At 48.8% G+C, this 70000-nt stretch overlaps 4 protein-coding genes and 1 long non-coding RNA gene across 8 annotated transcripts in view; 1 reads left to right on the top strand and 4 right to left on the bottom strand.

Moving 5' to 3' along the window:
* The window catches only part of LOC129843295 (UDP-glucose 6-dehydrogenase-like), a 34499-nt gene extending 27281 nt beyond the window's left edge, over positions 1–7218 (bottom strand). Inside the window, exons 1-2 of the mRNA XM_055911918.1 lie at positions 6764–7218; positions 1311–1472 (exon numbers count right to left, since the gene is read on the bottom strand). Coding sequence (XP_055767893.1) covers positions 1311–1472 — 162 coding nt within the window. The 5' untranslated portion in view covers positions 6764–7218. The remainder of the gene's footprint in view (positions 1–1310; positions 1473–6763) is intronic.
* A 5494-nt stretch (positions 7219–12712) lies between these two features.
* On the bottom strand, positions 12713–35865 carry smim14 (small integral membrane protein 14). 4 transcript variants are annotated; one of them, XM_055911924.1, is made up of 5 exons: positions 35525–35689; positions 30996–31079; positions 26289–26337; positions 24204–24365; positions 12713–17975 (listed from the first exon to the last, which is right to left on the bottom strand). In XM_055911924.1, exons 2-5 carry the CDS (start codon positions 31068–31070, stop codon positions 17968–17970), a joined length of 294 nt encoding a protein of 97 aa, XP_055767899.1. In that variant the 5' UTR covers positions 31071–31079; positions 35525–35689; the 3' UTR covers positions 12713–17967. The 4 variants fall into 4 exon arrangements, with proteins under 4 accessions (XP_055767899.1, XP_055767898.1, XP_055767897.1 ...); XM_055911923.1 differs by having other exon boundaries at positions 24208–24365; positions 35525–35687; XM_055911922.1 differs by lacking the exon at positions 12713–17975 and adding an exon at positions 35739–35865 and having other exon boundaries at positions 24145–24365; positions 35525–35642.
* Positions 35866–36772: 907 nt separating this feature from the next.
* Positions 36773–58892, top strand: LOC129843297 (ubiquitin-conjugating enzyme E2 K-like). The gene is made up of 7 exons (XM_055911920.1): positions 36773–37234; positions 38302–38395; positions 38484–38542; positions 38770–38852; positions 41618–41717; positions 44582–44710; positions 58460–58892. The coding sequence occupies exons 1-7, from the start codon at positions 37172–37174 to the stop codon at positions 58532–58534; spliced, it is 603 nt and encodes a 200-aa protein (XP_055767895.1). The 5' UTR covers positions 36773–37171; the 3' UTR covers positions 58535–58892.
* Positions 58893–61767: 2875 nt separating this feature from the next.
* On the bottom strand, positions 61768–66644 carry LOC129843302 (uncharacterized). The gene is made up of 3 exons (XR_008757809.1): positions 66609–66644; positions 61885–64666; positions 61768–61782 (listed from the first exon to the last, which is right to left on the bottom strand). It is a non-coding gene; the product is annotated as an uncharacterized LOC129843302 (long non-coding RNA).
* Positions 66645–66713: 69 nt separating this feature from the next.
* The window catches only part of LOC129843299 (sister chromatid cohesion protein PDS5 homolog A-like), a 93066-nt gene continuing 89779 nt past the window's right edge, over positions 66714–70000 (bottom strand). Inside the window, exons 31-32 of the mRNA XM_055911926.1 lie at positions 69189–69273; positions 66714–66950 (exon numbers count right to left, since the gene is read on the bottom strand). Of these exons, the coding sequence (XP_055767901.1) occupies positions 66714–66950; positions 69189–69273 (322 nt within the window). The remainder of the gene's footprint in view (positions 66951–69188; positions 69274–70000) is intronic.

The raw sequence follows: 70000 nt of genomic DNA on the forward strand, positions 1-70000 counted from the left end.
TAAAAGTCATTACAGCTGGGAGTCTTCCTGGGTAAGTCTCTAAGAGTCATTACAGCTGGGAGTCTTCCTGGGTAAGTCTCCAAGAGCCACTACAGCTGGGAGTCTTCCTGGGTAAGTCTCTAAGAGTCATTACAGCTGGGAGTCTTCCTGGGTAAGTCTCTAAGAGTCATTACAGCTGGGAGTCTTCCTGGGTAAGTCTCTAAGAGTCATTACAGCTGGGAGTCTTCCTGGGTAAGTCTCTAAGAGTCATTACAGCTGGGAGTCTTCCTGGGTAAGTCTCTAAGAGTCATTACAGCTGGGAGTCTTCCTGTGTAAGTCTCTAAGAGTGATTACAGCTGGGAGTCTTCCTGTGTAAGTCTCTAAGAGTCATTACAGCTGGGAGTCTTCCTGGGTAAGTCTCTAAGAGTGATTACAGCTGGGAGTCTTCCTGGGTAAGTCTCTAAGAGTCATTACAGCTGGGAGTCTTCCTGGGTAAGTCTCTAAGAGTCATTACAGCTGGGAGTCTTCCTGTGTAAGTCTCTAAGAGTCATTACAGCTGGGAGTCTTCCTGGGTAAGTCTCTAAGAGTCATTACAGCTGGGAGTCTTTCTGGGTAAGTCTCTGAGAGTCATTACAGCTGGGAGTCTTCCTGAGTAAGTCTCTAAGAGTCATTACAGCTGGGAGTCTTTCTGGGTAAGTCTCTGAGAGTCATTACAGCTGGGAGTCTTCCTGGGTAAGTCTCTAAGAGTCATTACAGCTGGGAGTCTTCCTGGGTAAGTCTCTAAGAGTCATTACAGCTGGGAGTCTTCCTGGGTAAGTCTCTAAGAGTCATTACAGCTGGGAGTCTTCCTGGGTAAGTCTCTAAGAGTCATTACAGCTGGGAGTCTTCCTGGGTAAGTCTCTAAGTGTCATTACAGCTGGGAGTCTTCCTGTGTAAGTCTCTAAGAGTCATTACAGCTGGGAGTCTTCCTGGGTAAGTCTCTAAGAGTGATTACAGCTGGGTGTCTTCCTGGGTAAGTCTCTAAGAGTCATTACAGCTGGGAGTCTTCCTGTGTAACTCTCTAAGAGTCATTACAGCTGTGAGTCTTCTTTGGTAAGTCTCTTAGAGTGATTACAGCTGGGTTGAATAATATTTGTCCATTATTAGACGTCTATGTGTGTGTTTGTATGTCTGTGTGTGTGTGCGGTGTGTGTGTGATACGGTACGGTACCTCGCATATGGGCAGTGTGTGTGGTGTGTGTGTGATACGGTACGGTACCTCGTATATGGGCAGTGTGTGTGTGTGATACGGTACCTTGTGTGTGTGTGTGTGTGTGTGTGTGATACGGTACCTCGTATATGGGCAGTGTGTCGGAGTTCCAGGCGTTGATCCGAGATTCGTTGACGTCGACCACAGTCACGTGGATCTCTGGACACATGTGGGCGATGACACTGCAGGTTGGTCCTCCCACATAGCCTGCTCCTATACAGCAAATTCTGTTGATCTGAAACATCTAGAGACACAGAGAGAGCGAGACAGAGAGAGAGAGAGACAGAGAGAGAGAGAGACAGACGCAGAGAGAGACACAGAGAGAGAGAGAGAGACACAGAGAGAGAGAGAGAGAGAGAGAGACAGAGAGAGAGAGACAGAGACAGAGACACAGAGGTTGGGTAGGTTACTGTCTAAATGTAATCCAACCAGGGTAGGTTACTGTCTAAATGTAATCCAACCAGGGTAGGTTACTGTCTAAATGTAATCCAACCAGGGTAGGTTACTGTCTAAATGTAATCCAACCAGGGTAGGTTACTGTCTAAATGTAATCCAACCAGGGTAGGTTACTGTCTAAATGTAATCCAACCAGGGTAGGTTACTGTCTAAATGTAATCCAACCAGGGTAGGTTACTGTCTAAATGTAATCCAACCAGGGTAGGTTACTGTCTAAATGTAATCCAACCAGGGTTGGTTACTGTCTAAATGTAATCCAACCAGGGTAGGTTACTGTCTAAATGTAATCCAACCAGGGTTGGGTTGGTTACTGTCTAAATGTAATCCAACCAGGGTAGGTTACTGTCTAAATGTAATCCAACCAGGGTAGGTTACTGTCTAAATGTAATCCAACCAGGGTAGGTTACTGTCTAAATGTAATCCAACCAGGGTAGGTTACTGTCTAAATGTAATCCAACCAGGGTAGGTTACTGTCTAAATGTAATCCAACCAGGGTAGGTTACTGTCTAAATGTAATCCAACCAGGGTAGGTTACTGTCTAAATGTAATCCAACCAGGGTAGGTTACTGTCTAAATGTAATCCAACCAGGGTAGGTTACTGTCTAAATGTAATCCAACCAGGGTTGGTTACTGTCTAAATGTAATCCAACCAGGGTAGGTTACTGTCTAAAGGTAATCCAACCAGGGTAGGTTACTGTCTAAATGTAATCCAACCAGGGTTGGGTTGGTTACTGTCTAAATGTAATCCAACCAGGGTTGGGTTGGTTACTGTCTAAATGTAATCCAACCAGGGTAGGTGACTGTCTAAATGTAATCCAACCAGGGTTGGGTAGGTTACTGTCTAAATGTAATCCAACCAGGGTTGGGTAGGTTACTGTCTAAATGTAATCCAACCAGGGTAGGTTACTGTCTAAATGTAATCCAACCAGGGTAGGTTACTGTCTAAATGTAATCCAACCAGGGTAGGTTACTGTCTAAATGTAATCCAACCAGGGTAGGTTACTGTCTAAATGTAATCCAACCAGGGTAGGTTACTGTCTAAATGTAATCCAACCAGGGTAGGTTACTGTCTAAATGTAATCCAACCAGGGTAGGTTACTGTCTAAATGTAATCCAACCAGGGTAGGTTACTGTCTAAATGTAATCCAACCAGGGTAGGTTACTGTCTAAATGTAATCCAACCAGGGTAGGTTACTGTCTAAATGTAATCCAACCAGGGTTGGGTTGGTTACTGTCTAAATGTAATCCAACCAGGGTAGGTTACTGTCTAAATGTAATCCAACCAGGGTTGGGTAGGTTACTGTCTAAATGTAATCCAACCAGGGTAGGTTACTGTCTAAATGTAATCCAACCAGGGTAGGTTACTGTCTAAATGTAATCCAACCAGGGTAGGTTACTGTCTAAATGTAATCCAACCAGGGTAGGTTACTGTCTAAATGTAATCCAACCAGGGTAGAATACTGTCTAAATGTAATCCAACCAGGGTAGGTTACTGTCTAAATGTAATCCAACCAGGGTAGGTTACTGTCTAAATGTAATCCAACCAGGGTAGGTTACTGTCTAAATGTAATCCAACCAGGGTTGGTTACTGTCTAAATGTAATCCGACCAGGGTTGGGTAGGTTACTGTCTAAATGTAATCCGACCAGGGTAGGTTACTGTCTAAATGTAATCCAACCAGGGTTGGGTTGGTTAGTCTCTAAATGTAATCCAACCAGGGTTGGGTAGGTTACTGTCTAAATGTAATCCAACCAGGGTAGGTTACTGTCTAAATGTAATCCAACCAGGGTTGGTTACTGTCTAAATGTAATCCAACCAGGGTAGGTTACTGTCTAAATGTAATCCGACCAGGGTAGGTTACTGTCTAAATGTAATCCGACCAGGGTTGGTTACTGTCTAAATGTAATCCAACCAGGGTTGGGTTGGTTACTGTCTAAATGTAATCCAACCAAGGTTGGGTTGGTTACTGTCTAAATGTAATCCAACCAGGGTTGGTTACTGTCTAAATGTAATCCAACCAGGGTTGGTTACTGTCTAAATGTAATCCAACCAGGGTTGGGTTGGTTACTGTCTAAATGTAATCCAACCAGGCTAGGTTACTGTCTAAATGTAATCCGACCAGGGTTGGGTTGGTTACTGTCTAAATGTAATCCGACCAGGGTTGGGTTGGTTACTGTCTAAATGTAATCCGACCAGGGTTGGGTTGGTTACTGTCTAAATGTAATCCGACCAGGGTTGGTTACTGTCTAAATGTAATCCGACCAGGGTTGGTTACTGTCTAAATGTAATCCGACCAGGGTTGGTTACTGTCTAAATGTAATCCGACCAGGGTAGGTTACTGTCTAAATGTAATCCGACCAGGGTTGGTTACTGTCTAAATGTAATCCGACCAGGGTTGGTTACTGTCTAAATGTAATCCGACCAGGGTTGGGTTGGTTACTGTCTAAATGTAATCCAACCAGGGTAGGTTACTGTCTAAATGTAATCCAACCAGGGTTGGGTTGGTTACTGTCTAAATGTAATCCAACCAGGGTAGGTTACTGTCTAAATGTAATCCGACCAGGGTTGGTTACTGTCTAAATGTAATCCGACCAGGGTTGGTTACTGTCTAAATGTAATCCGACCAGGGTTGGGTTGGTTACTGTCTAAATGTAATCCAACCAGGGTAGGTTACTGTCTAAATGTAATCCAACCAGGGTTGGTTACTGTCTAAAAGTAATCCAACCAGGGTTGGGTAGGTTACTGTCTAAATGTAATCCGACCAGGGTTGGGTTGGTTACTGTCTAAATGTAATCCATTGCAGTTGCTAGTTACTTGTCCAAAACTGTAATCAGTAATGTAACTCTTGGATTACCCAAACTCAGTTACTTTTAGATTACTTTCCCCTTTAAGAGGCATTAGAAGACGACCCCAAAAAATGTGGTTACCAATTGAACGACATCTATTGCAGGATAAATCAGTGTTAATGTTTACATAGCTGGTCATATATGCATGTTACATGTTACTTTATGGGTTGGTTATGTAGGCTTCTTCTAACTCAACGCTTTCTACTACATTATAATAATACGATTAAATTATATCTTTATAATAAAAAACAAAGTCTATCAGAATTCCAGTCATTCCAAAAACTGTTATACCCCTTAATCTTCAAGAATAGGACTTGGAAATATAGAAGTTTTTGATTAGCTAAACTATTTTACCTGAACATAACCCCAAAACTCAGGATTTATTAGAAAACTCAGGATTTATTAGAAAACTCGGGATTTATTAGGCCGCCCTACTCTGTTGTTTATGATGTTGTTGTCATGGAGACTGATCGGGCACTGTGCAGCTGTTGCAAGAGCTCATTGTCCACTGGTTTCAAAAACAATGATTGATAGGCCGATTAAATGTATTGAATTCAACCATTATTGGGTTCAAATACACATTTAGATTAGTGAACAGCCGTCCACAACAACCACAATCCGTAAGGCGCAAATAACTAAACGAGAGAGCAGCAGTGTGATTCACATCAGTGCGCCGTGTAGATATCAATAATAAGTGATATCCGTATCGCCGTAGACTACACCAGTGCTGTCATCCTGACCTCCAAGCGTTTATTCAAGTTGGATAATGTTTGAATGCCGACAGCAGTCGCACCATTGTGGAAGACATAGTTCGGACTGTAGCCTACAAAAGCCAATTCCTGCTCTTTTTCCGCGATCCATCACACACATTTGGTGTGTCATCATAGTGGTCTCTGATTGGTGGTCATCATTTGGTGTGTCATCATAGTGGTCTCTGATTGGTGGTCATCATTTGGGGTGTCATCATAGTGGTCTCTGATTGGTGGTCAGACTCACTCACGTAGAACAAACTTAAACATTCCGCCTTTTTTTCCAATGCTGATTTGAATGTCATTGAGAAAACAGATAAGTGTCAAATATTTATTGCTCCCACAAACCTATTTTCTGAATTTAAAAGTAATCATCTAGTTTTTCAAAAGTATCTGTAATCTGATTACAATATTTGTTTGCTGAGTAATGTAACGGATAACGTTACTGCCCAACCCTGGTGGCAACTGGCCAAGGAAAAAGTCCCTGGAGTGAAGAAACCTTAATTAAAACAAACTAGAAAAGGCGAGACAAATTGAACTTCAGAGAATACGACCCTCACTTGAGTAAGGAACTGAAACCAAAAAGCACACTTAAAAACAGTTTAATAATGTTAGCCTATTTGGAGAAGGGTTGTGTGTCTGTGCAACGGAGCACGTTGTTGGAAAAGAAAACACGTAACCGTGTGCGAATGTATTGTAATGAAACAGGCAGGGAGCAGGCCTTGAACCCTCGACCTTCTAAACCCGAAGTCCAGCGTGATATCGACTGTGCCCCGAAAGGTATGCTCAAGTGGCAGAGTCGATATCCGCGTTTATAAACCCAGGGTCGTTACACTATTAAACTCTGCAAAACAACTTTCACGATGAAGTCAGACATCGAGACATATAGATTCACATATACATTTACATATATAATTACATATAGTAACTCATACATACACATATAGAATTACATGCATTAATCCAGAATGTCGGAAGCCAGCTAAATACAGGAACTTTTTAATTCCGTTCTGATTTGGGGGTGCGTTCGTAAATTCACTCTGGCTCTCTACTCCGATTTCAGAGCGTCTTGAGTGGACCAGAACGCAGGATAATTGATGAATTTACGAACCATCAACACCCGTTGAATATGGCCGGTGTCAGTAAACAGTCGGGCAAAAAACTAAAAAACGTAATTAAATTGTTTTCCAGCAGCACAGTTACAGTCCACCAACACTCTGGGTAACGTGAAAACATACTAACCAGCTCTGCTTGGGCGAGTAAATGTGTAGCTAGCAAGTTAGCCAGTTAGCATGTGTGCTTGACTACTGTTGTTAAGGGTCAGAACGCTGAATTGGTTGGATTATTCTACTCGGCTAAAATGAATCTGAGAAAGAGATATAGACATCAAGCTCAACAAATATGAGCGTCCAAAGGGTTCAGTAACAGTTATAACGTTATTCTAACTTATTAGTAATTACATAGCTACTTAGTAGTAATACTTACCACTGCGGAGTCAACTACCCGATCTCACGGATAAATTTCAATTCGCAAAAAACCCACTTCCGTTATCGGTATTATCAGATGTCTCCTTGTTACTGACGCGATGTAAAATTGATCCCGGAAATATTGTTTCTTGAAGATCTTGGTTGTGGAAGTGGTCGCTTGACGATAGTTGCTGTATTGAATGAACCCTTTAGTTACAAATGAGAGGCTCAGTAATGTTGCAATTTATGCTGGGTTTTCACTAGATGCAACAGTCACAAAGTCAAAATTGTATAAATTCATACACAAATGAGATGTTTGCTCTTAATTTAGGGTTATGTATACGGCTATCGGTGTGGTTAAGGTTAGGTTTAAAATAACATTTTAATTGATAGAAATGGACGAAATAGGCGGGGGGTTTTGACTTTGTGTCTGTGGTAACTAGTGGCGACCCTTGTACAAATTGGGCGAAGAAAAGTCTTCCGGGGTCTGCGTCGCGTACAGCCAACCAGCGAGTGAGACGTCATTATGGTTAGATCGGGAGGGGGGCAGGGTTCAAAAAGATTAAACAATACAGCGTTGTCACGGTGAGCTCAGCTGGAATTAATTTGTTTCTGTCCCAGATAGCCACCTATCTCCTATATAGGCTCTGGTCCAAAATAGTGCACTATGTAGGAAACAGGGTGCCGTTTGGAACACATACAGTATCACTGAAATGTGCTTTTATATGACATTGACAAATAGGACATTAATGATTAGGTTGGATTTGAGAAGAGGACAGAGAGTTAACCTTGTTCACACAAGACCTTTATCTATTGACACCCTGGGAGTCAGACAGACAGGGAGTCAGACAGACACATACACAGGGAGTCAGACAGACAGGGAGTCAGACACACACCCCGGGAGTCAGACAGACAGGAAGTCAGACAGACACACACACAGGGAGTCAGACAGACACCCTGGGAGTCAGACAGACAGGGAGTCAGACAGACACATACACAGGGAGTGAGACAGACAGGAAGTCAGACAGACACACACACAGGGAGTCAGACACACACCCTGGGAGTCAGACAGACACCCTGGGAGTCAGACAGACAGGGAGTCAGACATACACATACACAGGGAGTCAGACAGACAGGAAGTCAGACAGACACCCTGGGAGTCAGACAGACAGGAAGTCAGACACACACCCCGGGAGTCAGACAGACAGGAAGTCAGACAGACAGGAAGTCAGACAGACACCCCGGGAGTCAGACAGACAGGGAGTCAGACACACACCCCGGGAGTCAGACAGACAGGGAGTCAGACAGACACTCTGGGAGTCAGATACAGACACTCTGGGAGTCAGATACAGACACTCTGGGAGTCAGATACAGACACTCTGGGAGTCAGATACAGACACTCTGGGAGTCAGATACAGACACTCTGGGAGTCAGATACAGACACCCTGGGAGTCAGATACAGACACCCTGGGAGTCAGATAGACACCCTGGGAGTCAGATAGACACCCTGGGAGTCAGATAGACACCCTGGGAGTCAGATAGACACCCTGGGAGTCAGATAGACACCCTGGGAGTCAGATAGACACCCTGGGAGTCAGATAGACACCCTGGGAGTCAGATAGACACCCTGGGAGTCAGATACAGACAGGAAGTCAGACAGACACTCTGGGAGTCAGATACAGACACCCTGGGAGTCAGATACAGACACCCTGGGAGTCAGATAGACACCCTGGGAGTCAGATAGACACCCTGGGAGTCAGATAGACACCCTGGGAGTCAGATAGACACCCTGGGAGTCAGATAGACACCCTGGGAGTCAGATAGACACCCTGGGAGTCAGATAGACACCCTGGGAGTCAGATAGACACCCTGGGAGTCAGATAGACACCCTGGGAGTCAGATAGACACCCTGGGAGTCAGATACAGACACCCTGGGAGTCAGATACAGACACCCTGGGAGTCAGATACAGACAGGAAGTCAGACAGACACTCTGGGAGTCAGATACAGACACCCTGGGAGTCAGATACAGACACCCTGGGAGTCAGATACAGACACCCTGGGAGTCAGATACAGACACCCTGGGAGTCAGATACAGACACCCTGGGAGTCAGATACAGACACCCTGGGAGTCAGATAGACACCCTGGGAGTCAGATAGACACCCTGGGAGTCAGATACAGACACACACCCTGGGAGTCAGATACAGACACACACTCTGGGAGTCAGATACAGACACACACTCTGGGAGTCAGATACAGACACACACTCTGGGAGTCAGATACAGACACACACTCTGGGAGTCAGATACAGACACACACTCTGGGAGTCAGATACAGACACTCTGGGAGTCAGATACAGACACTCTGGGAGTCAGATACAGACACCCTGGGAGTCATCAGATACAGACACCCTGGGAGTCATCAGATACAGACACTCTGGGAGTCAGATACAGACACCCTGGGAGTCATCAGATACAGACACTCTGGGAGTCAGATACAGACACCCTGGGAGTCAGATACAGACACCCTGGGAGTCATCAGATACAGACACTCTGGGAGTCAGATACAGACACTCTGGGAGTCAGATACAGACACCCTGGGAGTCAGATACAGACACCCTGGGAGTCAGATACAGACACCCTGGGAGTCAGATACAGACACCCTGGGAGTCAGATACAGACACCCTGGGAGTCAGATACAGACACCCTGGGAGTCAGATACAGACACCCTGGGAGTCAGATACAGACACCCTGGGAGTCAGATACAGACACCCTGGGAGTCAGATACAGACACCCTGGGAGTCAGATACAGACACCCTGGGAGTCAGATACAGACACCCTGGGAGTCAGATACAGACACCCCGGGAGTCATCAGATACAGACACCCCGGGAGTCATCAGATACAGACACCCCGGGAGTCATCAGATACAGACACCCCGGGAGTCATCAGATACAGACACCCCGGGAGTCAGATACAGACACCCCGGGAGTCAGATACAGACACCCCGGGAGTCAGATACAGACACCCCGGGAGTCAGATACAGACACCCCGGGAGTCAGATACAGACACCCCGGGAGTCAGATACAGACACCCCGGGAGTCAGATACAGACACCCCGGGAGTCAGATACAGACACCCCGGGAGTCAGATACAGACACCCCGGGAGTCAGATACAGACACCCCGGGAGTCAGATACAGACACCCCGGGAGTCAGATACAGACACCCCGGGAGTCAGATACAGACACCCCGGGAGTCAGATACAGACACCCCGGGAGTCAGATACAGACACCCCGGGAGTCAGATACAGACACCCCGGGAGTCAGATACAGACACTCCGGGAGTCAGATACAGACACCCCGGGAGTCAGATACAGACACCCCGGGAGTCAGATACAGACACCCCGGGAGTCAGATACAGACACCCCGGGAGTCAGATACAGACACCCCGGGAGTCAGATACAGACACCCCGGGAGTCAGATACAGACACCCCGGGAGTCAGATACAGACACCCCGGGAGTCAGATACAGACACTCCGGGAGTCAGATACAGACACTCCGGGAGTCAGATACAGACACTCCGGGAGTCATCAGATACAGACACTCCGGGAGTCATCAGATACAGACACTCCGGGAGTCATCAGATACAGACACTCCGGGAGTCATCAGATACAGACACTCCGGGAGTCATCAGATACAGACACTCCGGGAGTCATCAGATACAGACACTCCGGGAGTCATCAGATACAGACACTCCGGGAGTCATCAGATACAGACACTCCGGGAGTCATCAGATACAGACACTCCGGGAGTCATCAGATACAGACACTCCGGGAGTCATCAGATACAGACACTCCGGGAGTCATCAGATACAGACACTCCGGGAGTCATCAGATACAGACACTCTGGGAGTCAGATACAGACACTCTGGGAGTCAGATACAGACACTCTGGGAGTCAGATACAGACACTCTGGGAGTCAGATACAGACACTCTGGGAGTCAGATACAGACACTCTGGGAGTCAGATACAGACACTCTGGGAGTCAGATACAGACACTCTGGGAGTCAGATACAGACACTCTGGGAGTCAGATACAGACACTCTGGGAGTCAGATACAGACACTCTGGGAGTCAGATACAGACACCCTGGGAGTCAGATACAGACACCCTGGGAGTCAGATACAGACACCCTGGGAGTCAGATACAGACACCCTGGGAGTCAGATACAGACACCCTGGGAGTCAGATACAGACACCCTGGGAGTCAGATACAGACACCCTGGGAGTCAGATACAGACACCCTGGGAGTCAGATACAGACACTCTGGGAGTCAGATACAGACACTCTGGGAGTCATCAGATACAGACACTCTGGGAGTCAGATACAGACACTCTGGGAGTCATCAGATACAGACACCCTGGGAGTCAGATACAGACACTCTGGGAGTCAGATACAGACACCCTGGGAGTCAGATACAGACACCCTGGGAGTCAGATACAGACACCCTGGGAGTCAGATACAGACACCCTGGGAGTCAGATACAGACACCCTGGGAGTCAGATACAGACACTCTGGGAGTCAGATACAGACACTCTGGGAGTAAGATACAGACACTCTGGGAGTCAGATACAGACACCCTGGGAGTCAGATACAGACACCCTGGGAGTCAGATACAGACACCCTGGGAGTCATCAGATACAGACACTCTGGGAGTCATCAGATACAGACACTCTGGGAGTCATCAGATACAGACACTCTGGGAGTCATCAGATACAGACACTCTGGGAGTCATCAGATACAGACACTCTGGGAGTCATCAGATACAGACACTCTGGGAGTCATCAGATACAGACACTCTGGGAGTCATCAGATACAGACACCCTGGGAGTCATCAGATACAGACACCCTGGGAGTCAGATACAGACACCCTGGGAGTCAGATACAGACACCCTGGGAGTCAGATACAGACACCCTGGGAGTCAGATACAGACACCCTGGGAGTCAGATACAGACACCCTGGGAGTCAGATACAGACACCCTGGGAGTCAGATAGAGACACTCTGGGAGTCAGACACAGACACCCTGGGAGTCAGATACAGACACCCTGGGAGTCAGATACAGACACCCTGGGAGTCAGATACAGACACCCTGGGAGTCAGATACAGACACCCTGGGAGTCAGATACAGACACCCTGGGAGTCAGATACAGACACCCTGGGAGTCAGATACAGACACCCTGGGAGTCAGATACAGACACCCTGGGAGTCAGATACAGACACCCTGGGAGTCAGATACAGACACTCTGGGAGTCAGATACAGACACTCTGGGAGTCAGATACAGACACCCTGGGAGTCAGATACAGACACTCTGGGAGTCAGATACAGACACTCTGGGAGTCAGATACAGACACCCTGGGAGTCAGATACAGACACCCTGGGAGTCAGATACAGACACCCTGGGAGTCAGATACAGACACCCTGGGAGTCAGATACAGACACCCTGGGAGTCAGATACAGACACTCTGGGAGTCATCAGATACAGACACTCTGGGAGTCATCAGATACAGACACTCTGGGAGTCATCAGATACAGACACTCTGGGAGTCATCAGATACAGACACTCTGGGAGTCATCAGATACAGACACTCTGGGAGTCAGATACAGACACTCTGGGAGTCAGATACAGACACTCTGGGAGTCAGATACAGACACTCTGGGAGTCAGATACAGACACCCTGGGAGTCAGATACAGACACCCTGGGAGTCAGATACAGACACCCTGGGAGTCAGATACAGACACCCTGGGAGTCAGATACAGACACCCTGGGAGTCAGATACAGACACCCTGGGAGTCAGATACAGACACTCTGGGAGTCAGACATACACCCCGGGAGCCAGACACACACACACACAGGGAGTCAGACAGACACCCTGAGTCAGACAGACAGGAAGTCAGACAGTGGACCAGGAAGCTGTTGTATTACAGTTTATTTGTTGTTTTGTAAGGTAAAGTGCATAGTTGAAGCCCTTTCTCTCTGTTAGACCAATACTAGTAATAATAACAGTGTTTATATTAGAGGCCTCCACTGGCACCACACAAGGCTACCGTCCCACACGGTGCCCTATTCCCTATATAGTGAACTACTAGTGACCAGAGCCCTATTCCCTATATTGTGCACTACTAGTGACCAGAGCCCTATTCCCTATATAGTGAACTACTAGTGACCAGAGCCCTATTCCCTATATAGTCAACTACTAGTGACCAGAGCCCTATTCCCTATATAGTGCACTACTAGTGACCAGAGCCCTATTCCCTATATAGTGAACTACTTTAGACCAGAGCCCTCCTTTTGTTTTTGACATACAGGGTCCTGGTCAAAAACTATACTAGGGCTCCCGAGTGGCGCAGACCCTGGTTCGAATCCAGGCTGTATGACAACCGGCCGTGATTGGGAGTCCCATAGGGCGGCGCACAATTGTCTCAGCATCGTCCGGGTTTGTCCGGAGTAGGTCGTCAATGTAAATAAGAATTTGTTCTTAACTGACTTGCCTAGTTAAATAAAAGTTACATTAAAATAAACTGTATATAGGGAATAGGGTGCCTAAGTAGTGCACTATACTGTATATAGGGAATAGGGTGCCTAAGTAGTGCACGATACTGTATATAGGGAATAGGGTGCCTAAGTAGTGCACTATATCGTATATAGGGAATAGGGATCTATTTTTGGGAGAAGTTCTCGTTCACTCTGCCCAACACCTAACAGAGAGAGAAAGTGTGGGGGGGGGTTAATATAAAATAGCTTTTTCAAAATGGCGTATCGGCTTCAAAACAGACAGATACATTTTTTTTTACATTTAAAAATAAAACCCTGGGGTGTATTCATTACGTCTTGCAATGGAAACCGTTTACCATTTTAAGAACCAAACGAAAGCGAACAGAACGAAACGAGGAGGGTAGGTACCTACATTTGTCCAAAAGAAACTCTGGAGTAAAAAATGGTTTCTGATCCAAATGTTTTGTTTGTTTGTTGCAACAAACTAAAAACGTTTCGCAACAGAATAGACATAATGAATACACCCCCACGACCTGACTACAATAACACAGTTGAACTACACTATGACATCATCAACGCACGCTACACTCAGATCCATTGTGACATCACTGCGGAATGTTGGGTGTTGATTCTGAAGAGCCCCTCCCCCTTCTTGTTGCTAAGTGATTCTATCCCCCCATTCCTTAACAAACTGTCTCGCTGTGTTGACGATCAGGGACCCGAAACCATATCAAACCTCTCAGAGTAGAAGTCCTGATCTCGGGTTAGTTTGGCTTTACAGATCACAATGAATACCGGATTAGATGGACAGCAGGGGGGAACCTGATCCTAGACTGTCTAGGAACAGGCAGAACTAACGACCATGATCGGTACACAGATCCGTTCCAGATTTCCTTAATCGATGACAAGAAACAGAGACAAGTCTCTCTCCATGTGACTGGCTGGTTAGAGTAAAGATAGATAACTTCCTCACCATCCAGAGGAAGACCGACCAATCAATAAACTAGATGACTAGCTAGTTGATTAGACCAATCAATAAACTAGATGACTAGCTAGTTGATCAGACCAATCAATAAACTAGATGACTAGCGACTAGCTAGTTGATCAGACCAATCAATAAACTAGATGACTAGCTAGTTGATTAGACCAATTCATAAACTAGATGACTAGCGACTAGCTAGTTGATCAGACCAATCAATAAACTAGATGACTAGCTAGTTGATTAGACCAATCAATAAACTAGATGACTAGCGACTAGCTAGTTGATCAGACCAATCAATAAACTAGATGACTAGCTAGTTGATCAGACCAATCAATAAACTAGATGACTAGCTAGTTGATCAGACCAATCAATAAACTAGATGACTAGCTAGTTGATTAGACCAATCCATAAACTAGATGACTAGCGACTAGCTAGTTGATTAGACCAATCAATAAACTAGATGACGAGTGACTAGCTAGTTGACCAAAACAAATGTCTATGTCCCAAAATGCACCTTAATCTATGTAGTGCACTAATTCTGACTAGAGCCCTATGTAGTGGACTAATTCTGACTAGACTAATTCTGACCAGACTAATTCTGACTAGACTAATTCTGACTAGAGCCCTATGTAGTGGACTAATTCTGACTAGACTAATTCTGACCAGACTAATTCTGACTAGACTAATTCTGACTAGAGCCCTATGTAGTGGACTAATTCTGACTAGACTAATTCTGACTAGAGCCCTATGTAGTGGACTAATTCTGACTAGACTAATTCTGACTAGAGCCCTATGTAGTGCACTAATTCTGACTAGAGCCCTATGTAGTTGACTAATTCTGACTAGAGCCCTATGTAGTTGACTAATTCTGACTAGACTAATTCTGACTAGAGCCCTATGTAGTGGACTAATTCTGACTATACTAATTCTGACTAGAGCCCTATGTAGTGCACTAATTCTGACTAGACTAATTCTGACTAGAGCCCTATGTAGTGGACTAATTCTGACTAGACTAATTCTGACTAGAGCCCTATGTAGTGGACTAATTCTGACTAGACTAATTCTGACTAGAGCCCTATGTAGTGGACTAATTCTGACTAGAGCCCTATGTAGTGCACTAATTCTGACTAGAGCCCTATGTAGTGGACTAATTCTGACTAGACTAATTCTGACTAGAGCCCTATGTAGTGGACTAATTCTGACTAGACTAATTCTGACTAGAACCCTATGTAGTGCACTAATTCTGACTAGAGCCCTATGTAGTGCACTAATTCTGACTAGAGCCCTATGTAGTTGACTAATTCTGACTAGACTAATTCTGACTAGAGCCCTATGTAGTGGACTAATTCTGACTAGACTAATTCTGACTAGAGCCCTATGTAGTGCACTAATTCTGACTAGACTAATTCTGACTAGAGCCCTATGTAGTGGACTAATTCTGACTAGACTAATTCTGACTAGAGCCCTATGTAGTGGACTAATTCTGACTAGACTAATTCTGACTAGAGCCCTATGTAGTGGACTAATTCTGACTAGACTAATTCTGACTAGAGCCCTATGTAGTGGACTAATTCTGACTAGACTAATTCTGACTAGAGCCCTATGTAGTGGACTAATTCTGACTAGACTAATTCTGACTAGAGCCCTATGTAGTGGACTAGACAGGCCATCTGAGATGCAGCCAGTGATGCCCAGAGGAAAGAGGGAAGAGGCCAGTATAAAAGGCTGATCCAGAGTCTACATTCCCGCCCCTCTGAGTTAGATTAGTAAAACACACAAAGTGGAATTTCTAAATGTGCTTTTGTTGTACATCAGCAGTTTCTCTCTCGTTATGTTAGTCACTTGTAGATGTGGGTCCGCAGACCCGTGATCAACTGTGGCCCCTCCTGATGATTTCAGGATTTTTTTGGTGGATCCCACCCCCCCATCCCTGGCCTATATAGTGCACTACCCCATAGAGCTCTGTTGAAAAGTAGTGCACTACCCCCATAGAGCTCTGGTGAAAAGTAGTGCACTACCCCATAGAGCTCTGGCCAAAAGTAGTGCCCTACCCCCCATAGAGCTCTGGTCAAAAGTAGTGCACTACCCCATAGAGCTCTGGTCAAAAGTAGTGCACTACCCCCATAGAGCTCTGGTCAAAAGTAGTGCACTACCCCATAGAGCTCTGGTCAAAAGTAGTGCACTACCCCCATAGAGCTCTGGTCAAAAGTAGTGCACTACCCCCATAGAGCTCTGGCGAAAAGTAGTGCACTACCCCATAGAGCTCTGGCCAAAAGTAGTGCCCTACCCCCCATAGAGCTCTGGTCAAAAGTAGTGCACTACCCCATAGAGCTCTGGTCAAAAGTAGTGCACTACCCCCATAGAGCTCTGGTCAAAAGTAGTGCACTACCCCATAGAGCTCTGGTCAAAAGTAGTGCACTACCCCCATAGAGCTCTGGTCAAAAGTAGTGCACTACCCCCCATAGAGCTCTGGTCAAAAGTAGTGCACTACCCCATAGAGCTCTGGTGAAAAGTAGTGCACTACCCCCATAGAGCTCTGGTCAAAAGTAGTGCACTACCCCCATAGAGCTCTGGTCAAAAGTAGTGCACTACCCCATAGAGCTCTGGTCAAAAGTAGTGTACTACCCCCCATAGAGCTCTGGTGAAAAGTAGTGCACTACCCCCATAGAGCTCTGGTCAAAAGTAGTGCACTACCCCCCATAGAGCTCTGGTCAAAAGTAGTGCACTACCCCCATAGAGCTCTGGTCAAAAGTAGTGCACTACCCCATAGAGCTCTGGTCAAAAGTAGTGCACTACCCCCCATAGAGCTCTGGTCAAAAGTAGTGCACTACCCCCATAGAGCTCTGGTGAAAAGTAGTGCACTACCCCCCATAGAGCTCTGGTGAAAAGTAGTGCACTACCCCCATAGAGCTCTGGTGAAAAGTAGTGCACTACCCCCATAGAGCTCTGGTGAAAAGTAGTGTGCTACCCCCATAGAGCTCTGGTCAAAAGTAGTGCACTACCCCCATAGAGCTCTGGTGAAAAGTAGTGCACTACCCCCATAGAGCTCTGGTCAAAAGTAGTGCACTACCCCCATAGAGCTCTGGTCAAAAGTAGTGTACTACCCACATAGAGCTCTGGTCAAAAGTAGTGCACTACCCCCATAGAGCTCTGGTCAAAAGTAGTGCGCTACCCCCATAGAGTTCTGGTCTAAAGTAGTGCACTACCCCGATAGAGCTCTGGTCAAAAGTAGTGCACTACCCCCATAGAGCTCTGGTCAAAAGTAGTGTACTACCCACATAGAGCTCTGGTCAAAAGTAGTGCACTACCCCCATAGAGCTCTGGTCAAAAGTAGTGCACTACCCCCATAGAGCTCTGGTCAAAAGTAGTGCACTACCCCCATAGAGCTCTGGTCAAAAGTAGTGCACTACCCCCATAGAGCTCTGGTCAAAAGTAGTGTACTACCCACATAGAGCTCTGGTCAAAAGTAGTGCACTACCCACATAGAGCTCTGGTCAAAAGTAGTGCACTACACAGGAAATCAATGGTGATGTACAGGGGTCAGAGGTCGCAGTGAGCTGTTGGGTTCCGGGTACCAACGTAGAACGGGCAGAACGTCCGGTGGAGATGGTGTGTTGTCCAGTAGATGGTTCTATCCGGTTCTGTCCGTCTGGTTCTGCTGCTAGTCCACCGGTGGAGCTGGGGGCTCCTGGTCACGACTCTGTTAAACACAACACCGGAGGAAGAACGGTTAATAAACACCGGAGGAACAACGGTTAATAAACACCGGAGGAACAACGGTTAATAAACACCGGAGGAACAACGGTTAATAAACACCGGAGGAACAACGGTTAATAAACACCGGAGGAACAACGGTTAATAAACACCGGAGGAACAACGGTTAATAAACACTGGAGGAACAACGGTTAATAAACACCGGAGGAACAACGGTTAATAAACACCGGAGGAACAACGGTTAATAAACACCGGAGGAACAACGGTTAATAAACACCGGAGGAACAACGGTTAATAAACACCGGAGGAACAACGGTTAATAAACACCGGAGGAACAACGGTTAATAAACACCGGAGGAACAACGGTTAATAAACACCGGAGGAACAACGGTTAATAAACACCGGAGGAACAACGGTTAATAAACACCGGAGGAACAACGGTTAATAAACACCGGAGGAACAACGGTTAATAAACACCGGAGGAACAACGGTTAATAAACACCGGAGGAACAACGGTTAATAAACACCGGAGGAACAACGGTTAATAAACACCGGAGGAACAACGGTTAATAAACACCGGAGGAACAACGGTTAATAAACACCGGAGGAACAACGGTTAATAAACACCGGAGGAACAACGGTTAATAAACAAACAAATACAATGAAACAATATCACAACCATCCCTCCATCCACCCTCCTCTTCTTCATCCACCCTCCTCTTCTTCATCCACCCTCCTCCATCCACCCTCCTCTTCTTCATCCACCCTCTTCTCCATCCACCCTCCTCTTCTTCATCCACCCTCCTCCATCCACCCTCTTCTTCTTCATCCACCCTCCTCCATCCACCCCCCTCTTCTTCATCCACCCTCCTCTTCTCCATCCACCCTCCTCTTCTTCATCCACCCCCCTCTTCTTCATCCACCCCCCTCTTCTCCATCCACCCTCCTCTTCTCCATCCACCCCCCTCTTCTTCATCCACCCCCCTCTTCTCCATCCACCCTCCTCTTCTTCATCCACCCTCCTCTTCTTCATCCACCCTCTTCTTCATCCACCCTCCTCTTCTTCATCCACCCCCCTCTTCTCCATCCACCCACCCCCCTCTTCTCCATCCATCCACCCCCCTCTTCTCCATCCATCCACCCCCCTCTTCTCCATCCATCCACCCCCCTCTTCTCCATCCATCCACCCCCCTCTTCTCCATCCATCCACCCCCCTCTTCTCCATCCACCTTCCACCCTCTATACGTACGTTGTGGGGTCCAATAGGCTCCCTCTATCCCTCCTCCTCCCTCTATCCATACGTTGTGGGGTCCAATAGGTTCCCTCTACCCCTCCTCCTCTCTCTATACGTACGTTGTGGGGTCCAATAGGTTCCCTCTATCCCTCCTCCACCCTCTATCCATACGTTGTGGGGTCCAATAGGTTCCCTCTATCCCTCCTCCACCCTCTATCCATACGTTGTGGGGTCCAATAGGCTCCCTCTATCCCTCCTCCACCCTCTATCCGTACGTTGTGGGGTCCAATAGGCTCCGTCTATCCCTCCTCCTCTCTATACGTACGTTGTGGGGTCCAATAGGCTCCCTCTATCCCTCCTCCTCCCTCTATCCGTACGTTGTGGGGTCCAATAGGCTCCCTCTATCCCTCCTCCACCCTCTATCCATACGTTGTGGGGTCCAATAGGCTCCCTCTATCCCTCCTCCTCCCTCTATACGTACGTTGTGGGGTCCAATAGGTTCCCTCTATCCCTCCTCCACCCTCTATCCATACGTTGTGGGGTCCAATAGGCTCCCTCTATCCCTCCTCCACCCTCTATCCATACGTTGTGGGGTCCAATAGGTTCCCTCTATCCATACGTTGTGGGGTCCAATAGGCTCCCTCTATCCCTTCTCCTCCCTCTATACGTACGTTGTGGTGTCCAATAGGTTCCCTCTACCCCTCCTCCTCCCTCTATACGTACGTTGTGGGGTCCAATAGGCTCCCTCTATCCCTCCTCCTCCCTCTATCCATACGTTGTGGGGTCCAATAGGCTCCCTCTATCCCTCCTCCTCCCTCTATACGTACGTTGTGGGGTCCAATAGGCTCCCTCTATCCCTCCTCTCTCTATCCATACGTTGTGGTGTCCAATAGGTTCCCTTTACCCCTCCTCTCTCTATACGTACGTTGTGGGGTCCAATAGGCTCCCTCCTCCTCCCTCTATACGTACGTTGTGGGGTCCAATAGGCTCCCTCTATCCCTCCTCCTCCCTCTATACGTACGTTGTGGGGTCCAATAGGCTCCCTCCTCCTCCCTCTATACGTACGTTGTGGGGTCCAATAGGCTCCCTCTATCCCTCCTCCTCCCTCTATCCATACGTTGTGGGGTCCAATAGGCTCCCTCTATCCCTCCTCCTCTCTCTATACGTACGTTGTGGGGTCCAATAGGCTCCCTCTATCCCTCCTCCTCTCTCTATACGTACGTTGTGGGGTCCAATAGGTTCCCTCTACCCCTCCTCCTCCCTCTATACGTACGTTGTGGGGTCCAATAGGCTCCCTCTATCCCTCCTCCTCCCTCTATCCATACGTTGTGGGGTCCAATAGGCTCCCTCTATCCCTCCTCCTCCCTCTATACGTACGTTGTGGGGTCCAATAGGCTCCCTCTATCCCTCCTCCACCCTCTATCCATACGTTGTGGGGTCCAATAGGTTCCCTCTATCCATACGTTGTGGGGTCCAATAGGTTCCCTCTATCCCTCCTCCACCCTCTATCCATACGTTGTGGTGTCCAATAGGTTCCCTTTACCCCTCCTCTCTCTATACGTACGTTGTGGGGTCCAATAGGTTCCCTCCTCCTCCCTCTATACGTACGTTGTGGGGTCCAATAGGCTCCCTCTATCCCTCCTTCACCCTCTATACGTACGTTGTGGGGTCCAATAGGCTCCCTCTATCCGTACGCTGTGGGGTCCAATAGGTTCCCTCTATCCGTCCTCCACCCTCTATCCATACGTTGTGGGGTCCAATAGGCTCCCTCTATCCCTCCTCCTCTCTCTATACGTACGTTGTGGGGTCCAATAGGTTCCCTCTACCCCTCCTCTCTCTATACGTACGTTGTGGGGTCCAATAGGTTCCCTCTATCCCTCCTCCTCTCTCTATCCATACGTTGTGGGGTCCAATAGGCTCCCTCTATCCCTCCTCCTCTCTCTATACGTACGTTGTGGTGTCCAATAGGTTCCCTTTACCCCTCCTCCACCCTCTATCCATACGTTGTGGGGTCCAATAGGCTCCCTCTATCCCTCCTCCCTCTATACGTACGTTGTGGTGTCCAATAGGTTCCCTTTACCCCTCCTCCTCTCTCTATCCGTACGCTGTGGGGTCCAATAGGCTCCCTCCATCCCTCCTCCACCCTCTATCCATACGCTGTGAGGTCCAATAGGCTCCCTCTATCCGCACGCTGTGAGGTCCAATAGGTTCCCTCTATCCCTCCTCCACCCTCTATCCATACGTTGTGGGGTCCAATAGGCTCCCTCTATCCCTCCTCCTCTCTCTATACGTACGTTGTGGGGTCCAATAGGCTCCCTCCTCCTCCCTCTATACGTACGTTGTGGGGTCCAATAGGTTCCCTCTATACGTACGTTGTGGGGTCCAATAGGTTCCCTCTACCCCTCCTCCTCTCTCCATACCTACACTGTGAGGTCCAATAGGTTCCCTCTATACGTACGTTGTGGGGTCCAATAGGTTCCCTCTACCCCTCCTCCTCTCTCTATACGTACGTTGTGGGGTCCAGTAGGTTCCCTCTACCCCTCCTCCTCTCTCTATACGTACGTTGTGGTGTCCAATAGGTTCCCTCTATCCCTCCTCCACCCTCTATCCATATGTTGTGGGGTCCAATAGGTTCCCTCTACCCCTCCTCCACCCTCTATCCGTATGTTGTGGGGTCCAATAGGTTCCCTCTATCCATACGTTGTGGGGTCCAATAGGTTCCCTCTACCCCTCCTCCTCTCTCTATACGTACGTTGTGGGGTCCAATAGGTTCCCTCTATCCCTCCTCCTCCCTCTATCCGTACGTTGTGGGGTCCAATAGGCTCCCTCTATCCCTCCTCCTCTCTCTATACGTACGCTGTGGGGTCCAATAGGTTCCCTCTACCCCTCCTCCTCTCTCTATACGTACGCTGTGGGGTCCAATAGGTTCCCTCTATCCCTCATCCTCTCTATACGTACGTTGTGGGGTCCAATAGGTTCCCTCTATCCCTCCTCCACCCTCTATACGTACGTTGTGGGGTCCAATAGGTTCCCTCTACCCCTCCTCCTCTCTCTATACGTACGCTGTGGGGTCCAATAGGTTCCCTCTACCCCTCCTCCTCTCTCTATACGTACGCTGTGGTGTCCAATAGGTTCCCTCTATACGTACGCTGTGAGGTCCAATAGGTTCCCTCTATACGTACGCTGTGAGGTCCAATAGGTTCCCTCTATACGTACGCTGTGAGGTCCAATAGGTTCCCTCTATACGTACGCTGTGAGGTCCAATAGGTTCCCTCTATACGTACGCTGTGAGGTCCAATAGGTTCCATCTATCCCTCCTCCTCTCTCTATACGTACGTTGTGGGGTCCAATAGGTTCCCTCTACACGTACGCTGTGAGGTCCAATAGGTTCCCTCTACACGTACGCTGTGAGGTCCAATAGGTTCCATCTATCCCTCCTCCTCTCTCTATACGTACGTTGTGGGGTCCAATAGGTTCCCTCTATACGTACGTTGTGGGGTCCAATAGGCTCCCTCTATCCGTACGCTGTGAGGTCCAATAGGTTCCATCTATCCCTCCTCCTCTCTCTATACGTACGTTGTGGGGTCCAATAGGTTCCCTCTATACGTACATTGTGGCGTCCAATAGGTTCCCTCTATCCATACGTTGTGAGGTCTAATAGGCTCCCTCTATCCCTCCTCCTCTCTCCATACCTACACTGTGAGGTCCAATAGGTTCCCTCCTCCTCCCTCTATACGTACGTTGTGGGGTCCAATAGGGTCCCTCTATCCCTCCTTCACTCTCTATACGTACGTTGTGGGGTCCAATAGGCTCCCTCTATCCCTCATCCACCCTCTATACGTACGTTGTGGGGTCCAATAGGCTCCCTCTATCCCTCCTCCTCCCTCTATACGTACGTTGTGGGGTCCAATAGGCTCCCTCTATCCCTCCTCCTCCCTCTATACGTACGTTGTGGGGTCCAATAGGCTCCCTCCTCCTCCCTCTATACGTACGCTGTGGGGTCCAATAGGTTCCCTCTATACGTACGTTGTGGGGTCCAATAGGTTCCCTCTATCCCTCCTCCTCTCTCCATACCTACACTGTGAGGTCCAATAGGTTCCCTCCTCCTCCCTCTATACGTACGTTGTGGGGTCCAATAGGCTCCCTCTATCCCTCCTCCTCCCTCTATACGTACGTTGTGGGGTCCAATAGGCTCCCTCTATCCCTCCTCCTCCCTCTATACGTACGTTGTGGGGTCCAATAGGCTCCCTCTATCCCTCCTCCTCCCTCTATACGTACGTTGTGGGGTCCAATAGGCTCCCTCTATCCCTCCTCCTCTCTCTATACGTACGTTGTGGGGTCCAATAGGTTCCCTCTATACGTACGTTGTGAGGTCCAATAGGTTCCCTCCCTCCCTCCTCCTCCCTCCATACCTACACTGTGAGGTCCAATAGGTTCCCTCTATACGTACGTTGTGGGGTCCAATAGGTTCCCTCTCTCCCTCCTCCTCCCTCCATACCTACACTGTGAGGTCCAATAGGTTCCCTCTCTCCCTCCATACCTACACTGTGAGGTCCAATAGGTTCCCTCTCTCCCTCCATACCTACACTGTGAGGTCCAATAGGTTCCCTCCTCCTCCCTCCATACCTACACTGTGAGGTCCAATAGGCTCCCTCCCTCCTCCACCCTCTATACGTACGTTGTGGGGTCCAATAGGTTCCCTCTCTCCCTCCATACCTACACTGTGAGGTCCAATAGGTTCCCTCCTCCTCCCTCCATACCTACACTGTGAGGTCCAATAGGCTCCCTCCCTCCCTCCATACCTACACTGTGAGGTCCAATAGGTTCCCTCCTCCTCCCTCCATACCTACACTGTGAGGTCCAATAGGCTCCCTCCCTCCTCCACCCTCTATACGTACGTTGTGGGGTCCAATAGGTTCCCTCTCTCCCTCCATACCTACACTGTGAGGTCCAATAGGTTCCCTCCTCCTCCCTCCATACCTACACTGTGAGGTCCAGTAGGTTTTCCGGCAGGCGGTGCTGTGGATCCTCTGAGGCTGTTGGGTCTGAGGAGGAAGAGGAGCAGAACCAGAACCATCCAGCCCATCAGAACCATGGGGACAGTCAGATCTCCACCTCCTACTGAGCCACTGGGTCCTGGTACTGGAGGGACACAGAGAGACAGACACACATTAATAACTTGGCTAATAATAATAATAATAAATAACAATAATAACAATACTAATAATAAAAATAATAAAAAATAATAATAAATAATAATAAACATTACTAATAATAAATAATAATAATAATAAACAATAATAATAAATAATAATCGTAATAATAACAATAATAAATAATAATCATAACAATAATAATAAATAATAATAATAAATAATAATAATAATTATAAATAATAATAATAAATACTAATAATAAATATAATAATAATAAATAATAACAATAATAATACTGGATGGTGTATCAACACACAAAAAAAACAAGTGTGTATCTCCACTGAAAGTGTTGTTTAGACCGGTACTGGAGGCATAATGTGGGTCAGTGTGGTGAAACATACTGTCCTGACCCGGTACTGGAGGCTTAATGTGGGTCAGTGTGGTGAAACATACTGTCCTGACCCGGTACTGGAGGCTTAATGTGGGTCAGTGTGGTGAAACATACCGTCCTGACCCGGTACTGGAGGCTTAATGTGGGTCAGTGTGGTGAAACATACCGTCCCGACCCGGTACTGGGGGCTTAATGTGGGTCAGTGTGGTGAAACATACCGTCCTGACCCGGTACTGGAGGCTTAATGTGGGTCAGTGTGGTGAAACATACCGTCCCGACCCGGTACTGGAGGCTTAATGTGGGTCAGTGTGGTGAAACATACCGTCCTGACCCGGTACTGGAGGCTTAATGTGGGTCAGTGTGGTGAAACATACCGTCCCGACCCGGTACTGGGGGCTTAGTGTGGGTCAGTGTGGTGAAACATACCGTCCTGACCCGGTACTGGAGGCTTAATGTGGGTCAGTGTGGTGAAACATACCGTCCCGACCCGGTACTGGGGGCTTAATGTGGGTCACTGTGGTGAAACATACCGTCCCGACCCGGTACTGGAGGCTTAATGTGGGTCAGTGTGGTGAAACATACCGTCCCGACCCGGTACTGGAGGCTTAATGTGGGTCAGTGTGGTGAAACATACCGTCCCGACCCGGTACTGGGGGCTTAACGTGGGTCACTGTGGTGAAACATACCGTCCCGACCCGGTACTGGAGGCTTAATGTGGGTCAGTGTGGTGAAACATACCGTCCCGACCCGGTACTGGAGGCTTAATGTGGGTCAGTGTGGTGAAACATACCGTCCCGACCCGGTACTGGGGGCTTAATGTGGGTCAGTGTGGTGATACATACCGTCCTGACCCGGTACTGGAGGCTTAATGTGGGTCAGTGTGGTGAAACATACCGTCCCGACCCGGTACTGGGGGCTTAATGTGGGTCAGTGTGGTGAAACATACCCTCCTGACCCGGTACTGGAGGCTTAATGTGGGTCAGTGTGGTGAAACATACCGTCCTGACCCGGTACTGGGGGCTTAATGTGGGTCAGCGTGGTGAAACATACCGTCCCGACCCGGTACTGGAGGCTTAATGTGGGTCAGCGTGGTGAAACATACCGTCCCGACCCGGTACTGGAGGCTTAATGTGGGTCAGTGTGGTGAAACATACCGTCCCGACCCGGTACTGGAGGCTTAATGTGGGTCAGTGTGGTGAAACATACCGTCCCGACCCGGTACTGGAGGCTTAATGTGGGTCAGTGTGGTGAAACATACCGTCCCGACCCGGTACTGGAGGCTTAATGTGGGTCAGTGTGGTGAAACATACCGTCCTGACCCGGTACTGGGGGCTTAATGTGGGTCAGTGTGGTGAAACATACCGTCCCGACCCGGTACTGGAGGCTTAATGTGGGTCAGTGTGGTGATACATACCGTCCTGACCCGGTACTGGAGGCTTAATGTGGGTCAGTGTGGTGATACATACCGTCCTGACCCGGTACTGGAGGCTTAATGTGGGTCAGTGTGGTGATACATACCGTCCTGAGGACACTCTGTGTCTGTACAGTAGGACTGAGACTGACGTAGCTGGTGGACAAGAACACAGTAGGATAGAGAGAGGGGGGGGGGGGAGAAGAGGGGGGGGGGGGGGGGGAGGGGGAGAGAGATGGGGGGGGGAGAGAGGGAGAGACAGGAGGGGGAGAGAGGAGGGGGAGAGAGAGAAAGAGAACATTAGTTTACAGATCATGTTGGTTATGTCCTTATTAGACCAGAGATACAGGCACACAGAGAGGCAGACAGAGAGACAGACAGACAGGCAGACAGAGAGGCAGGCAGACAGGCAGACAGGCAGGCAGGCAGACAGAGAGGCAGGCACACAGACAGGCAGACAGACAGGCAGACAGACAGACATGCAGACAGAGAGGCAGACACACAGAGAGGCAGACACACAGAGAGGCAGACACACAGACAGGCAGACACACAGAGAGGCAGACAGACAGGCACACAGAGAGGCAGACAGACAGGCAGACAGACATGCAGACAGACATGCAGACAGAGAGGCAGACAGACAGGCAGGCAGACAGACAGATCTTGTTGTTTTCAATTAATCATTAAATTCCTATGAGATAATGGAAGTCGTCTGGCAGCTCTCGTCCTCTTCAAGGAACACAAAACTAGAACTTCGGGATGCTTGGCCTTCGAGGCAGAGTTGCAAAGAAAAAGCCATATCTCAGACTGGCCAATAAAAATACAAGATTAAAGATGGGAAAAGAACACAGACACTGGACAGAGGAACTCTGCCTAGAAGGCCAGCATCCCGGAGTCACCTCTTCACTGTTGACGTTGAGACTGGACAGAGGAACTCTGCCTAGAAGGCCAGCATCCCAGAGTCACGTCTTCACTGTTGACGTTGAGACTGGACAGAGGAACTCTGCCTAGAAGGCCAGCATCCCGGAGTCGCCTCTTCACTGTTGACGTTGAGACTGGACAGAGGAACTCTGCCTAGAAGACCAGCATCCCAGAGTCACGTCTTCACTGTTGACGTTGAGACTGGACAGAGGAACTCTGCCTAGAAGGCCAGCATCCCGGAGTCGCCTCTTCACTGTTGACGTTGAGACTGGACAGAGGAACTCTGCCTAGAAGGCCAGCATCCCAGAGTCACGTCTTCACTGTTGACGTTGAGACTGGACAGAGGAACTCTGCCTAGAAGGCCAGCATCCCGGAGTCGCCTCTTCACTGTTGATGTTGAGACTGGACAGAGGAACTCTACCTAGAAGACCAGTATCCCAGAGTCACCTCTTCACTGTTGACATTGAGACTGGACAGAGGAACTCTGCCTAGAAGGCCAGCATCCCGGAGTCACCTCTTCACTGTTGACGTTGAGACTGGACAGAGGAACTCTGCCTAGAAGGCCAGCATCCCAGAGTCGCCTCTTCACTGTTGATGTTGAGACTGGACAGAGGAACTCTGCCTAGAAGGCCAGCATCCCGGAGTCGCCTCTTCACTGTTGACGTTGAGACTGGACAGAGGAACTCTGCCTAGAAGGCCAGCATCCCGGAGTCGCCTCTTCACTGTTGACGTTGAGACTGGACAGAGGAACTCTGCCTAGAAGGCCAGCATCCCAGAGTCACCTCTTCACTGTTGACGTTGAGACTGGACAGAGGAACTCTGCCTAGAAGGCCAGCATCCCGGAGTCGCCTCTTCACTGTTGATGTTGAGACTGGACAGAGGAACTCTGCCTAGAAGGCCAGCATCCCGGAGTCGCCTCTTCACTGTTGACGTTGAGACTGGACAGAGCAACTCTGCCTAGAAGGCCAGCATCCCAGAGTCGCCTCTTCACTGTTGACGTTGAGACTGGACAGAGGAACTCTGCCTAGAAGGCCAGCATCCCGGAGTCACCTCTTCACTGTTGACGTTGAGACTGGACAGAGGAACTCTGCCTAGAAGGCCAGCATCCCAGAGTCACCTCTTCACTGTTGACGTTGAGACTGGACAGAGGAACTCTGCCTAGAAGGCCAGCATCCCGGAGTCGCCTCTTCACTGTTGATGTTGAGACTGGACAGAGGAACTCTGCCTAGAAGGCCAGCATCCCGGAGTCGCCTCTTCACTGTTGACGTTGAGACTGGACAGAGCAACTCTGCCTAGAAGGCCAGCATCCCAGAGTCGCCTCTTCACTGTTGACGTTGAGACTGGACAGAGGAACTCTGCCTAGAAGGCCAGCATCCCGGAGTCACCTCTTCACTGTTGACGTTGAGACTGGACAGAGGAACTCTGCCTAGAAGGCCAGCATCCCGGAGTCGCCTCTTCACTGTTGACGTTGAGACTGGACAGAGGAACTCTGCCTAGAAGGCCAGCATCCCGGAGTCTCCTCTTCACTGTTGACGTTGAGACTGGACAGAGGAACTCTGCCTAGAAGGCCAGCATCCCAGAGTCGCCTCTTCACTGTTGACGTTGAGACTGGACAGAGGAACTCTGCCTAGAAGGCCAGCATCCCAGAGTCACGTCTTCACTGTTGACGTTGAGACTGGACAGAGGAACTCTGCCTCGAAGGCCAGCATCCCGGAGTCGCCTCTTCACTGTTGAGGTTGAGACTGGTGTTTTGTGGGTACTATTTAATGAAGCTGCCAGTTGAGGACTTGTGAGGCATCTGTTTCTCAAACTAGACACTCTAATGTACTTGTCCTCTTGCTCAGTTGTGCACCGGGGCCTCCCACTCCTCTTTCTATTCTGGTTAGAGCCAGTTTGTGCTGTTCTGTGAAGGGTGTAGTACACAGTGTTGTATGAGATCTTCAGTTCCTTGTCAATTTCTCACGTGGAATAGCCTTCATTTCTCAGAACAAGAATAGACTGACAAGTTTCAGAAGAAAGGTCTTTGTTTCTGGCCATTTTGAGCCTGTAATCGAACCCACAAATGCTGATGCTCCAGATACTCAACTAGTTTAAAGAAGGCCAGTTTTATTGCTTCTTTAAATCAGGACAACAGTTTTCAGCTGTGCTAACATAATTACAAAAGGGTTTTCTAATGATCAATTAGCCTTTTTAAAATTATAAACTTGGATTAGCTATCACAACGTTCCATTGGAACACAGGAGTGATGGTAGCTGATAATGGGCCTCTGTACGCCTATGTAGATATTCCATATTAAAAATCAGCCGTTTCCAGCTACAATAGTCATTTACAACATTAACAATGTCTACAATGTATTTCTGATCAATTTGATGTCATTTTAAAATGTACAAAAAAAAAAAGTGCTTTTCTTTCAAAAACAAGGACATTTCTAAGTGACCCCAAAACTTTCTAACGGTAGTGTATATGTACATTATAACTCAACATAGGTCTGTATCTATTATATACTTTGAAATCTCTGTATTTTCATTAAAATAAGATATTGGACATCTCCCAGGAAGTAAAGGACCAAACTGTGGTTTAGGTCCCGCTCTGTCTGTAGGCAAATGAGGAAACTCTCATGGTTGTGCTGGACCAATGACAGCTGGCCACATCGACACACCTGTACACAGGGACCAATGAGATGGCCTGGCTGACTAGAGCACATTCTAAACAGATTTACACCCCCGCCTCCCAGCATTCCATTGTTGCCACGTTCTAATCACTACCTTGAAGCACAGAGAAATGAGAGATATGAGAGGGATATGCGAGAGAGAGAGAGATATGAGAGAGAGAGAGAGAGAGAGATATGAGAGAGATATGCGAGAGAGAGAGAGATATGCGAGAGAGAGAGAGATATGAGAGAGAGAGAGAACGAGAGAGAGAGAGAGAGAGAGAGAGAGAGAGAGAGAGAGAGAGAGAGAGAGAGAGAGAGAGAGAGAGAGAGAGAGAGAGAGAGAGAGAGAGAGAGAGAGAGAGAGAGAGAGAGAGAGAGAGAGAGAGAGAGAGAGAGAGAGGAGGAGGAGAGAGAGAGAGAGAGAGAGAGAGAGAGAGAGAGAGAGAGAGAGAGAGAGAGAGAGAGAGAGAGAGAGAGAGATATGAGAGAGAGAAATCGTGTGTGTGTGGTGTGTCTGTCAGTCAGTCCTGAAGACAAACACAGAGAGACAGACAGCAGGAACCAGGGTATGCTGCTGGCTCAGAGCCTCCACAGTCCCACACACTTTCCCCCTCCCTCCTTCTCTCTCTCTACTTCTCTCCTTGTGTCTCGCCTTTTTCTATTCCTCTCCTTTGCTCTCTCTCTCTCAATTCAATTTAAGGTCTTTATTAACATGGGAAACGTATGTTAACATTGCCAAAGTAAGTGAAGTAGATAATAAACAACAGTGAAATAAACAATATAAAATGAACAGTAAACATTACACTCACAGACGTTCCAAAAGAATAAAGACATTTCAAATGTCATATTATGTCTATATATATATCTATTATGTCTCTATTTACAGTGTTGTAACGATGTACACATCTCTCTCTAATGTAAAAACACTGGATTGGTCGAGGCGAGGAGTTCCCAGTCATTTTATTTCTAATGTCTTAAGGGAAGTGAACAAGCGCACCCCCCCCCGCCGCACCTCTCTGATTCAGACGGGTTGGGTTAAATGAAGATACATTTCAGTTGAATTCCTTCAGGTTATATAACTGACTAGGTACCCTCCTCTCCTCTCAAATGGAATCTCTCTCCATCACACACACACACACACACACACACACACACACACACACACACACACACACACACACACACACACACACACACACACACACACACACACACACACACACACACACACACACACTCTTACCAGGTTGATGAGTCGTCTCATGGCGTGCTCCTGGGTGCAGATGCACTCACAGGGGTCAAAGCCTCCCTCCGCCATTACGATCACCTGACAAAACACACACCTGGGATGAGAACAGACACACACACATCTGGGACGAGAACACACACACCTGGGACGAGAACACACACACACCTGGGATGAGAACACACACACACACACACCTGGGACGAGAACACACACACACACACACCTGGGATGAGAACACACACACACACACCTGGGATGAGAACACACACACACACCTGGGACGAGAACACACACACACACCTGGGACGAGAACACACACACCTGGGACGAGAACACACACACACAGCTTCAGAAAGTACCAGCATTTCCCAGGCTGCTTCACTCTGCTGATACCAACTGGATCTGAATGAATCACCACAGTCCACAGAGAGGAGACATCGTTGACAACCGAAATTCCCCCCCCCACTTGCTACCTGTGCCATAAAAGGCCCGAACCTCTTGGCAGATGCAGTAGCTCAGAGAGGCTTACAGTTTAAAAGCCACTTTTAAAATGTTTACTTGGACGTTGTGTAACTTATTTACATTGACGTGGTTCTCATTCATTTTGGCCAAATAACAAGCAATGAGGAAATGGTTTACAGTTAAACAAAGCACATCCTGGAGCCTTTTATTTGTGTGCTAAATGATCAGTACATGGTTACCAAGATAGTTAGGTACACATTGCCACCCTAGAAGCAAAGCAGAGACACATCTAATGAGTACTGGCCATGTAGGGGCGAGGTAGAAAGGTGAAATTACAGAAAGTCTCTGATGTGAAACAAAACGCAAATAATAGATGCTAAGCCTGTTAGATGGTTAGCCTGTTAGCAAATGCTAAGACTGTTAGCAAATGTTAGATGCTAAGCCTGTTAGCAAATGTTAAATGCTTAGCCTGTTAGATGCTTAGCCTGTTAGCAAATGTTAGATGCTTAGCCTGTTAGCAAATGTTAGATGCTTAGCCTGTTAGCAAATGTTAGATGCTTAGCCTGTTAGCAAATGTTAGATGGTTAGCCTGTTAGCAAATGTTAGATGGTTAGCCTGTTAGATGCTAAGCCTGTTAGCAAATGTTAGATGGTTAGCCTGTTAGCAAATGTTAGATGCTTAGCCTGTTAGCAAATGTTAGATGCTTAGCCTGTTAGCAAATGTTAGATGGTTAGCCTGTTAGCAAATGTTAGATGGTTAGCCTGTTAGCAAATGTTAGATGCTTAGCCTGTTAGCAAATGTTAGATGCTTAGCCTGTTAGCAAATGTTAGATGCTTAGCCTGTTAGCAAATGTTAGATGCTTAGCCTGTTAGCAAATGTTAGATGCTTAGCCTGTTAGCAAATGTTAGATGCTAAGCCTGTTAGCAAATGTTAGATGCTAAGCCTGTTAGCAAATGTTAGATGCTAAGCCTATTAGCAAATGTTAGATGCTAAGCCTGTTAGCAAATGTTAGATGCTTAGCCTGTTAGCAAATGTTAGATGCTAAGCCTGTTAGCAAATGTTAGATGCTAAGCCTGTTAGCAAATGTTAGATGGTTAGCCTGTTAGATGGTTAGCCTGTTAGCAAATGTTAGATGGTTAGCCTGTTAGCAAATGTTAGATAGTTAGCCTGTTAGCAAATGTTAGATGCTTAGCCTGTTAGCAAATGTTAGATGGTTAGCCTGTTAGCAAATGTTAGATGCTTAGCCTGTTAGCAAATGTTAGATGCTAAGCCTGTTAGCAAATGTTAGATGCTTAGCCTGTTAGCAAATGTTAGATGGTTAGCCTGTTAGCAAATGTTAGATGCTAAGCCTGTTAGCAAATGTTAGATGGTTAGCCTGTTAGATGGTTAGCCTGTTAGCAAATGTTAGATGGTTAGCCTGTTAGCAAATGTTAGATGCTTAGCCTGTTAGCAAATGTTAGATGGTTAGCCTGTTAGCAAATGTTAGATGGTTAGCCTGTTAGCAAATGTTAGATGGTTAGCCTGTTAGCAAATGTTAGATGCTAAGCCTGTTAGCAAATGTTAGATGGTTAGCCTGTTAGCAAATGTTAGATGGTTAGCCTGTTAGCAAATGTTAGATGCTTAGCCTGTTAGCAAATGTTAGATGGTTAGCCTGTTAGCAAATGTTAGATGGTTAGCCTGTTAGCAAATGTTAGATGGTTAGCCTGTTAGCAAATGTTAGATGGTTAGCCTGTTAGCAAATGTTAGATGCTTAGCCTGTTAGCAAATGTTAGATGCTTAGCCTGTTAGCAAATGTTAGATGCTTAGCCTGTTAGCAAATGTTAGATGCTTAGCCTGTTAGCAAATGTTAGATGCTTAGCCTGTTAGCAAATGTTAGATATTTAGCCTGTTACCAAATGTTAAATGCTTAGCCTGTTAGCAAATGTTAGATATTTAGCCTGTTACCAAATGTTAAATGCTTAGCCTGTTAGCAAATGTTAGATATTTAGCCTGTTACCAAATGTTAAATGCTTAGCCTGTTAGCTAACGTCACTGTAGCCCTTGATCATGATTTTCAGTTCCATTACATACGAGTCATTGGACGAAAGCGTCTTCTGTGGGGGGGGGGGGGGGGGGGAGTTTAGTTAAGAGGCCCGACTCTCGGTCTGAACATTAACAGGCATCGCTTGCATCGCTAACAGGCATCGCTTGCATCGCTAACAGGCATCGCTTGCATCGCTAACAGGCATCGCTTGCGTCGCTAACAGGCATCGCTTGCGTCGCTAACAGGCATCGCTTGCGTCGCTAACAGGCATCGCTTGCGTCGCTAACAGGCATCGCTTGCGTCGCTAACAGGCATCGCTTGCGTCGCTAACAGGCATCGCTTGCGTCGCTAACAGGCATCGCTTGCGTCGCTAACAGGCATCGCTTGCGTCGCTAACAGGCATCGCTTGCGTCGCTAACAGGCATCGCTTGCGTCGCTAACAGGCATCGCTTGCGTCGCTAACAGGCATCGCTTGCGTCGCTAACAGGCATCGCTTGCGTCGCTAACAGGCATCGCTTGCGTCGCTAACAGGCATCGCTTGCGTCGCTAACAGGCATCGCTTGCATCGCTAACAGGCATCGCTTGCTCTACGGTTTTAAAAGCATAAGGACCTTATCTTTCATATCGGCTGGAAATAATAACATATTTTTTAAAGGCTACATTGATACATACTTTTATAGGGTTAGAGTTCCCACACTGCCGTATTTCCATGTTTTATTTTATTTCACATTTATTTAACCAGGTAGGCTAGTTGAGAACAAGTTCTCATTTACAACTGCGACCTGGTCAAGATAAAGCAGAGCAATTCGACACAAACAACCACACAGAGTTACACATGGAATAAACAAACATAGTCAATAATACAGTAGAACAAAAGAAAACAAAAAGTCTATATACAGTGAGTGCAAATGAGGTAAGATAAGGGAGTTAAGGCAATAAATAGGCCATGGTGGTGAAGTAATTACAATATAGCAATTAAACGCACATTAAACACGTTACAGCGCTTGTTTACAGAAAACAGACAGAGTGGACAACCTGCGCTAATTAATTGAACACCTGTGTGTCAACTGAAGACAGACGCCACAAACATGTCACTCAAAAATACAGTTTTTTTGTAATGTTGCATTTGTGAAATTATTTCGATGTGAAAGTTTAATAAGAGGGATTTATGTTTCTAGAACCGTAGCGCAATAGAGAATCGATGCATGTCTAGATGGGAGTAGTTAGCTGTTTTGGATTCCAGAGCCATATCGCCATTTTAACAGAACATTTAAGAAGTAACTTGAGGCCTCTTCAGTTCAATATCGGGCTAACTGTAACTAGTTAGCAGCTAGTCTCTGTGCACGTCCAAGGCTGACAAAGTCATCCTGTCTTGTATTATTGAACAATAAAAAGGAAACAAACTTGTCTTGTAGACATATTTCATAAAACGAGTTAAAAAGCAGAATGGGCTAAGATTACAATGTTACCGGTATATGCAGTTAAGTGGTTAGATGGCGTTATGTATTTCAAAGCTTGTGTTTACTTCTAATGTAGCTGTAAGCTAAGTGTTGATAGCAACTGGTTAACACAGTACTAACAGCTAGTAAGGCTAACATTAGTAGGCTATAGTTGCAAACTTATTTGTAACTATACATTCATAAAAGTATTTGCTTGTAAATTGGCTGATAATTCAATTGAAACCAGTAGTCATGACTGCGAATAATATGGGTTTAATTTTAAGTGAAGTTATTTTTGTTGGGAGTTCACTTGACATATATAGGGAATAGGCTGGCTTGTACGTCAGACACCGCAATTTTATTTTCCGGCATGACTTAGGTTCTCTGATCAGTTTTATGTAATAACTCGAAAAATAGAGGTGTAACTTTGCATTGGAGCCTTTTGATGCATATTATAATCAAAATCCATTCGTTACGTGTGGTTGCGTTAATGCTACCTACCCTGCAGATTCAGTACTTTTACCCAGCCGAGCCAGCTAGCAACAATTAAACATTTGCGTTTTACTGTGTTATTGAAGGAACAGAGAGACGACACTTACCTGGACACTGATCCAGACGCAGCTTTAGAGTCCAGTGAATGTATTTTTCTTGTTGTTATCGTTCCCGGTAGTAGAACACGTTATTAGAAAGCCACAGCTGGCCAAACTGATAACATATCTGTACAGTAGAAGATTTCCAGGGGATCATTCATTATGCCAACTCTGTTGCAAAACGTGTCGTAAACGGAGGCAAACGAAACGGGAGGGGACCTACCTGAATCTGTCCAATAGAAACGGTCGTTTTAGTTGCAAAACGGAGAACTAATGATAACACCCAAGCTCTCTGCCCCGTCTGTGTTTTGATACAGTACGCGAAAGCCACGTCACGACAGGATACTCGTGTTTTTGGTCGTCACTGGTTACCACAGCCATAAATCGCTACTATTTCTACAATTTCTCTTCTTCAATTGTATTTTAAATCTTAACCACACTGGCTATATTGTAAATATGTATGAAAACAAATTATACCAAAATTATATTTAAGGTTATGCATAAGGTTAGCAATTTTGACTTTGTGACTGTAGTAACGTGGAAACCTTTGTTGTTTTTTTTCAACTCAGCGTTTCAACTGTCTCAGACTCCCGATTGGTTTAGATATCCAGCGGGATATCATTTCAGCCAATCAAAGTCAGGAGCGAGTTAAGATGCGATGACTTACGGAAGGTAAACAAACCATACAGGGTCAATCAATCCCCCAGTGACAGATGGAGTATATTATGAAGAATTAACAGTACATGTTAGGTGTACAACAAAATCAATATCTGCTGATTTAACTCCGTTGTATTGTGTCATCTCTTTCCCCAACTAACCCCAGAAAAGTCTGTTCATGTGACTAAATGTTCAAGTGAATGATTTGAAAAGAAAAGCTGTATATTCTCTGAATAGAGTCCATCCATGTTGACGGAAAAGGACAGATATGTCTGGAAAAAATGTGTCACATATGATCTGCTGAACAGGGCCTAACAACAGGGAAGATGCTGGAGATGTCAGCTCCACGGTGATTTTTACCATCGACCATAGTCAATCTATTATACAGGACACTGGTAGCAAAGACACACAGACAGCGGGAATTAGTGACAATGTACAGTGTGTGTCAGAGAGATAATTTCCTAAACACTTGTGCGGCTACAATGTATCAATTGTGGTTGACACGGGCCCAAAATAACCTTCTTAGTCATATTAATGTTACATGTGAATAGTGTTATTTAATATTATGAGATATATGAGAAAGTTATGTATTCACACCATCCCATCATATCACATGACTCTAAAACAGAGGAATACAGCGGTGCTTGACAACAACAACAAAACTTTCCTCTTTCTAGCTATTTCCACACAAAACCAACCTTTCACAGACTAAACATTTTCTAGTAACGTTAGTTCTGTGGCAAAACTCTGTTCATATTTCCAGACTCAGTTACTGACAGACTGTGCGGCACGCATTTTCAAGAAAGGAGTGCTGTGTTTTTGAAGAGGGAAAGAAAGAGAGTGAACGAAACCGACGAGAGATAGAGAGATAAAGAGTAGAGAGAGGGGGGATTGAGAGTCTAACAGAAGATATCCACACAGCAACGGGAGTGGACCGAGGCCCGACCCAGTCACCCAGGTCTAACATCCCGCTACTGGAAGGAGGGAGACGGCAGAGCCATGGCGAATATAGCGGTCCAAAGAATCAAACGGGAGTTCAAAGAAGTTCTGAAAAGCGAAGAGGTTTGATAAATATCCTTATGGCAAATCATTATGCTTTTTTTTCTTCTCCAAAATCAGGTTAATAAATTAAAAGTGTGGTTGTTTATTTTGCAAGTTGTCATGTAAGGAAACGTCAGCTAGCTAACGTTAGCTTGCGAGTTAGCCAGTCTGCGTTTCTGATGCAGCAAAACAAAAAGAGAGGCCCTATCAAGGAGAAGTTTATCGGTGATTGTGAGACAACATGCCCGGTGCGAGGTAAAAGGGTGTCGGCGACACAGATCAGGAAATATCGCGGAGTTAGCAAAGGGACAGGCCTGGGACAGATAGCAAAACAAAAGCCCCTAACGCCAAATGTCGAGTGTCAGCTCAAATAGTTGTCAAGATGCTAAAAATAGTTTTTTCACCCCTGTGTTGACGTTTTTGTAGCGGACGTTAGCTAACTACCTGAGGGGGGCAACTTGTCTTGCTAGGTAGCTAATACAGGGTAGCTAGCTTGTTAGCTAGCCTGCTAGTTTGACAGTTGCCTAGGTGCACCCCTCTCACTATGTAATAAGCTAGTGTCTTTGCCAAGAAGACATGTAGGAAGTTTGGGTCCCTGTAACTAGCTAGCTAGACTGTTGTCAGTTCTTAATATAGCACATCATGAGAGGCGTTAGCTGTTTAGCTTGCTAAATGGAATGTGTATCTCCCATGTCCTATTTCAATGAGAAGGGAAGTACTGGGTCAGACTGGTGGACTCCTGCTATAACTGTGTTGATGGTGTCTGATGGACGGACCGTCAATGGATAAGGGTCCTACAGAACCACAATCTCTCTTCATCCCTCCCCCTCCCTCTATCCCTCTCCCTCATCATCCCTCTCCCTCATCATCCCTCCCTCTCTCTTCATCCCCCTCCCTCTATCCCTCTCCCTCATCATCCCTCCCTCTCCCTCTCTCTTCATCCCTCCCTCTCCCTCTCTCTTCATCCCTCTCCCTCTATCCCTCTCTTCATCCCTCTCCATCTCTCCCCCTCCCTCTCTCTTCATCCCTCTCTCTCTTCATCCCCCTCTCTCTTCATCCCCCTCTCTCCCCCTCTCTCTCTCTGACAGACGAGTAAAAACCAGATCAAGGTGGACCTGGTAGATGAAAACTTCACAGAGCTGCGAGGAGAGATCGCAGGACCACCGGACACGCCGTACGAAGGTGACACACACACACACACATACATTTATACTGACTCCACACACACCTCCCTATACAGATCAGATATGCTGTTTCTCTCCTTTCTAAGGTGGAAGATTTCAACTGGAAATCAAAATCCCAGAAACGTATCCCTTTAACCCTCCCAAGGTAAGAGACACATCCCTTTAACAGTCCCAAGGTCACATCCCTTTAACAGTCCCAAGGTATGCAGGGCATTCTGACAACTCACATGGCCTTTTATACCTGAAACAGAAGGGCGAAGACTGTACTAAATCACTATGATGGTACACTACTATCTAGTGTTTAACACCTCTCGCTCTCTCTCTCTCTCCCTCCCCCCCTCTCTCTCTCTCTCCCTCCCCCCCTCTCTCCAGGTGAGGTTCATCACTAAGATCTGGCACCCCAACATCAGCTCAGTAACAGGAGCCATCTGTCTTGACATCCTCAAAGACCAGTGGTGAGTCACACAGTTATGCGCCTCCTCTCTCCCTACAACTCCTCTCTCTAACCCCTCCTCTCTCCCAGGGCAGCGCCTCCTCTCTCCCTACAACTCCTCTCTATAACCCCTACTCTCTCCCAGGGCAGCGCCTCCTCTCTCCCTACAACTCCTCTCTATAACCCCTCCTCTCTCCCAGGGCAGCGCCTCCTCTCTCCCTACAACTCCTCTCTATAACCTCTCCTCTCTCCCAGGGCAGCGCCTCCTCTCTCCCAGGGCAGCGCCTCCTCTCTCTCCCAGGGCAGCGCCTCCTCTCTCCCTACAACTCCTCTCTATAACCCCTCCTCTCTCCCAGGGCAGCGCCTCCTCTCTCCCTACAACTCCTCTCTATAACCCCTCCTCTCTCCCAGGGCAGCGCCTCCATTCTCTCTCCCAGGGCAGCGCCTCCTCTCTCTAACCACTACTCTCTCCCCACCTCCGTCCCCCAGGGCAGCGCCTCCTCTCTCTAACCACTACTCTCTCCCCACCTCCGTCCCCCAGGGCAGCGCCTCCTCTGTCTCTCCCAGAGCAGCGCCTCCTCTCTCTAACCCCTACTCTCTCCCCACCTCCGTCCACCAGGGCAGCGCCTCCTCTCTCTAACCCCTACTCTCTCCCTACCTCCGTCCCCCAGGGCAGCGCCTCCTCTCTCTCTCCCAGGGCAGCGCCTCCTCTCTCTCCCAGGGCAGCGCCTCCTCTCTCTAACCCCTACTCTCTCCCTACCTCCGTCCCCCAGGGCAGCGCCTCCTCTCTCTAACCACTACTCTCTCCCTACCTCCGTCCCCCAGGGCAGCGCCTCCTCTCTCTAACCACTACTCTCTCCCTACCTCCGTCCCCCAGGGCAGCGCCTCCTCTCTCTCTCCCAGAGCAGCGCCTCCTCTCTCTAACCCCTACTCTCTCCCCACCTCCGTCCCCCAGGGCAGCGCCTCCTCTGTCTCCCAGGGCAGCGCCTCCTCTCTCTCCCAGGGCAGCGCCTCCTCTCTCTAACCCCTACTCTCTCCCTACCTCCGTCCCCCATCGCAGCGCCTCCTCTCTCTAACCCCTACTCTCTCCCTACCTCCGTCCCCCAGGGCAGCGCCTCCTCTCTCTAACTCCTACTCTCTCCCTACCTCCATCCCCCAGGGCAGCACCTCCTCTCTCTAACCCCTACTCTCTCCCTACCTCCGTCCCCCAGGGCAGCGCCGTCTCTCTCTCTCCCAGGGCAGCACCTCCTCTCTCTCTCCCAGGGCAGCGCCTCCTCTCTCTAACCCCTACTCTCTCCCCACCTCCGTCCCCCAGGGCAGCGCCTCCTCTCTCTCTCCCAGGGCAGCGCCTCCTCTCTCTCCCAGGGCAGCGCCTCCTCTCTCTAACCCCTACTCTCTCCCCACCTCCGTCCCCCAGGGCAGCGCCTCCTCTCTCTCCCAGGGCAGCGCCTCCTCTCTCTCCCAGAGCAGCGCCTCCTCTCTCTAACCACTACTCTCTCCCTACCTCCGTCCCCCAGGGCAGCGCCTCGCCTCCTCTCTCTAACCCCTACTCTCTCCCTACCTCCGTCCCCCAGGGCAGCGCCTCCTCTCTCTAACCCCTACTCTCTCCCCACCTCCGTCCCCCAGGGCAGCGCCTCCTCTCTCTAACCCCTACTCTCTCCCTACCTCCGTCCCCCAGGGCAGCACCTCCTCTCTCTAACCCCTACTCTCTCCCTACCTCCGTCCCCCATCGCAGCGCCTCCTCTCTCTAACCCCTACTCTCTCCCCACCTCCGTCCCCCAGGGCAGCGCCTCCTCTCTCTAACCCCTACTCTCTCCCCACCTCCGTCCCCCAGGGCAGCGCCTCCTCTCTCTAACCCCTACTCTCTCCCCACCTCCGTCCCCCAGGGCAGCGCCTCCTCTCTCTCCCAGGGCAGCGCCTCCTCTCTCTCCCAGAGCAGCGCCTCCTCACTCTAACCACTACTCTCTCCCTACCTCCGTCCCCCAGGGCAGCGCCTCGCCTCCTCTCTCTAACCCCTACTCTCTCCCTACCTCCGTCCCCCAGGGCAGCGCCTCCTCTCTCTAACCCCTACTCTCTCCCTACCTCCGTCCCCCAGGGCAGCGCCTCCTCTCTCTAACCCCTACTCTCTCCCTACCTCCGTCCCCCAGGGCAGCGCCTCCTCTCTCTAACCACTACTCTCTCCCCACCTCCATCCCCCAGGGCAGCACCTCCTCTCTCTCTCCCAGGGCAGCGCCTCCTCTCTCTCCCAGGGCAGCGCCTCCTCTCTCTAACCCCTACTCTCTCCCCACCTCCGTCCCCCAGGGCAGCACCTCCTCTCTCTGTCCCAGGGCAGCGCCTCCTCTCTCTAACCCCTACTCTCTCCCCACCTCCGTCCCCCAGGGCAGCGCCTCCTCTCTCTCCCAGGGCAGCGCCTCCTCTCTCTCCCAGGGCAGCGCCTCCTCTCTCTAACCCCTACTCTCTCCCCACCTCCGTCCCCCAGGGCAGCGCCTCCTCTCTCTAACCCCTACTCTCTCCCCACCTCCGTCCCCCGGGCAGCACCTCCTCTCTCTGTCCCAGGGCAGCGCCTCCTCTCTAACCCCTACTCTCTCCCCACCTCCGTCCCCCAGGGCAGCGCCTCCTCTCTCTAACCCCTACTCTCTCCCCACCTCCGTCCCCCGGGCAGCGCCTCCTCTCTCTCTCCCAGGGCAGCGCCTCCTCTCTCTAACCCCTACTCTCTCCCTACCTCCGTCCCCCAGGGCAGCGCCTCCTCTCTCTAACCCCTACTCTCTCCTCACCCCCGTCCCCCAGGGCAGCAGCGATGACTCTGAGGACAGTACTGTTGTCCCTCCAGGCTCTTCTGGCTGCAGCTGAACCGGACGACCCCCAGGACGCAGTAGTGGCCAACCAGGTACCAGAACCCGTCTTGGTGTTTCTCCTCCCCGACGTGGTTCTGTAAATGGGTTTCTCCTCCCCGACGTGGTTCTGTAAATGGGTTTCTCCTCCTCGACGTGGTTCTGTAAATGGGTTTCTCCTCCTCGACGTGGTTCTGTAAATGGGTTTCTCCTCCTCGACGTGGTTCTGTAAATGGGTTTCTCCTCCTCGACGTGGTTCTGTAAATGGGTTTCTCCTCCTCGACGTGGTTCTGTAAATGGGTTTCTCCTCCTCGACGTGGTTCTGTAAATGGGTTTCTCCTCCTCGACGTGGTTCTGTAAATGGGTTTCTCCTCCTCCTCGACGTGGTTCTGTAAATGGGTTTCTCCTCCTCCCCGACGTGGTTCTGTAAATGGGTTTCTCCTCCTCCTCGACGTGGTTCTGTAAATGGGTTTCTCCTCCTCCCCGACGTGGTTCTGTAAATGGGTTTCTCCTCCTCCCCGACGTGGTTCTGTAAATGGGTTTCTCCTCCTCCCCGACGTGGTTCTGTAAATGGGTTTCTCCTCCTCGACGTGGTTCTGTAAATGGGTTTCTCCTCCTCGACGTGGTTCTGTAAATGGGTTTCTCCTCCCCGACGTGGTTCTGTAAATGGGTTTCTCCTCCCCGACGTGGTTCTGTAAATGGGTTTCTCCTCCCCGACGTGGTTCTGTAAATGGGTTTCTCCTCCTCGACGTGGTTCTGTAAATGGGTTTCTCCTCCTCGACGTGGTTCTGTAAATGGGTTTCTCCTCCTCGACGTGGTTCTGTAAATGGGTTTCTCCTCCTCCTCGACGTGGTTCTGTAAATGGGTTTCTCCTCCTCCTCGACGTGGTTCTGTAAATGGGTTTCTCCTCCTCGACGTGGTTCTGTAAATGGGTTTCTCCTCCCCGACGTGGTTCTGTAAATGGGTTTCTCCTCCCCGACGTGGTTCTGTAAATGGGTTTCTCCTCCCCGACGTGGTTCTGTAAATGGGTTTCTCCTCCCCGACGTGGTTCTGTAAATGGGTTTCTCCTCCTCCTCGACGTGGTTCTGTAAATGGGTTTCTCCTCCTCCTCGACGTGGTTCTGTAAATGGGTTCCTCCTCCTCCCCGACGTGGTTCTGTAAATGGGTTTCTCCTCCTCCCCGACGTGGTTCTGTAAATGGGTTTCTCCTCCTCCCCGACGTGGTTCTGTAAATGGGTTTCTCCTCCCCGACGTGGTTCTGTAAATGGGTTTCTCCTCCTCGACGTGGTTCTGTAAATGGGTTTCTCCTCCTCGACGTGGTTCTGGAAATGGGTTTCTCCTCCCCGACGTGGTTCTGTAAATGGGTTTCTCCTCCCCGACGTGGTTCTGTAAATGGGTTTCTCCTCCTCCTCGACGTGGTTCTGTAAATGGGTTTCTCCTCCCCGACGTGGTTCTGTAAATGGGTTTCTCCTCCTCCTCGACGTGGTTCTGTAAATGGGTTTCTCCTCCTCGACTTGGTTCTGTAAATGGGTTTCTCCTCCCCGACGTGGTTCTGTAAATGGGTTTCTCCTCCCCGACGTGGTTCTGTAAATGGGTTTCTCCTCCCCGACGTGGTTCTGTAAATGGGTTTCTCCTCCTCGACGTGGTTCTGTAAATGGGTTTCTCCTCCTCGACGTGGTTCTGTAAATGGGTTTCTCCTCCTCGACGTGGTTCTGTAAATGGGTTTCTCCTCCTCCTCGACGTGGTTCTGTAAATGGGTTTCTCCTCCTCCTCGACGTGGTTCTGTAAATGGGTTTCTCCTCCTCGACGTGGTTCTGTAAATGGGTTTCTCCTCCCCGACGTGGTTCTGTAAATGGGTTTCTCCTCCCCGACGTGGTTCTGTAAATGGGTTTCTCCTCCCCGACGTGGTTCTGTAAATGGGTTTCTCCTCCCCGACGTGGTTCTGTAAATGGGTTTCTCCTCCTCCTCGACGTGGTTCTGTAAATGGGTTTCTCCTCCTCCTCGACGTGGTTCTGTAAATGGGTTCCTCCTCCTCCCCGACGTGGTTCTGTAAATGGGTTTCTCCTCCTCCCCGACGTGGTTCTGTAAATGGGTTTCTCCTCCTCCCCGACGTGGTTCTGTAAATGGGTTTCTCCTCCCCGACGTGGTTCTGTAAATGGGTTTCTCCTCCTCGACGTGGTTCTGTAAATGGGTTTCTCCTCCTCGACGTGGTTCTGGAAATGGGTTTCTCCTCCCCGACGTGGTTCTGTAAATGGGTTTCTCCTCCCCGACGTGGTTCTGTAAATGGGTTTCTCCTCCTCCTCGACGTGGTTCTGTAAATGGGTTTCTCCTCCCCGACGTGGTTCTGTAAATGGGTTTCTCCTCCTCCTCGACGTGGTTCTGTAAATGGGTTTCTCCTCCTCGACTTGGTTCTGTAAATGGGTTTCTCCTCCTCGACGTGGTTCTGTAAATGGGTTTCTCCTCCTCGACGTGGTTCTGTAAATGGGTTTCTCCTCCCCGACGTGGTTCTGTAAATGGGTTTCTCCTCCTCGACGTAGTTCTGTAAATGGGTTTCTCCTCCCCGACGTGGTTCTGTAAATGGGTTTCTCCTCCCCGACGTGGTTCTGTAAATGGGTTTCTCCTCCTCGACGTGGTTCTGTAAATGGGTTTCTCCTCCTCGACGTGGTTCTGTAAATGGGTTTCTCCTCCCCGACGTGGTTCTGTAAATGGTTTTCTCCTCCCCGACGTGGTTCTGTAAATGGGTTTCTCCTCCTCGACGTGGTTCTGTAAATGGGTTTCTCCTCCTCGACGTGGTTCTGTAAATGGGTTTCTCCTCCCCGACGTGGTTCTGTAAATGGGTTTCTCCTCCCCGACGTGGTTCTGTAAATGGGTTTCTCCTCCTCCTCGACGTGGTTCTGTAAAATGGTTTCTCCTCTCTCCAGTACAAGCAGAACCCAGAGATGTTCACGCAGACAGCCAGGTTATGGGGCCATTACTACGGTGGAGCCCCTGTACCCGGGCCAGAATACACACGGAAGATAGACAAACTCACTGCCATGGGCTTCGAAAAGGTAGGCAGAATGCTGTGTGGTGTCTAACTCTCTCTCTCTCTCTCCTGACAGAATGCTGTGTGGTGTCTAACTCTCTCTCTCTCCTGGCAGAATGCTGTGTGGTGTCTAACTCTCTCTCTCTCCTGACAGAATGCTGTGTGGTGTCTAACTCTCTCTCTCTCTCTCCTGACAGAATGCTGTGTGGTGTCTAACTCTTTCTCTCTCTCTCCTGACAGAATACTGTGTGGTGTCTAACTCTCTCTCTCTCCTGACAGAATACTGTGTGGTGTCTAACTCTCTCTCTCTCTCTCCTGACAGAATGCTGTGTGGTGTCTAACTCTCTCTCTCTCTCTCCTGACAGAATGCTGTGTGGTGTCTAACTCTCTCTCTCTCTCTCCTGACAGAATACTGTGTGGTGTCTAACTCTCTCTCTCTCTCTCCTGACAGAATGCTGTGTGGTGTCTAACTCTCTCTCTCTCTCTCCTGACAGAATGCTGTGTGGTGTCTAACTCTCTCTCTCCTGACAGAATGCTGTGTGGTGTCTAACTCTCTCTCTCTCCTGACAGAATGCTGTGTGGTGTCTAACTCTCTCTCTCTCCTGACAGAATGCTGTGTGGTGTCTAACTCTCTCTCTCTCTGACAGAATGCTGTGTGGTGTCTAACTCTCTCTCTCCTGACAGAATGCTGTGTGGTGTCTAACTCTCTCTCTCTCTCTCCTGACAGAATGCTGTGTGGTGTCTAACTCTCTCTCTCTCCTGACAGAATGCTGTGTGGTGTCTAACTCTCTCTCTCTCTCTCCTGACAGAATGCTGTGTGGTGTCTAACTCTCTCTCTCTCTCTCCTGACAGAATGCTGTGTGGTGTCTAACTCTCTCTCTCTCCTGACAGAATGCTGTGTGGTGTCTAACTCTCTCTCTCTCTCCTGACAGAATGCTGTGTGGTGTCTAACTCTCTCTCTCCTGACAGAATGCTGTGTGGTGTCTAACTCTCTCTCTCTCCTGACAGAATGCTGTGTGGTGTCTAACTCTCTCTCTCTCTCCTGACAGAATGCTGTGTGGTGTCTAACTCTCTCTCTCTCCTGACAGAATACTGTGTGGTGTCTAACTCTCTCTCTCTCTCCTGACAGAATGCTGTGTGGTGTCTAACTCTCTCTCTCTCTCTCCTGACAGAATGCTGTGTGGTGTCTAACTCTCTCTCTCTCTCCTGACAGAATGCTGTGTGGTGTCTAACTCTCTCTCTCTCCTGACAGAATGCTGTGTGGTGTCTAACTCTCTCTCTCCTGACAGAATGCTGTGTGGTGTCTAACTCTCTCTCTCTCCTGACAGAATGCTGTGTGGTGTCTAACTCTCTCTCTCCTGACAGAATGCTGTGTGGTGTCTAACTCTCTCTCTCTCTCCTGACAGAATGCTGTGTGGTGTCTAACTCTCTCTCTCCTGACAGAATGCTGTGTGGTGTCTAACTCTCTCTCTCTCTCTCCTGACAGAATGCTGTGTGGTGTCTAACTCTCTCTCTCTCTCCTGACAGAATGCTGTGTGGTGTCTAACTCTCTCTCTCCTGACAGAATGCTGTGTGGTGTCTAACTCTCTCTCTCTCTCTCCTGACAGAATGCTGTGTGGTGTCTAACTCTCTCTCTCCTGACAGAATGCTGTGTGGTGTCTAACTCTCTCTCTCTCTCTCCTGACAGAATGCTGTGTGGTGTCTAACTCTCTCTCTCTCTCTCCTGACAGAATGCTGTGTGGTGTCTAACTCTCTCTCTCTCTCTCCTGACAGAATGCTGTGTGGTGTCTAACTCTCTCTCTCTCTCCTGACAGAATGCTGTGTGGTGTCTAACTCTCTCTCTCTCTCTCCTGACAGAATGCTGTGTGGTGTCTAACTCTCTCTCTCTCTCTCCTGACAGAATGCTGTGTGGTGTCTAACTCTCTCTCTCTCTCCTGACAGAATGCTGTGTGGTGTCTAACTCTCTCTCTCTCTCTCCTGACAGAATGCTGTGTGGTGTCTAACTCTCTCTCTCTCCTGACAGAATGCTGTGTGGTGTCTAACTCTCTCTCTCCTGACAGAATGCTGTGTGGTGTCTAACTCTCTCTCTCTCTCTCCTGACAGAATGCTGTGTGGTGTCTAACTCTCTCTCTCTCTCTCCTGACAGAATGCTGTGTGGTGTCTAACTCTCTCTCTCTCTCTCCTGACAGAATGCTGTGTGGTGTCTAACTCTCTCTCTCTCTCTCCTGACAGAATGCTGTGTGGTGTCTAACTCTCTCTCTCTCTCTCCTGACAGAATGCTGTGTGGTGTCTAACTCTCTCTCTCTCCTGACAGAATGCTGTGTGGTGTCTAACTCTCTCTCTCTCTCTCCTGACAGAATGCTGTGTGGTGTCTAACTCTCTCTCTCTCTCTCCTGACAGAATGCTGTGTGGTGTCTAACTCTCTCTCTCTCTCTCCTGACAGAATGCTGTGTGGTGTCTAACTCTCTCTCTCCTGACAGAATGCTGTGTGGTGTCTAACTCTCTCTCTCTCTCTCCTGACAGAATGCTGTGTGGTGTCTAACTCTCTCTCTCTCTCTCCTGACAGAATGCTGTGTGGTGTCTAACTCTCTCTCTCCTGACAGAATGCTGTGTGGTGTCTAACTCTCTCTCTCTCTCTCCTGACAGAATGCTGTGTGGTGTCTAACTCTCTCTCTCTCTCTCCTGACAGAATGCTGTGTGGTGTCTAACTCTCTCTCTCTCTCTCCTGACAGAATGCTGTGTGGTGTCTAACTCTCTCTCTCTCTCTCCTGACAGAATGCTGTGTGGTGTCTAACTCTCTCTCTCCTGACAGAATGCTGTGTGGTGTCTAACTCTCTCTCTCTCTCTCCTGACTGAATGCTGTGTGGTGTCTCTCTCTCTCTCTCCTGACAGAATGCTGTGTGGTGTCTAACTCTCTCTCTCTCTCTCCTGACAGAATGCTGTGTGGTGTCTAACTCTCTCTCTCTCTCTCCTGACTGAATGCTGTGTGGTGTCTAACTCTCTCTCTCCTGACAGAATGCTGTGTGGTGTCTAACTCTCTCTCTCTCTCTCTCCTGACAGAATGCTGTGTGGTGTCTAACTCTCTCTCTCTCTCTCCTGACAGAATGCTGTGTGGTGTCTAACTCTCTCTCTCTCTCTCCTGACAGAATGCTGTGTGGTGTCTAACTCTCTCTCTCCTGACAGAATGCTGTGTGGTGTCTAACTCTCTCTCTCTCTCTCCTGACTGAATGCTGTGTGGTGTCTCTCTCTCTCTCTCCTGACAGAATGCTGTGTGGTGTCTAACTCTCTCTCTCTCTCTCCTGACAGAATGCTGTGTGGTGTCTAACTCTCTCTCTCTCTCTCCTGACTGAATGCTGTGTGGTGTCTAACTCTCTCTCTCCTGACAGAATGCTGTGTGGTGTCTAACTCTCTCTCTCTCTCTCTCCTGACAGAATGCTGTGTGGTGTCTCTCTCTCTCTCTCCTGACAGAATGCTGTGTGGTGTCTAACTCTCTCTCTCTCTCTCCTGACAGAATGCTGTGTGGTGTCTAACTCTCTCTCTCCTGACAGAATGCTGTGTGGTGTCTAACTCTCTCTCTCTCCTGACAGAATGCTGTGTGGTGTCTAACTCTCTCTCTCTCCTGACAGAATGCTGTGTGGTGTCTAACTCTCTCTCTCTCCTGACAGAATGCTGTGTGGTGTCTAACTCTCTCTCTCTCCTGACAGAATGCTGTGTGGTGTCTAACTCTCTCTCTCTCTCTCCTGACAGAATGCTGTGTGGTGTCTAACTCTCTCTCTCTCTCTCCTGACAGAATGCTGTGTGGTGTCTAACTCTCTCTCTCTCTCTCCTGACAGAATGCTGTGTGGTGTCTAACTCTCTCTCTCTCTCTCTCTCCTGACAGAATGCTGTGTGTTGTCTAACTCTCTCTCTCTCTCTCTCCTGACAGAATGCTGTGTGGTGTCTAACTCTCTCTCTCTCTCTCCTGACAGAATGCTGTGTGGTGTCTAACTCTCTCTCTCTCTCTCCTGACAGAATGCTGTGTGGTGTCTAACTCTCTCTCTCTCTCTCCTGACAGAATGCTGTGTGGTGTCTAACTCTCTCTCTCTCTCTCCTGACAGAATGCTGTGTGGTGTCTAACTCTCTCTCTCTCTCTCCTGACAGAATGCTGTGTGGTGTCTAACTCTCTCTCTCTCTCTCTCCTGACAGAATGCTGTGTGGTGTCTAACTCTCTCTCTCTCTCTCCTGACAGAATGCTGTGTGGTGTCTAACTCTCTCTCTCTCTCCTGACAGAATGCTGTGTGGTGTCTAACTCTCTCTCTCTCTCTCCTGACAGAATGCTGTGTGGTGTCTAACTCTCTCTCTCTCTCTCCTGACAGAATGCTGTGTGGTGTCTAACTCTCTCTCTCTCTCTCCTGACAGAATGCTGTGTGGTGTCTAACTCTCTCTCTCTCCTGACAGAATGCTGTGTGGTGTCTAACTCTCTCTCTCTCTCTCTCTCCTGACAGAATGCTGTGTGGTGTCTAACTCTCTCTCTCTCTCTCTCTCCTGACAGAATGCTGTGTGGTGTCTAACTCTCTCTCCTGACAGAATGCTGTGTGGTGTCTAACTCTCTCTCTCTCTCTCCTGACAGAATGCTGTGTGGTGTCTAACTCTCTCTCTCCTGACAGAATGCTGTGTGGTGTCTAACTCTCTCTCTCTCTCCTGACAGAATGCTGTGTGGTGTCTAACTCTCTCTCTCTCCTGACAGAATGCTGTGTGGTGTCTAACTCTCTCTCTCTCTCTCCTGACAGAATGCTGTGTGGTGTCTAACTCTCTCTCTCTCTCTCCTGACAGAATGCTGTGTGGTGTCTAACTCTCTCTCTCCTGACAGAATGCTGTGTGGTGTCTAACTCTCTCTCTCTCCTGACAGAATGCTGTGTGGTGTCTAACTCTCTCTCTCTCTCCTGACAGAATGCTGTGTGGTGTCTAACTCTCTCTCTCTCTCTCCTGACAGAATGCTGTGTGGTGTCTAACTCTCTCTCTCTCTCCTGACAGAATGCTGTGTGGTGTCTAACTCTCTCTCTCTCCTGACAGAATGCTGTGTGGTGTCTAACTCTCTCTCTCTCCTGACAGAATGCTGTGTGGTGTCTAACTCTCTCTCTCTCTCTCTCCTGACAGAATGCTGTGTGGTGTCTAACTCTCTCTCTCTCCTGACAGAATGCTGTGTGGTCTCTCTCTCTCTCTCTCTCCTGACAGAATGCTGTGTGGTGTCTAACTCTCTCTCTCTCTCTCTCCTGACAGAATGCTGTGTGGTGTCTAACTCTTTCTCTCTCCTGACAGAATGCTGTGTGGTCTCTCTCTCTCTCTCTCTCCTGACAGAATGCTGTGTGGTGTCTCTCTCTCTCTCTCCTGACAGAATGCTGTGTGGTGTCTAACTCTCTCTCTCTCCTGACAGAATGCTGTGTGGTGTCTAACTCTCTCTCTCTCTCTCTCCTGACAGAATGCTGTGTGGTGTCTCTCTCTCTCTCTCCTGACAGAATGCTGTGTGGTGTCTAACTCTCTCTCTCTCCTGACAGAATGCTGTGTGGTGTCTAACTCTCTCTCTCTCTCTCCTGACAGAATGCTGTGTGGTGTCTAACTCTCTCTCTCTCTCTCCTGACAGAATGCTGTGTGGTGTCTAACTCTCTCTCTCTCTCTCTCTCCTGACAGAATGCTGTGTGGTGTCTAACTCTCTCTCTCTCTCTCTCCTGACAGAATGCTGTGTGGTGTCTAACTCTCTCTCTCTCCTGACAGAATGCTGTGTGGTGTCTAACTCTCTCTCTCTCCTGACAGAATGCTGTGTGGTGTCTAACTCTCTCTCTCTCCTGACAGAATGCTGTGTGGTGTCTAACTCTCTCTCTCTCTCCTGACAGAATGCTGTGTGGTGTCTAACTCTCTCTCTCCTGACAGAATGCTGTGTGGTGTCTAACTCTCTCTCTCTCTCTCCTGACAGAATGCTGTGTGGTGTCTAACTCTCTCTCTCTCTCCTGACAGAATGCTGTGTGGTGTCTAACTCTCTCTCTCTCTCTCTCTCCTGACAGAATGCTGTGTGGTGTCTAACTCTCTCTCTCTCTCTCCTGACAGAATGCTGTGTGGTGTCTAACTCTCTCTCTCTCTCTCCTGACAGAATGCTGTGTGGTGTCTAACTCTCTCTCTCTCCTGACAGAATGCTGTGTGGTGTCTAACTCTCTCTCTCTCCTGGCAGAATGCTGTGTGGTGTCTAACTCTCTCTCTCTCTCTCTCCTGACAGAATGCTGTGTGGTGTCTAACTCTCTCTCTCTCCTGACAGAATGCTGTGTGGTGTCTAACTCTCTCTCTCTCTCTCCTGACAGAATGCTGTGTGGTGTCTAACTCTCTCTCTCTCTCTCTCCTGACAGAATGCTGTGTGGTGTCTAACTCTCTCTCTCTCTCTCCTGACAGAATGCTGTGTGGTGTCTAACTCTCTCTCTCTCCTGACAGAATGCTGTGTGGTGTCTAACTCTCTCTCTCTCTCTCCTGACAGAATGCTGTGTGGTGTCTAACTCTCTCTCCTGACAGAATGCTGTGTGGTGTCTAACTCTCTCTCTCTCCTGACAGAATGCTGTGTGGTGTCTAACTCTCTCTCTCTCTCTCCTGACAGAATGCTGTGTGGTGTCTAACTCTCTCTCTCTCTCTCCTGACAGAATGCTGTGTGGTGTCTAACTCTCTCTCTCTCCTGACAGAATGCTGTGTGGTGTCTAACTCTCTCTCTCTCTCTCCTGACAGAATGCTGTGTGGTGTCTAACTCTCTCTCTCTCTCTCCTGACAGAATGCTGTGTGGTGTCTAACTCTCTCTCTCTCTCTCCTGACAGAATGCTGTGTGGTGTCTAACTCTCTCTCTCTCTCTCTCCTGACAGAATGCTGTGTGGTGTCTAACTCTCTCTCTCTCTCTCCTGACAGAATGCTGTGTGGTGTCTAACTCTCTCTCTCTCTCCTGACAGAATGCTGTGTGGTGTCTAACTCTCTCTCTCTCCTGACAGAATGCTGTGTGGTGTCTAACTCTCTCTCTCTCCTGACAGAATGCTGTGTGGTGTCTAACTCTCTCTCTCTCTCTCCTGACAGAATGCTGTGTGGTGTCTAACTCTCTCTCTCTCCTGACAGAATGCTGTGTGGTGTCTAACTCTCTCTCTCTCCTGACAGAATGCTGTGTGGTGTCTAACTCTCTCTCTCTCCTGACAGAATGCTGTGTGGTGTCTAACTCTCTCTCTCTCCTGACAGAATGCTGTGTGGTGTCTAACTCTCTCTCTCTCTCCTGACAGAATGATGTGTGGTGTCTAACTCTCTCTCTCTCCTGACAGAATGCTGTGTGGTGTCTAACTCTCTCTCTCTCCTGACAGAATGCTGTGTGGTGTCTAACTCTCTCTCTCTCCTGACAGAATGCTGTGTGGTGTCTAACTCTCTCTCTCTCCTGACAGAATGCTGTGTGGTGTCTAACTCTCTCTCTCTCTCTCCTGACAGAATGCTGTGTGGTGTCTAACTCTCTCTCTCTCTCTCTCCTGACAGAATGCTGTGTGGTGTCTAACTCTCTCTCTCTCTCTCCTGACAGAATGCTGTGTGGTGTCTCTCTCTCTCTCTCCTGACAGAATGCTGTGTGGTGTCTAACTCTCTCTCTCTCTCTCCTGACAGAATGCTGTGTGGTGTATAACTCTCTCTCTCTCCTGACAGAATGCTGTGTGGTGTCTAACTCTCTCTCTCTCTCTCCTGACAGAATGCTGTGTGGTGTCTAACTCTCTCTCTCTCCTGACAGAATGCTGTGTGGTGTCTAACTCTCTTTCTCTCTCTCTCTCCTGACAGAATGCTGTGTGGTGTCTAACTCTCTCTCTCTCTCTCCTGACAGAATGCTGTGTGGTGTCTAACTCTCTCTCTCTCTCCTGACAGAATGCTGTGTGGTGTCTAACTCTCTCTCTCTCTCTCCTGACAGAATGCTGTGTGGTGTCTAACTCTCTCTCTCTCTCCTGACAGAATGCTGTGTGGTGTCTAACTCTCTCTCTCTCTCCTGACAGAATGCTGTGTGGTGTCTAACTCTCTCTCTCTCTCCTGACAGAATGCTGTGTGGTGTCTAACTCTCTCTCTCTCTCTCCTGACAGAATGCTGTGTGGTGTCTAACTCTCTCTCTCTCTCTCCTGACAGAATGCTGTGTGGTGTCTAACTCTCTCTCTCTCTCCTGACAGAATGCTGTGTGGTGTCTAACTCTCTCTCTCTCCTGACAGAATGCTGTGTGGTGTCTAACTCTCTCTCTCCTGACAGAATGCTGTGTGGTGTCTAACTCTCTCTCTCTCTCTCCTGACAGAATGCTGTGTGGTGTCTAACTCTCTCTCTCTCCTGACAGAATGCTGTGTGGTGTCTAACTCTCTCTCTCTCTCTCCTGACAGAATGCTGTGTGGTGTCTCTCTCTCTCTCCTGACAGAATGCTGTGTGGTGTCTAACTCTCTCTCTCTCCTGACAGAATGCTGTGTGGTGTCTAACTCTCTCTCTCTCCTGACAGAATGCTGTGTGGTGTCTCTCTCTCTCTCCTGACAGAATGCTGTGTGGTGTCTAACTCTCTCTCTCTCCTGACAGAATGCTGTGTGGTGTCTAACTCTCTCTCTCTCTCTCCTGACAGAATGCTGTGTGGTGTCTCTCTCTCTCTCTCTCTCTCCTGACAGAATGCTGTGTGGTGTCTAACTCTCTCTCTCTCCTGACAGAATGCTGTGTGGTGTCTAACTCTCTCTCTCTCTCCTGACAGAATGCTGTGTGGTGTCTAACTCTCTCTCTCCTGACAGAATGCTGTGTGGTGTCTAACTCTCTCTCTCTCTCCTGACAGAATGCTGTGTGGTGTCTAACTCTCTCTCTCTCTCCTGACAGAATGCTGTGTGGTGTCTAACTCTCTCTCTCTCCTGACAGAATGCTGTGTGGTGTCTAACTCTCTCTCTCTCTCCTGACAGAATGCTGTGTGGTGTCTAACTCTCTCTCTCTCTCTCCTGACAGAATGCTGTGTGGTGTCTAACTCTCTCTCTCTCTCTCCTGACAGAATGCTGTGTGGTGTCTAACTCTCTCTCTCTCTCCTGACAGAATGCTGTGTGGTGTCTAACTCTCTCTCTCTCCTGACAGAATGCTGTGTGGTGTCTAACTCTCTCTCTCCTGACAGAATGCTGTGTGGTGTCTAACTCTCTCTCTCTCTCTCCTGACAGAATGCTGTGTGGTGTCTAACTCTCTCTCTCTCCTGACAGAATGCTGTGTGGTGTCTAACTCTCTCTCTCTCTCTCCTGACAGAATGCTGTGTGGTGTCTCTCTCTCTCTCCTGACAGAATGCTGTGTGGTGTCTAACTCTCTCTCTCTCCTGACAGAATGCTGTGTGGTGTCTAACTCTCTCTCTCTCCTGACAGAATGCTGTGTGGTGTCTCTCTCTCTCTCCTGACAGAATGCTGTGTGGTGTCTAACTCTCTCTCTCTCCTGACAGAATGCTGTGTGGTGTCTAACTCTCTCTCTCTCTCTCCTGACAGAATGCTGTGTGGTGTCTCTCTCTCTCTCTCTCTCTCCTGACAGAATGCTGTGTGGTGTCTAACTCTCTCTCTCTCCTGACAGAATGCTGTGTGGTGTCTAACTCTCTCTCTCTCTCCTGACAGAATGCTGTGTGGTGTCTAACTCTCTCTCTCTCTCTCCTGACAGAATGCTGTGTGGTGTCTAACTCTCTCTCTCTCTCCTGACAGAATGCTGTGTGGTGTCTAACTCTCTCTCTCTCTCCTGACAGAATGCTGTGTGGTGTCTAACTCTCTCTCTCTCTCTCCTGACAGAATGCTGTGTGGTGTCTAACTCTCTCTCTCCTGACAGAATGCTGTGTGGTGTCTAACTCTCTCTCTCTCTCTCCTGACAGAATGCTGTGTGGTGTCTAACTCTAACTCTCTCTCTCCTGACAGAATGCTGTGTGGTGTCTAACTCTCTCTCTCTCTCCTGACAGAATGCTGTGTGGTGTCTAACTCTCTCTCTCTCTCCTGACAGAATGCTGTGTGGTGTCTCTCTCTCTCTCTCTCTCTCCTGACAGAATGCTGTGTGGTGTCTCTCTCTCTCTCTCTCTCCTGACAGAATGCTGTGTGGTGTCTCTCTCTCTCTCTCTCTCTCCTGACAGAATGCTGTGTGGTGTCTAACTCTCTCTCTCTCTCCTGACAGAATGCTGTGTGGTGTCTAACTCTCTCTCTCTCCTGACAGAATGCTGTGTGGTGTCTAACTCTCTCTCTCTCTCCTGACAGAATGCTGTGTGGTGTCTAACTCTCTCTCTCCTGACAGAATGCTGTGTGGTGTCTAACTCTCTCTCTCCTGACAGAATGCTGTGTGGTGTCTAACTCTCTCTCTCTCTCCTGACAGAATGCTGTGTGGTGTCTAACTCTCTCTCTCCTGACAGAATGCTGTGTGGTGTCTAACTCTCTCTCTCTCTCCTGACAGAATGCTGTGTGGTGTCTAACTCTCTCTCTCTCCTGGCAGAATGCTGTGTGGTGTCTAACTCTCTCTCTCTCTCCTGACAGAATGCTGTGTGGTGTCTAACTCTCTCTCCTGACAGAATGCTGTGTGGTGTCTAACTCTCTCTCTCTCCTGACAGAATACTGTGTGGTGTCTAACTCTCTCTCTCTCTCTCCTGACAGAATGCTGTGTGGTGTCTAACTCTCTCTCTCTCTCTCCTGACAGAATACTGTGTGGTGTCTAACTCTCTCTCTCTCCTGACAGAATGCTGTGTGGTGTCTAACTCTCTCTCTCTCTCTCCTGACAGAATGCTGTGTGGTGTCTAACTCTCTCTCTCTCCTGACAGAATGCTGTGTGGTGTCTAACTCTCTCTCTCTCCTGACAGAATGCTGTGTGGTGTCTAACTCTCTCTCTCTCTCTCCTGACAGAATGCTGTGTGGTGTCTAACTCTCTCTCTCTCCTGACAGAATGCTGTGTGGTGTCTAACTCTCTCTCCTGACAGAATGCTGTGTGGTGTCTAACTCTCTCTCTCTCTCTCCTGACAGAATGCTGTGTGGTGTCTAACTCTCTCTCTCTCTCTCCTGACAGAATGCTGTGTGGTGTCTAACTCTCTCTCTCTCTCCTGACAGAATGCTGTGTGGTGTCTAACTCTCTCTCTCTCTCCTGACAGAATGCTGTGTGGTGTCTAACTCTCTCTCTCTCTCTCCTGACAGAATGCTGTGTGGTGTCTAACTCTCTCTCTCTCTCTCCTGACAGAATGCTGTGTGGTGTCTAACTCTCTCTCTCTCTCCTGACAGAATGCTGTGTGGTGTCTAACTCTCTCTCTCTCTCCTGACAGAATGCTGTGTGGTGTCTAACTCTCTCTCTCTCTCCTGACAGAATGCTGTGTGGTGTCTAACTCTCTCTCTCTCTCTCCTGACAGAATGCTGTGTGGTGTCTAACTCTCTCTCTCCTGACAGAATGCTGTGTGGTGTCTAACTCTCTCTCTCTCTCCTGACAGAATGCTGTGTGGTGTCTAACTCTCTCTCTCTCCTGACAGAATGCTGTGTGGTGTCTAACTCTCTCTCTCTCTCTCTCCTGACAGAATGCTGTGTGGTGTCTAACTCTCTCTCTCCTGACAGAATGCTGTGTGGTGTCTAACTCTCTCTCTCTCTCTCCTGACAGAATGCTGTGTGGTGTCTAACTCTCTCTCTCTCCTGACAGAATGCTGTGTGGTGTCTAACTCTCTCTCTCTCTCTCCTGACAGAATGCTGTGTGGTGTCTAACTCTCTCTCTCTCTCTCCTGACAGAATGCTGTGTGGTGTCTAACTCTCTCTCTCTCCTGGCAGAATGCTGTGTGGTGTCTAACTCTCTCTCTCTCCTGACAGAATGCTGTGTGGTGTCTAACTCTCTCTCTCTCTCTCCTGACAGAATGCTGTGTGGTGTCTAACTCTCTCTCTCTCTCTCCTGACAGAATGCTGTGTGGTGTCTAACTCTCTCTCTCTCCTGACAGAATGCTGTGTGGTGTCTAACTCTCTCTCTCTCTCTCCTGACAGAATGCTGTGTGGTGTCTAACTCTCTCTCTCTCTCCTGACAGAATGCTGTGTGGTGTCTAACTCTCTCTCTCTCTCCTGACAGAATGCTGTGTGGTGTCTAACTCTCTCTCTCTCTCCTGACAGAATGCTGTGTGGTGTCTAACTCTCTCTCTCTCCTGGCAGAATGCTGTGTGGTGTCTAACTCTCTCTCTCTCTCCTGACAGAATGCTGTGTGGTGTCTAACTCTCTCTCCTGACAGAATGCTGTGTGGTGTCTAACTCTCTCTCTCTCCTGACAGAATACTGTGTGGTGTCTAACTCTCTCTCTCTCTCTCCTGACAGAATGCTGTGTGGTGTCTAACTCTCTCTCTCTCTCTCCTGACAGAATACTGTGTGGTGTCTAACTCTCTCTCTCTCCTGACAGAATGCTGTGTGGTGTCTAACTCTCTCTCTCTCTCTCCTGACAGAATGCTGTGTGGTGTCTAACTCTCTCTCTCTCCTGACAGAATGCTGTGTGGTGTCTAACTCTCTCTCTCTCCTGACAGAATGCTGTGTGGTGTCTAACTCTCTCTCTCTCTCTCCTGACAGAATGCTGTGTGGTGTCTAACTCTCTCTCTCTCCTGACAGAATGCTGTGTGGTGTCTAACTCTCTCTCCTGACAGAATGCTGTGTGGTGTCTAACTCTCTCTCTCTCTCTCCTGACAGAATGCTGTGTGGTGTCTAACTCTCTCTCTCTCTCTCCTGACAGAATGCTGTGTGGTGTCTAACTCTCTCTCTCTCTCCTGACAGAATGCTGTGTGGTGTCTAACTCTCTCTCTCTCTCCTGACAGAATGCTGTGTGGTGTCTAACTCTCTCTCCTGACAGAATGCTGTGTGGTGTCTAACTCTCTCTCTCTCTCTCCTGACAGAATGCTGTGTGGTGTCTAACTCTCTCTCTCTCTCTCCTGACAGAATGCTGTGTGGTGTCTAACTCTCTCTCTCTCTCCTGACAGAATGCTGTGTGGTGTCTAACTCTCTCTCTCTCTCCTGACAGAATGCTGTGTGGTGTCTAACTCTCTCTCTCTCTCCTGACAGAATGCTGTGTGGTGTCTAACTCTCTCTCTCTCTCTCCTGACAGAATGCTGTGTGGTGTCTAACTCTCTCTCTCCTGACAGAATGCTGTGTGGTGTCTAACTCTCTCTCTCTCTCCTGACAGAATGCTGTGTGGTGTCTAACTCTCTCTCTCTCCTGACAGAATGCTGTGTGGTGTCTAACTCTCTCTCTCTCTCTCTCCTGACAGAATGCTGTGTGGTGTCTAACTCTCTCTCTCCTGACAGAATGCTGTGTGGTGTCTAACTCTCTCTCTCTCTCTCCTGACAGAATGCTGTGTGGTGTCTAACTCTCTCTCTCTCCTGACAGAATGCTGTGTGGTGTCTAACTCTCTCTCTCTCTCTCCTGACAGAATGCTGTGTGGTGTCTAACTCTCTCTCTCTCTCTCCTGACAGAATGCTGTGTGGTGTCTAACTCTCTCTCTCTCCTGGCAGAATGCTGTGTGGTGTCTAACTCTCTCTCTCTCCTGACAGAATGCTGTGTGGTGTCTAACTCTCTCTCTCTCTCTCCTGACAGAATGCTGTGTGGTGTCTAACTCTCTCTCTCTCTCTCCTGACAGAATGCTGTGTGGTGTCTAACTCTCTCTCTCTCCTGACAGAATGCTGTGTGGTGTCTAACTCTCTCTCTCTCTCTCCTGACAGAATGCTGTGTGGTGTCTAACTCTCTCTCTCTCTCCTGACAGAATGCTGTGTGGTGTCTAACTCTCTCTCTCTCTCCTGACAGAATGCAGTAATCGCTGCTTTATCTTCTAAATCCTGGGACGTGGAGGCGGCGACAGAACTACTCCTTAGCAACTGAGACCCAGCAAGAAACCCCCCCCTCTGACCTCATCTCCGTTCTCCTCATGGTGCCCTCCGATGCCTTCTAACCACTGAGCCTTTACTGGGGTGATGTCATAGTTTCAGCCCTCTTCGTCCAATAGACTTCCTGGTGTCCTTTCAGCCCAAACATCACCAACCCCATCCGCTTCGGTTCTTCCCTTTCCAACATTGATCCACTGTTACCTGGTGGAGCCTACTGGCTGAGAGAGACAGACCACACACCGCCGGACAAATACACGGCGGAAAACTTCTACAGGTCTAGGATCAGTCTCTCCTCAAGGATTTATCTGTAACTGTACAAATACACGGCGGAAAACTTCCTGGATATTATAAAATTAAAAAAAATACGTAAACTGTGCTTCAGTTTTACTCACGACTAGAAGGAAAGAAATTGACTATTTTGGTTGGCCGACCAGGGAGTTCGTCCGAATGTCCCGATTGGCTGGTTGAACTCACCGATCCGCTGGATCTATATTTTATAAAGAAAAAAAGGACACACAAAAAAAAAGACTCTTTTCACTGTCTTCCTGTTTCACTATCGCACGATAACGACGGAGAAGAGTAGGGACCACTACCCCCCCCCCCCCCCTCATAAGGCTCTGGTCAAAAGTAGTGCACTATATAAGAGAGAGGCTGCCATTTTGTTTTTAAACGCAGTCGGGGAGTTATCAGTCTGAAGGAGACAGCAGCCGTCAGACCCGGGTTCAGATGCTATTTGAAATCTTTCAGCTTTAGTCTGCCTTTTGAGAGCCAGATGGGAGGGGTTTACAGTATTTTATTGGCCCGTGTAGATAGAAAGACAGAGTTGGTTGGCTTTAGGCAGAGGACTGAGACAGATTCCAGCATACAGCGAGTTAAGGAGAGAAAGAGACTTATAGGGATAGACTGAGACTGTGTGTGTATGTGTGTTTTGATTTTGAATTGGAGAGAGGCAGAGAGAGAGGGGGAAAGAGAGGGCAGGAGAGACAGAGAGAGAGAGAGATACTTAGTTTTGGGAGTTTTCCTTGTGTCTCTCCCTGAATCAGGCCTTTTGAGAGCCAGATGGGAGGGCTTTACAGTATTTTATTGGCCCGTGACGCCAGGCAAACTCAATCAAGCACAGATAAAGGGTTTGAAATGATATCGAGGAGGGCGTTTGAACCCGGGTGTGGCTGGTGTACAATCGCATGATTATTTATTGTGAGACTGTCAACGTTACTTTTATTAAAAAAACACCTGGAAAATCAAAAAAATGTTTTTTTACCGTCTTCATTTGTTCATTACATTTTACACCCTTTAAGGATCAGTCTGTGGTTTTGTAAAAAGGAACATTAATACATTTAAAAAATATTTTTTCTCGAACCAGCGATCTTTAAATGACTGACCCAACTCTCTAACCGCTAGGCTACCTGCCGTCCTCCTCCCGCCGTCAACCTCCTGGGGGTCTAGGCTACCCGCAGTCCTCCTGTAGTAACCTCCTGGGGGTCTAGGCTACCCGCAGTCCTCCTGTAGTAACCTCCTGGGGGTCTAGGCTACCCGCAGTCCTCCTGTAGTAACCTCCTGGGGGTCTAGGCTACCCGCAGTCCTCCTGTAGTAACCTCCTGGGGGTCTAGGCTACCCGCAGTCCTCCTGTAGTAACCTCCTGGGGGTCTAGGCTACCCACCGTCAACCTGCTGGGGGTCTAGGCTACCTGCCGTCCTCCTCCTGGGGGTCTAGGCTACCTGCAGTCCTCCTGTAGTAACCTCCTGGGGGTCTAGGCTACCTGCCGTCCTCCTCCTGGGGGTCTAGGCTACCTGCAGTCCTCCTGTAGTAACCTCCTGGGGGTCTAGGCTACCCGCCGTCAACCTGCTGGGGGTCTAGGCTACCTGCAGTCCTCCTCCTGGGGGTCTAGGCTACCTGCCGTCCTCCTCCTGTAGTAACCTCCTGGGGGTCTAGGCTACCTGCCGTCCTCCTCCTGTAGTAACCTCCTGTGGGTCTAGGCCGTCCTCCTGTAGTAACCTCCTGGGGATCTAGGCTACCTGCCGTCCACCTCCTGGGGGTCTAGGCTACCTGCCGTCCTCCTCCTGTAGTAACCTCCTGTGGGTCTAGGCCGTCCTCCTGTAGTAACCTCCTGGGGATCTAGGCTACCTGCCGTCCTCCTCCTGTAGTAACCTCCTGGGGGTCTAGGCTACCTGCCGTCCTCCTCCTGTAGTAACCTGCTGGGGGTCTAGGCTACCTGCCGTCCTCCTCCTGTAGTAACCTGCTGGGGGTCTAGGCCGTCCTCCTGTAGTAACCTCCTGGGGGTCTAGTCTACCTGCCGTCCTCCTCCAGTAGTAACCTCCTGGGGGTCTAGTCTACCTGCCGTCCTCCCCCTGTAGTAACCTCCTGGGGGTCTAGTCTACCTGCCGTCCACCTCCTGTAGTAACCTGCTGGGGGTCTAGGCTACCTGCCGTCCTCCTCCTGTAGTAACCTCCTGGGGGTCTAGTCTACCTGCCGTCCTCCCCCTGTAGTAACCTCCTGGGGGTCTAGTCTACCTGCCGTCCTCCCCCAGTAGTAACCTGCTGGGGGTCTAGGCTACCTGCCGTCCTCCTCCTGTAGTAACCTGCTGAGGGTCTAGTCTACCTGCCGTCCTCCTCCTGTAGTAACCTGCTGGGGGTCTAGGCCATCCTCCTGTAGTAACCTACTGAGGGTCTAGTCTACCTGCCGTCCACCTCCTGGGGGTCTAGGCTACCTGCCGTCCACCTCCTGGGGGTCTAGGCTACCTGCCGTCCACCTCCTGGGGGTCTAGGCTACCTGCCGTCCACCTCCTGGGGGTCTAGGCTACCTGCCGTCCACCTCCTGGGGGTCTAGGCTACCTGCCGTCCACCTCCTGGGGGTCTAGTCTACCTGCCGTCCTCCCCCAGTAGTAACCTGCTGGGGGTCTAGGCTACCTGCCGTCCTCCTCCTGTAGTAACCTGCTGGGGGTCTAGGCCATCCTCCTGTAGTAACCTACTGAGGGTCTAGTCTACCTGCCGTCCACCTCCTGGGGGTCTAGGCTACCTGCCGTCCACCTCCTGGGGGTCTAGGCTACCTGCCGTCCACCTCCTGGGGGTCTAGGCTACCTGCCGTCCACCTCCTGGGGGTCTAGGCTACCTGCCGTCCACCTCCTGGGGGTCTAGGCTACCTGCCGTCCACCTCCTGGGGGTCTAGGCTACCTGCCGTCCACCTCCTGGGGGTCTAGGCTACCTGCCGTCCACCTCCTGGGGGTCTAGGCTACCTGCCGTCCACCTCCTGGGGGTCTAGGCTACCTGCCGTCCACCACCTGTAGTAACCTCCTGGGGGTCTAGGCCGTCCTCCTGTAGTAACCTGCTGGGGGTCTAGGCCGTCCACCTCCTGGGGGTCTAGGCTACCTGCCGTCCACCTCCTGGGGGTCTAGGCCGTCCTCCTGTAGTAACCTCCTGGGGTCTAGGCCGTCCTCCTGTAGTAACCTCCTGGGGGTCTAGGCTACCTGCCGTCCTCCTCCTGTAGTAACCTCCTGGGGGTCTAGGCCGTCCTCCTGTAGTAACCTCCTGGGGGTCTAGGCTACCTCCTGTAGTAACCTCCTGGGGGTCTAGGCTACCTGCCGTCCACCTCCTGGGGGTCTAGGCCGTCCACCTCCTGTAGTAATCTCCTGGGGGTCTAGGCTACCTTCCGTCCACCTCCTGTAGTAACCTCCTGGGGGTCTAGGCTACCTGCCGTCCTCCTCCTGTAGTAACCTGCTGGGGGTCTAGGCCATCCTCCTGTAGTAACCTACTGAGGGTCTAGTCTACCTGCCGTCCACCTCCTGTAGTAACCTACTGAGGGTCTAGGCTAGCTGCTGTCCACCTCCTGTAGTAACCTCCTGGGGGTCTAGTCTACCTGCTGTCCACCTCCTGGGGGTCTAGGCTACCTGCCGTCCACCTCCTGTAGTAACCTGAGGGTCTTGGCTAGCTGCTGTCCACCTCCTGTAGTAACCTCCTGGGGGTCTAGTCTACCTGCTGTCCACCTCCTGGGGGTCTAAGCTACCTTCCGTCCACCTCCTGTAGTAACCTCCTGGGGGTCTAGGCTACCTGCCGTCCTCCTCCTGTAGTAACCTCCTGTGGGTCTAGGCCGTCCTCCTGTAGTAACCTCCTGGGGATCTAGGCTACCTGCCGTCCACCTCCTGGGGGTCTAGGCTACCTGCCGTCCTCCTCCTGTAGTAACCTCCTGTGGGTCTAGGCCGTCCTCCTGTAGTAACCTCCTGGGGATCTAGGCTACCTGCCGTCCACCTCCTGGGGGTCTAGGCTACCTGCCGTCCTCCTCCTGTAGTAACCTCCTGTGGGTCTAGGCCGTCCTCCTGTAGTAACCTCCTGGGGATCTAGGCTACCTGCCGTCCACCTCCTGGGGGTCTAGGCTACCTGCCGTCCACCTCCTGTAGTAACCTGCTGGGGGTCTAGGCTACCTGCCGTCCACCTCCTGTAGTAACCTCCTGGGGGTCTAGGCTACCTACCGTCCACCCTTCCATCGCCTACTTCCAACCAAGGTGCATGAATTGATGGGCCAACGGAAGTATTGGAGAATCGACTCTTGACGGACAGTGGAATGTTTTGTTGTTGATCTGAATAAACACGGAGTTACATCTAAAAAGGGATTTATTTTCTGCATAAAAATTAAATGTGAAAACCATCCTGAAACATCCACAACAAAAACAAATGTCTGGCAGAAATGAAAACACTTTCTGACTAAAATATAGAAATAAACTTGCAAGGTTGTAGAAGAGAAACACATAAAAACATTTTCCCTAAACTGTTTGAATTTCCGGTCTGTCTGTGAGATTCTGAAGTCGTTTTTAAAAATACTTCCTTTATTCAAAACAAGCAAGAAGAAGAAACATGGACCGTAAGGCGTGGTGGATAGAATCCATCTCCCTGGGAAGGCCAGGGGAGAGCAAGCGATCACAGATCAGCTGGGATCTCTAACGTCACTTCTCAGACCAAATGTGTAGAAGTTGCTGTAACATTCATCCCCCCCAGTAATTAAACAACAGACTTAAAATTCAATACAAATTTTAATTTCAAAGTTCTCAATGTTTGACTGCTAAAAAGATCGAAAGGAAAAGAATAAGTCATGTTTGTCTATTCATCAGTTAACATTTAAGGGGGTCTAGTCTACCCCCTGCTTTTTCTGAAAAGTGGCCAAATTCCTCCTCTCCTTCCTCCCTTCCCTCCTCTCCTTCCTCCCTTCTCCTTCCTCCCTTCCCTCCTCTCCTTCCTCCCTTCCCTCCTCTCCTTCCTCCCTTCCTTCCTCCCTTCCCTCCTCTCCTTCCTCCCTTCCTTCCTCCCTTCCCTCCTCTCCTTCCTCCCTTCCCTCCTCTCCTTCCTCCCTTCTCCTTCCTCTAACACGTGTGAGAAAGAACTGTGTATGTGTTTATCAGACAGCCAAACATACAGTATATATATGGCTAACGTACATAATAGCCAAGTTTTAAACTATAGAAAATAAACACACTGATGGGAGAGAGACAGGAAGGAAGGGACAGAGGAGGAAGAGGCTAGATATCCCGGGGGGAATTTAATAAGCAACAACTTGTTTTGTCATCAAAACCAGATTAAAACGGTTTGGAAATATTTCTTTTAAAAACAAACTGCTCCACAAAAAGATAAAGAGCAACGAAAACAAAAGAAGGAAACGATGTTTTGGAGATTAAGACCCACATAGATCAGGACTACAAGGCCTTCCATCCTAGACCAGTCTGGAGAGAGAGAGAGAGAGAGAAGGGGGCCTGAAGAGCTGGAGAGAGAGAGAAGGGGGCCTGAAGAGCTGGAGAGAGAGAGAAGGGGGCCTGAAGAGCTGGAGAGAGAGTTACAGAGAGAAAGAGGGAGAGGGTTACAGAGGAGAGGGGGTTACAGAGAGAAAGGGAGAGAGAGAGAGGGGGTTAGGGAGAGAGAGAGGGGGTTAGGGAGAGAGAGAGGGGGTTAGGGAGAGAAAGAGGGGGTTACAGAGAGAAAGAGGGGGTTACAGAGAGAGAGAGGGGGTTACAGAGAGAAAGAGGGGGTTACAGAGAGAAAGAGGGGGTTACAGAGAGAGAGAGGGGGTTACAGAGAGAAAGAGGGGGTTACAGAGAGAGGGAGTTTCTTTAGGGTCTTGATCTGGGCTGCAGTGATCTGCTCTTTACCTGAAACAAGAAGAGAGGACCTTAAGAGACCTGCACAGTACACACACACACACACACCACCTATTATTCTATATAGAAACAAAACAATAGACAGTTTCATTTCTTCATCTGAAATGTGTATTTAAACGAACGTCAGGTTTCTACACCGTCTGACTGCTGAAATCATCAACTCCTGGTCCCGCTGGAGAGCTGCAGGGTTTTGGTGCAATATTTACCTTGTTTAACACCTTCTCAGAGTGTTAACTAACGTTAGTGATATATTTACCTTGTTTAACACCTTCTCAGACGGTTAACTAACGTTAGTGAAATATTTACCTTGTTTAACGCTGTATATTACCTTCTCAGACTGTTAACTAACGTTAGTGAAATATTTACCTTGTTTAACACCTTCTCAGACTGTTAACTAACGTTAGTGAAATATTTACCTTGTTTAACACCTTCTCAGAGTGTTAACTAACGTTAGTGAAATATTTACCTTGTTTAACACCTTCTCAGAGTGTTAACTAACGTTAGTGATATATTTACCTTGTTTAACATCTTCTCAGAGTGTTAACTAACGTTAGTGATATATTTACCTTGTTTAACACCTTCTCAGAGTGTTAACTAACGTTAGTGAAATATTTACCTTGTTTAACACCTTCTCAGAGTGTTAACTAACGTTAGTGAAATATTTACCTTGTTTAACACCTTCTCAGACTGTTAACTAACGTTAGTGAAATATTTACCTTGTTTAACACCTTCTCAGAGTGTTAACTAACGTTAGTGAAATATTTACCTTGTTTAACGCCTTCTCAGACTGTTAACTAACGTTAGTGAAATATTTACCTTGTTTAACACCTTCTCAGACTGTTAACTAAACACAAAAATGGAATGTATTACCTAACATTTGCAAACTATTTCCTTGTTGAACGCACCTCGGGTAAAACTCCAGGACAATTAGGATTAAACCAACTCACAGTCAAGCCCCTGCCTGCTCTCTGCTGTTGGTATCTTCCCTGTCTGGCTGAGGGCTCCCCTCCTCCAGCACTTGGTCTCTCCCAGTCTGCCTCCTTCTCTCTCCCCTCTACAGGTCTAGGATCTGTCTCCCCTCACCTCTACAGGTCTAGGATCTGTCTCCCCTCACCTCTACAGGTCTAGGATCAGTCTCCCCTCACCTCTACAGGTCTAGGATCAGTCTCCCCTCCCCTCTGCAGGTCTAGGATCAGTCTCCCCTCCCCAGGTCTAGGATCAGTCTCCCCTCCCCAGGTCTAGGATCAGTCTCCCCTCTACAGGTCTAGGATCAGTCTCCCCTCCCCTCTACAGGTCTAGGATCAGTCTCCCCTCCCCTCTGCAGGTCTAGGATATGTCTCCCCTCCCCTCTGCAGGTCTAGGATCAGTCTCCCCTCCCCTCTGCAGGTCTAGGATCAGTCTCCCCTCCCCAGGTCTAGGATCAGTCTCCCCTCCCCAGGTCTAGGATCAGTCTCCCCTCCCCAGGTCTAGGATCAGTCTCCCCTCCCCAGGTCTAGGATCAGTCTCCCCTCCCCAGGTCTAGGATCAGTCTCCCCTCCCCAGGTCTAGGATCAGTCTCCCCTCTACAGGTCTAGGATCAGTCTCCCCTCCCCTCTACAGGTCTAGGATCTGTCTCCCCTCCCCTCTGCAGGTCTAGGATCTGTCTCCCCTCCCCTCTGCAGATCTAGGATCTGTCTCCCCTCCCCTCTGCAGGTCTAGGATCTGTCTCCCCTCCCCTCTGCAGGTCTAGGATCTGTCTCCCCTCCCCTCTGCAGGTCTAGGATCTGTCTCCCCTCCCCTCTGCAGGTCTAGGATCTGTCTCCCCTCCCCTTTGCAGGTCTAGGATCTGTCTCCCCTCACCTCTACAGGTCTAGGATCAGTCTCCCCTCCCCTCTGCAGGTCTAGGATCAGTCTCCCCTCCCCTCTGCAGGTCTAGGATCTGTCTCCCCCTCACCTCTGCAGGTCTAGGATCAGTCTCCCCTCCCCAGGTCTAGGATCAGTCTCCCCTCCCCAGGTCTAGGATCAGTCTCCCCTCCCCAGGTCTAGGATCAGTCTCCCCTCACCTCTGCAGGTCTAGGATCTGCGTGACATCCTCAGCTTTAGGGATCTTGATGGAGTTTGGCTCCTCCCCCGAGGGAGCGGAGTCCTGGGCTGGTGCCACCCTCTTCCTGCCTTTGCCTGCCCCTCCATCCTTCTCATTGGCCAGAGGGGAAGGTGTGGCCTTGGGGGGGCGTCCGCGGCGAGGTTTGGGGATGGTTGACGCACCTGTGGTGAGGTCAGAGGTCACTGTGTCCTCCTGAGAGAGGAGTAAAACAAATTACTAAATTAGAGAAGACAAAACATGAGGTTTCACAGGGTTTAATGAACTAACATGATGAGGTTTCACAGGGTTAAATGAACTAACATGATGAGGTTTCACAGGGTTTAATTAACTAACATGATGAGGTTTCACAGGGTTTAATTAACTAACATGATGAGGTTTCACAGGGTTAAATGAACTAACATGATGAGGTTTCACAGGGTTTAATGAACTAACATGATGAGGTTTCACAGGGTTTAATGAACTAACATGTTGAGGTTTCACAGGGTTTAATGAACTAACATGATGAGGTTTCACAGGGTTTAATGAACTAACATGATGAGGTTTCACAGGGTTTAATGAACTAACATGATGAGGTTTCACAGGGTTTAATGAACTAACATGATGAGGTTTCACAGGGTTTAATGAACTAACATGATGAGGTTTCACAGGGTTTAATGAACTAACATGATGAGGTTTCACAGGGTTTAATGAACTAACATGATGAGGTTTCACAGGGTTTAATGAACTAACATGATGAGGTTTCACAGGGTTTAATGAACTAACATGATGAGGTTTCACAGGGTTTAATGAACTAACATGATGAGGTTTCACAGGGTTTAATGAACTAACATGATGAGGTTTCACAGGGTTTAATGAACTAACATGATGAGGTTTCACAGGGTTTAATGAACTAACATGATGAGGTTTCACAGGGTTTAATGAACTAACATGATGAGGTTTCACAGGGTTTAATGAACTAACATGATGAGGTTTCACAGGGTTTAATGAACTAACATGATGAGGTTTCACAGGGTTTAATTAACTAACATGATGAGGTTTCACAGGGTTAAATTAACTAACATGATGAGGTTTCACAGGGTTTAATGAACTAACATGATGAGGTTTCACAGGGTTAAATTAACTAACATGATGAGGTTTCACAGGGTTTAATGAACTAACATGATGAGGTTTCACAGGGTTTAATGAACTAACATGATGAGGTTTCACAGGGTTAAATTAACTAACATGATGAGGTTTCACAGGGTTAAATTAACTAACATGATGAGGTTTCACAGGGTTTAATTAACTAACATGATGAGGTTTCACAGGGTTTAATGAACTAACATGAGGTTTCACAGGGTTTAATGAACTAACATGAGGTTTCACAGGGTTTAATGAACTAACATGAGGTTTCACAGGGTTTAATGAACTAACATGATGAGGTTTCACAGGGTTTAATGAACTAACATGAGGTTTCACAGGGTTTAATGAACTAACATGAGGTTTCACAGGGTTTAATGAACTAACATGATGAGGTTTCACAGGGTTTAATGAACTAACATGATGAGGTTTCACAGGGTTAAATTACCTAACATGATGAGGTTTCACAGGGTTTAATTAACTAACATGAGGTTTCACAGGGTTTAATGAACTAACATGATGAGGTTTCACAGGGTTAAATTAACTAACATGATGAGGTTTCACAGGGTTTAATGAACTAACATGATGAGGTTTCACAGGGTTTAATGAACTAACATGATGAGGTTTCACAGGGTTTAATGAACTAACACGAGGTTTCACAGGGTTTAATGAACTAACATGATGAGGTTTCACAGGGTTTAATGAACTAACATGAGGTTTCACAGGGTTTAATGAACTAACATGAGGTTTCACAGGGTTTAATGAACTAACATGAGGTTTCACAGGGTTAAATGAACTAACATGATGAGGTTTCACAGGGTTTAATGAACTAACATGATGTGGTTTCACAGGGTTTAATGAACTAACATGAGGAGGTTTCACAGGGTTTAATTAACTAACATGATGAGGTTTCACAGGGTTTAATTAACTAACATGATGAGGTTTCACAGGGTTTAATGAACTAACATGATGAGGTTTCACAGGGTTTAATGAACTAACATGATGAGGTTTCACAGGGTTTAATTAACTAACATGATGAGGTTTCACAGGGTTTAATGAACTAACATGAGGTTTCACAGGGTTTAATGAACTAACATGAGGTTTCACAGGGTTTAATGAACTAACATGATGAGGTTTCACAGGGTTTAATGAACTAACATGATGAGGTTTCACAGGGTTAAATTACCTAACATGAGGTTTCACAGGGTTTAATGAACTAACATGAGGTCTGAGGGGTCAGTTTAGGAGGTCTGAGGGGTCAGTTTAGGAGGTCTGAGGGGTCAGTTTAGGAGGTCACGGGGTCTCGCTCACCTTCTTCCCGTCGTCCTTCTTGGTGATAACAGGGTTCTCTTCATTCTCTCTCGCTCCGCCCTCTGACGACTCCGTCACAACATCCCTACAGGACAGGAAGGGGTTAACATCAACAGGAAGTGTGAGTTTAGGCGTGTGTCTATAATAAAGATGTGTGTTTAGGTGTAAAAATGTTTCATTTTATTATTATAGGAGGTCTACCACAGGAGGTCTACCACAGGAGGTCTAAAATACAGGAGGCCCAGCCCACAGGAGGCCCAGCCCACAGGAGGCCCAGCCCACAGGAGGTCTACCCACAGGAGGCCTAGCCTACAGGAGGCCCAGCCCACAGGAGGCCCAGCCCACAGGAGGCCCAGCCCACAGGAGGTCTACCCACAGGAGGCCCAGCCCACAGGAGGTCTACCCACAGGAGGTCCAGCCCACAGGAGGTCCAGCCCACAGGAGGTCCAGCCCACAGGAGGCCCAGCCCACAGGAGGTCTACCCACAGGAGGCCCAGCCTACAGGAGGCCTAGCCCACAGGAGGTCTACCACAGGAGGTCTAAAATACAGGAGGCCCAGCCCACAGGAGGCCCAGCCCACAGGAGGCCCAGCCCACAGGAGGTCTACCCACAGGAGGCCCAGCCCACAGGAGGCCCAGCCCACAGGAGGTCTACCCACAGGAGGTCTACCCACAGGAGGTCTAAAATACAGGAGGCCCAGCCTACAGGAGGCCTAGCCCACAGGAGGCCCAGCCCACAGGAGGCCTAGCCCACAGGAGGTCTAAAATACAGGAGGCCTAGCCTACAGGAGGCCTAGCCCACAGGAGGCCTAG

The sequence above is a fragment of the Salvelinus fontinalis genome, unplaced genomic scaffold (genome assembly GCF_029448725.1).
Source record: "Salvelinus fontinalis isolate EN_2023a unplaced genomic scaffold, ASM2944872v1 scaffold_0107, whole genome shotgun sequence".
NCBI classification, from domain to species: domain Eukaryota; kingdom Metazoa; phylum Chordata; class Actinopteri; order Salmoniformes; family Salmonidae; genus Salvelinus; species Salvelinus fontinalis.

Coding starts and splice junctions, on each gene's coding strand:
- smim14 (XM_055911922.1), bottom strand. CDS start 31,070: ATGGCGGAGGGAGGCTTTGACCCCTGTGAGTGCATCTGCACCCAGGAG. Junction 26,338..30,995: donor TGAGACGACTCATCAACCTG/GTAAGAGTGTGT, acceptor CTTGTCCACCAG/CTACGTCAGTCTCAGTCCTA. Junction 24,366..26,288: donor CACAGAGTGTCCTCAGGACG/GTATGTATCACC, acceptor GTGTCCCTCCAG/TACCAGGACCCAGTGGCTCA.
- LOC129843297 (XM_055911920.1), top strand. CDS start 37,172: ATGGCGAATATAGCGGTCCAAAGAATCAAACGGGAGTTCAAAGAAGTT. Junction 38,396..38,483: donor ACCGGACACGCCGTACGAAG/GTGACACACACA, acceptor CTCCTTTCTAAG/GTGGAAGATTTCAACTGGAA. Junction 41,718..44,581: donor ACGCAGTAGTGGCCAACCAG/GTACCAGAACCC, acceptor TCCTCTCTCCAG/TACAAGCAGAACCCAGAGAT.